Source organism: Saccostrea echinata, unplaced genomic scaffold (assembly GCF_033153115.1).
Source record: "Saccostrea echinata isolate AGI-Se365-2 ecotype Australia unplaced genomic scaffold, CSIRO_AGI_Sech_v1 ptg000009l, whole genome shotgun sequence".
Classification (NCBI taxonomy): Eukaryota; Metazoa; Mollusca; class Bivalvia; order Ostreida; family Ostreidae; genus Saccostrea; species Saccostrea echinata.
In genome coordinates, this window is record NW_026889758.1 from 50,152,020 (window position 1) to 50,209,694 (window position 57,675).

General features: G+C 36.8%; 1 protein-coding gene and 2 long non-coding RNA genes across 3 annotated transcripts; 1 reads left to right on the forward strand and 2 right to left on the reverse strand.

Moving 5' to 3' along the window:
- The first annotated feature begins 923 nt into the window (after window positions 1-923).
- LOC133183012 (chondroitin sulfate proteoglycan 4-like) lies at window positions 924-12,734 on the forward strand. The gene is made up of 4 exons (XM_061317921.1): window positions 924-1,115; window positions 3,718-8,093; window positions 9,034-9,199; window positions 9,932-12,734. The coding sequence occupies exons 1-4, from the start codon at window positions 1,055-1,057 to the stop codon at window positions 12,364-12,366; spliced, it is 7,038 nt and encodes a 2,345-aa protein (XP_061173905.1). The 5' UTR covers window positions 924-1,054; the 3' UTR covers window positions 12,367-12,734.
- A 12,005-nt stretch (window positions 12,735-24,739) lies between these two features.
- Window positions 24,740-25,542, reverse strand: LOC133183893 (uncharacterized). The gene is made up of 3 exons (XR_009720762.1): window positions 25,376-25,542; window positions 25,122-25,214; window positions 24,740-25,014 (listed from the first exon to the last, which is right to left on the reverse strand). It is a non-coding gene; the product is annotated as an uncharacterized LOC133183893 (long non-coding RNA).
- A 1,599-nt stretch (window positions 25,543-27,141) lies between these two features.
- Window positions 27,142-28,236, reverse strand: LOC133183894 (uncharacterized). The gene is made up of 3 exons (XR_009720763.1): window positions 28,161-28,236; window positions 27,552-28,057; window positions 27,142-27,419 (listed from the first exon to the last, which is right to left on the reverse strand). It is a non-coding gene; the product is annotated as an uncharacterized LOC133183894 (long non-coding RNA).
- Window positions 28,237-57,675: the final 29,439 nt, after the last annotated feature.

Below are 57,675 nucleotides of genomic sequence, written 5' to 3' on the forward strand. Positions count from 1 at the left end.
CACCTCCATTACATACCTACATGTAGCTATCCTTGGACATAGGTTAACTTTAGGTTAGAGGTCAATATTTATCCACTACAAAAATGTACAATGGCTTGGTTAGAAGTGAAATTAGCTTCTTGCTAGAGAATAATTTGAGATTTAGCAAACATTACTCATCCGATCGGCATCAGGCCAAGATAAAACTTTAAAATTTTATAGACTTTCCATATTTGCAAAGAACTTCCAATGGAAGACCTATAAACCTCTGCTGGCTTTTGAAGTTTCTTGTATGATATTGTCTCTAAGGATAGTACAGATTAATTGGACGCGGGTTATATTTGATGTTTTGGTAATCCAAAATGTGAAGTTGAGGCTTCATCCAAGTGACCCACACCAACTATCATGTTTAACTATCATTCTTATTTTTTTTCAGTTTTATATAAGACAAATTTGTGGAGGAAAAAACACATTTAAGCTTCATATGGATAGTTCTATAAACAATAAAGAGAGCATTTTATTTCGTAAATTCTAGCATTTTTAACTGAAGTCCGTTATTAATACATCAAATATAAACAAATAACTGTGAGAAGGATATCACTATACATTGTTTTATTTGTGTTTAATTCGTGACACTGATACGGAACCTTTTCAACATCAAGTCCGCAAAGTCAAAGTTTACCAATCAGACTTATTAAACGTACGAACTATCTTTTTCTTAAATGAATTTTGGTCATGCTATTTGCAGTAAAATATTATGGATGAAAAATGGAATTTAGTAAATTTCAGAACCATACTAAAAATAAAATTTTTAAATAAAACAATAAGAAAGCACCTTTTTAAGGTACAGATTTATCATTATATGTATTTATAATCTCTGTATTGCGTAAAAACATTTTTACGTTCTCAACTTATTGTTTCCTGTAAATAGCACATACTCATTATCTTGCGTAAAAATAGAAAACAATGTAGGACTACTACAAAGTCAGAAAAATTGCAATGTTTTTGCAATGTTGCAAACCGTTGCTGTTGCTGTATTGGGAGGAGAAAATTATTGAAGTTAAATGATACCAAAATGGACGTCCAGTATTATTACGCTTGGTTGTTACTTATGTGTATACACAGGCTCAGAGCAGGTGCGATGTTCTTTATCAGTTGATTAGATCTTTATTGTTTTTGACGTACACTTTTTTATTTTTGCTTATGGCTACAATTAACCTGTATAAATATTTCAATTTTCTTTAATAATTGTAGAATTTTATTGTAACTTAGTGTTTATCTGTTCATGCTATTCATTATTTGTGTGTCAAAAATATCCAAATAATAAATGACCTGGACAGTCATCTTTGTTCATGTCAGCCTATTTGGATCGTAGAACTCAGCAACGTTATCTTTTAGAATGCCATCAGTAGATTTTTTTTTAAAATTTTATTCTACCTTGAACTTGTTTTTGCATACACAATAACACTTATTCATTTCAGTAGCTACAGCTACATAGACCAACATTTATCTTAAGTAGTAGTAATTATTTACAGTGAATTCACACTTCAAGGGAGTGATTTTTATTTGCTTTAATTCTAAAACATAATTGTAAACAGATATATTAATGAAATACATTTTAACAAATAAAAACTCTTTGTTCCAGGCATTTTCTTGTAAGTATTAGGTGCCGTTTTGGTATTTGTCTAGTGATATTACCTATTTGAACCATAGACACTCCCCAGCTTAATTGTTGAAAAATATATATATATCTACTATACTATTAACATAATGTTAATAGTATAGTAGATATATATATATTTTTTTCAACAATTAAGCTGGGGAGTGCCTATGATTTGAACAGGTGATATGACCTATTCAAACAAGTGATATCACTCATTCAAATTTAATAGGTGATATCACCTATTCAGTTAGGTGATATCACTCATTTATATAGGTATTTGCAATAAGTACGTGAAATCACCTATTTGAATAGGGAATATCACCTTTCAGATTGAAAAATTTATATCACCTATTTGAATAGGTGATATCACCTATTCATTTACACAAATAAGTGATATCACCTGTTTGCATTTCTTTCTTCAAGACAATCTAGCTTCAATGCACGTAAAGGATGAAATTTCAAAAGGCTTGTGAAGAATAATTTTACTTTCTTAGCATTGATTCAAAAATGATGATATTGATTTTGTTACTCTTAAACAAACTTTTTTAAAAAGACAAAAGATTCTCTGGACCTGTTGAACTTATTTTGAGCCATATCCTTTACTATATTGGTATTGATTGATCAGATAATTTGAAGGTTTTCTGAGATCTCCTTTTTGGCACAAAGGAGGGTGTGTGTGTGGAGGGCACTGTTCTTGTTATATATACACAAAAATGGGTCCATAGAACAATCTGATTTTACATATGATTTCGACTGATGCTAAGCAAATTCAGACTGTTCCCCTGTGTTTTAGTCTGAGACAATTTTAAAAAATGTTATCATTCCCCGGGAAGTTATATACATTTTACTTGCTATCAGTTTTGCTATATTTATTGATACTTTCTCTCTGTTATTAATGTACAAAGAGATTGAATTTTTTACCTCCAATATAGAGTTAATGTATGCAGTAAATGTATAATCTTGGGAGCATTTGTTATTTCATACATACCTGGTAGTTTGAAAAGGTAATATCACCTTTTTCGAATAAGTGATTGTACCTATTACATGTATATTCAAAATGATATTATACTCAAAGTGTTAACAACTATTCCAATAGGTGATATCACCCATTTGACTTGAATGAGTGATATTACCTATTTGAATAGGTGATATCACCAATTCAAATCCAATAGTTGATGTCACCTATTCAAATTCGAATAGGTATTATCACAATTCAAAATGATGCAGAATAGGCATTAGCTGAATAAGTGATATAGTAGGTGATATCACCTACTGGAATATATGATATCACCTAATCGAATAGGTGATATCACTTAATGGCAGGAAATACCAAAATGGTGATATCACAAATTTAGATAAGTGACATCACAAAATCAAATCAAATAGTTGACATCATTTATTCAAAAAGGTAATATCACCTATTGAGTAGGTGATATCACAATTCAATAGATGAATAAGTGATATCGCTTACTGTAATAAGTGATATCACCTATTCCAATAGATCACTTAATTGCAGTTAATACCAAAATGGCCCCTGATATAGTAAGTCTTGAATGTTTTACTGTATTAGATAGAACATTATTCTTTCCTATGGACTCTGTTTAATGATGTAATTCACTCCATGTATGGGAATATAGCAAAATATAGCAAAATATATAGAGGCAGATAATTCTTGTCTACACATATACTATATGAGCAATTCAGAGAGTTTAGAATGTCATCATGATGCCCCACCCTGACAATGGGAAAAATTATTCTTCATTGCCATTATATCAAGCTTTAGCATAAATTCATATCTTATTTTGAACTAGGATTTTCATAAAAAGTTACATATCAATATTTAATCACGTCACATACATAGATGCTGATACATTTATAGAAAAGTTGTCCCTTGTGAACTAACAATGGTTTGCCTATAGATAAAAAAAACCTCTGATGTGCAAAGGGTTGTTGTTGTTAAATATGCATCTTATTTTATAACCTGTAGTGGAATATTAGATAAGTGGAGCAATATGCTATCATCTGAACATGTAAATTCATATAATTTTCATTCAAAGACTTATTATTTCTTTCAGCTTCATTCTTTGGAGACAGTTACTTAAACCTTCCATTTGTAAACAGTAGAGAGGTGGAGCTGAAACTTCGATTTTTGACCTGGCAGTCACATGGTCTTTTGTTTTTGGCTCGGGGATCCACAGATTACCTATACCTTTATCTACAGGATGGTCATGTCCAGATTGAAGGAGATTTTGGATCTGGATCACTGACCTGGAAATCCCAACAAACAAAGAATGATGGGAACTGGCATCACCTTGTAATCCAGCAAAATACACAGTATTTAACAGTTACTTTTGATGCTTTGGAGAGTCAGATTAGCATACCAGGAAAGTTCCATGAGCTGAATGAAAATGAAGTCTTTGTTGGTGGAATGCAGAAGACCACAAGTTTTTCGAAAAAATGGACATATTTTCGTGGTTGCTTGGGAGATGTGGAGTTTAGCAAGTATGATATTATAAGCAATGCCCAAAAATTGAACAATTCAGGGGCAGTGCATCACATGTCCTGGGACTGTGCCATGGAAATTAAAGCCAAGTCATCCTTACCAATCAATTTTCATTCTAATGTGTCTTTTGCTGCATTTCATCACCTACCATTCACAAACACAGGATCCATTTCTGTACAGTTTAAAACTTGGACCGAAAATTCACTTTTATTATTCAACCTTGCAAGGAAAAACAATAAAGATTTGTTGGCTGTTGAAATAATATCAAAGAAGCTTAAACTTACTTTGAACAAAGGGGGTGACAATGTTGTGATGAATTCAGATTTGATCATCAGTGATGGAAAATGGCATTTACTGATCATACAGTGTAAAGACAAAGAGGTGAGATTTATTGTGGATAAAACTGAACAATCAGCAATGTTTGATGATACAAGCAGAAGTAATTTTGAATTTTCTGGGCATTTTTTCTTGGGAGGGCTTACATCTCATGTGTTAGCTCATGCTGTGGATAAAAACATCGAATCGCTTTCAAAAACTGCAGGTCAAGGGCATTATATTGGATGTTTGAAAAATTTATCTATAAATTCAAAATTGTATGGATTTCAACAAATGCAACTTAGCCATGATCTTAATACAGACTGTGGAAACGTGTCAGAATGCACTGAAAACTGTCAAACTACAACCACCAAATCAACATTCAGTTCCCATAATTCCACACCAGTTTACGAAGACCAGTATGTTGAAGTCAGAGGGGTGACACTCAAAGAAGGAGCAGAAAAGCTAATTACCACTGACAATATTTATGTTCTAGTGGATTACAAGGAACTTAAAATTAGAGAGTCAGCAATTCAATTTGATTTGATGCGATTTCCAAAACATGGACATCTCTTAATTGATCTTGGTAGAAGAAGAAGAAACAGGGATGTTTTTACACTTTTGGATTTACAGGGGAGAAAAGTGAGCTATGTTCATGATGGATCAGAGACCACAAGAGATGAAGTAACCCTCAATATGAAAATAGCCACGGACACTTACAGTGATGTCGCAGAAATGCAGAAATCATATACTTTCTTGTTACCATTCTACATAGAGCCAGTGGATGATAAGCCAAAATTAAACTTACTTAACAGCACTCAGAACGAAGTGTCATTAACAATGGCTAAAGACACTAAGCTGAGGATAACTAAATCTATTATTGAAGTCATCGATCCAGACTCTTCACCAACCAGTTCTCAGATATCAACAGTGTGTACCTCAAGAACACCTGGCAAGTCTTCTGGTCACTTTATGGCTTTGGATAAACCTACCCAAGACAGAACAAAATTCACATATCAAGAAATTTTAGATGGCAAGATCTGGTTTTCATCTGGCCCAGATTCATCATCCTGCTTGCTGACCATTGGTGGGTATTCAAAAAGGTTAAATATTAATGCAGTGTCTGTTTCTCTTCACCTTAACAACACAGGCATTAGAGTCACACAAGGCAGCCATGTTGTAATTAGTAAGAAGAATCTGTTGGTCACCAATAATGTACCAACCCAAGGGTTGGAAATCAGGTACCGAATCACCACTCCTCCAGAATTTGGAGAAATTCAGAGAAGGATGTATTCTAATGATTCTTGGCAAAGTGTGGACACCTTTGCCCAGCGCCATATTGATAACAATCAGATACGATACATAAATAGAGACAAACAGTACCTCGTACAGTATGACAGATTTTCAATAGAAATCTCTATGCTAAACACTACCATAAAAGGCCTTGTGTACGTTTTAGTAGATCGACTTAGAATTGATATTGTTGGCATCAATAAAGTGACACTCCAACAGAATCAATTCAAAATTATCTCAAAAGATGAGTTACAAGCTAAAACAAATGACCAATGGTACGAGTCCAAAAGCATTAAATTTTCCATTTTGAGAAGACCACATAGAGGAAATATTTATCGCATACATCACAGCAACATTTCAGAAGAATTAATTACCGAGATGACTCCACTGTCAGGCAGTGATATCTTTAGCCAGGAGGATGTGAACAGTGGATATATTGTTTATCGACTGCACCGCATGACTTACGAGAAAACAACGGACTTCATCGATTTTAGAGTTACAGCTCCACCAGCCGTTCCCAAGCTGATGCGACTTAATGTGGAATTTATTCCTCGCCAGACTCAAGTGCGCTTAACTAACAATTTGCTGGATACAGTTCTAGAAGGGAAAGAAGCAGTGATAACAAAAGATTTTTTGTACCTGGAAACAGATGACTATCAAAATTTTGAATTCGATGTTGTGGATTTTCCAAAACATGGGACTTTGAAATTAAAGAATGGATACAAGGGGCTTGTACAACTAAGAAAAAATGAAATTGCAAGATTTTCTAATGCAGACATTAAAAATGATAGACTTGTGTATGAACATGATGATACAGAGAATGATAGAGACAGCTTTGCTTTTGTTGCGTCTCCAATCCTTACTTCAGCAACTTCATTCCCAGCCAAAGTGCAAGAATTTAGTGGAAGATTCCACATCCGCATAGTCATGAGAAATGATAATCCACCAAAAAGAGAAGTGGATAAACCTTTCAGGGTGGTATCTAACAAGGAAAGACTAATTACAGTGGATGATCTCAGTTTTTCTGATCCAGATATGGATTATAATTCCATGGATTTAAGATATGAAAGAGAGAAAATTCCAAATGGTGAAATTTTTAATAGTGAGGATGGGAAGGCTGTTTTAAGCTTTACTCAAGGAGATATTGTTGAAGGAAAAATCAAATTTCGCCATCATGGATTAGAAAATAGCAAGGTGTTGATGAAAGTTTATGATGGGAATTACATTGAACATTTTCTGTTTAGCATACAAGCAGGGAGTCCTTATATTGCAATCCAAAATAACACTGGTGTGTATGTTCAGGTTGGAGAAGATGTTAACATTAGTACTTATAATCTAAGTATTGAAACCAATGTGAATGTGAAACCAGAGGAGATAACATTTGTAATGATAGAGGAGCCATTACGTGGCAACTTGAAAATAAATGGACAAACTCTGACTCAATTTACCTTAAAGGACTTAATGGACGGCTCAGTGAAATATAGTCACACACATGGAGGAATGGGTCAGGATTATTTTAAGTTTGCTGTTGTTGCTGGGGAAGCCAGGACACAAGACCAGTTCAGGATTCATATTTTGCAAGGTACCCCATCACAGATCCCAAGAGTTATCAATAACAATGTTCTTCAAGTTCAAAGTCTGAAAAGTATTGTCATCAGTAAATCTCATCTAGAAGTCTTTAGTTCACTGTCACAACCATCATCCATTGTGTACACCATCCAGAACAGACCAAGATATGGAACAATTTATGTTACATACAGATCTGGAAGTAGACAGCAGAATAGCTTCACCCAGTGGGACATCAACTCTGGAGTGGTCTCCTACCGACATACGCAGAAAGGACACAGAACAGACTTCTTCACATTTGACGTGGCAGATGGAGTAACAGGTCAAAGGTTACGTGGACTGACCTTTGGCATTGAGGTCTTACCACCACCATTAGATATTGAAACCAGGAACCTCTCTATCAGAGAAGGAGGAAAGAAACCTTTATCACCAGCTGATATTGTTTTAAAATTCACATCACCAACAAACCAGACTGTTGTCTTCCATGTGGTGAGACAGCCAAGGCATGGCCATTTAGAATTAATCGAAAAAAGAAATGAGGCACTGTCCTCTTTTACAATGGATGACTTGAGGCAAGGAAGGGTTTATTATGTACATGATGGAAGTGACTCAGAGTTTGATGAAATGATCATCAAAGGTCAGATGGGGGGTAAAGAGGAAACAGATGACCAGCATTTGTACATCCACATCGAGGCTGTGAACGATGAAGCCCCACAGGTCATCACAAACAAAGGCCTGACACTGTGGCAGAGCTCCATGGCTTTAATTTCTAAGGTAATTTTATTAACCAGTAGAGTACATGTTTACAACGTAGTTTAAAGTGAATGCTTATTATAAAGTCATAATTTTTTTTGCAAAATTATACTACGAGTAGGTATATGTTATAATGTTTTATGGATTAAACTCATTCTCAATACATTTACTTTTAAAGAGCAATGATTTTTAAGATTGGCATAACAGACCCGTAGGAAGCAATTTCAGTTGGGGGGGGGGGGGGGGGGGGGAGGGGGCATAGCCATACATTTTCAGTTGAGGGGGCACTATCAACTACCAAAAATTTCTTGACAAGCAAAAAAAGAAAAGAAAAAGGTCATCAGAGGTTTTTATTGAGGGGGCACAAGCATATAGTATCTGTTTTCTATAATGTAGTAATCTATATATCGGCAAAATTATTCACAGCCCCCCCCCCCCCCACCTTTCCGGTTCCTACAGCCATGAATAAGTGGGAAATTCTTATATTTTCCATACTAGCGGACATGCTTGGGATTTTCAAAAGCACAAAATGTGTATTCAAAGTATACAAAAATATGTTTTCTTAACATTTGTGGTATGTAATACTGTTCACAATAGTTTATTTTAAAATTATATAGGTTCAAAATTTTTCAAAATAAATATAATATTTCAATGTTAAATGTAATGTAACAAGAAATAATACTTCCCAGAATTTTCCACTTTTGTTAAAATTGGGAATATTTATCTGGACAGTAGTTATTATTTATCAGTGGGAATTTCAACCAATGTTTTTTTTGTTGTTGTTTTTTGGGGGGTTTTTTAAAGATAATCCTGGTGTCTTTCAGTATTAAAACAATATTTTCATAGTTTATATTTTCATATTTCAAATTTATTTAGCTACAGGTATTTCCCAGCCAACCTTATAACTTTGCACAGTTTTAAACTTAATTGGTTAAGACAGCTTTTACTGACAATTTTGTAGGACATCTTGTATGCTGAAGACCCAGACACACCTGAAGAAGGTGTGTGGTACTCCGTTACCAAACCTACAAATGGAAGGGTTGCATTCCTCAACAATACATTTAAAGACATCACAAGATTTACCCAACAGAGTGTCAATGCCGGCCAGGTGGTGTTCGTACATGAAGGTATGAATCAATGATTCTCGTCTGTTCTCAACAAATGAAATTGACGTCTTAAAACGTGATATGTCTACCAATCCCTTCACTTTACTGTAAAATAAAATAGTGAAATATTCATGATAATGTTTTCCTAAATTAGAGGATCTCAGACATGACTATTGTATTTTGATCCGACTCAGTGACTGTGACGGGAAGGGTGACTGCCTTTTGTACATTTTCATATTTTGTGGATTCTCAGCTGGAGCAAAAATTGAATCAATATGAGAAAACATTACTTCTAATGATTTTTAAACCATGGTTTCTACTTCATATGATAATGAGTTTACCCTGTATAAATTCCTTGAGGTTCATAGGTGAAGCATTCAAGTAAATCATGTCACAAAGACAAGTATGTTTATTTTAAATGTAGTTACACATAATAATTGATGAATGAATTCAAAAGTAGCAAAATTTGGATTAAAAATTTTTCAGCAAATGCAAAGTACTTAATTTTAAGCTGTTTTCCATTATTTTGGTTTGATGTCAATAAAACTTGTTAGAAATTTAGAAAATATCTGGATACATAATTTTCAAATTGTTGAAAATGTCCAAGTTTCTCTTCCACTATCATAAGAACAATTCAGTAGAGCTACTTCTCATCAAAGACTTTTAGCTAACAATCGTCAGCAAGAATTGACAGTATAAGAAAAGCTTGATTAAAGTATATGGATATATTAATGTTTCTTCATATGGTTGCAGGTGGTGATTCTGGTAGTTTCTGGTACCACCTTAGTGATGGTCAGAACAGCAATGCCAACCGAATGCAGTTCCTTATCAAAGCTAGAAAACTGGTGCTCACAATCATTAACAATAAACAGCTACAGGTTTACCCAGAACAGATCCAGAGGATCACCCCTGAACATCTCCTCAGCAGAACCAACAACCCAAACCAGACCAAGGACATTACCTACCATGTGCCGGTGAAACCAGAAAAAGGTCGCCTCATCACCAGGATTAACCATCGTGTTGTACCAGTTGTCTCTTTTACCCAGAAAGACATTAATGATGGACAGATTTATTATCAGCATGAAAGCTTCATGCTCTCCATTGAGGACACAGACAAATTTGTTTTTGAAGTGAATACAGTGTATGCAGAGACTGTTAAGAACCAGGTGTTTAACATTGCCATATCCTACAGCAGTCAGAGCAACCAAGGCAAAATCCGTGTGCGGAAACTGACTTTGGCTGAAGGGGACCAAACAATTCTGTCGAAGTCAAACCTGGATATTTCCACTTATGTGAGACAGCTGGAAGCCTCTGGTAAGGTTGTGACTGCTATGTACTCTTTAGTGGCGGTTCCTAAACATGGCATTCTGGCCTGGAGAGGAGGGAGTGCTTTGAGAGAAGGCAGCAATTTTACCCAGGAATACATCAACTCAGACAGAATCATCTACCACCATGACGATTCAGAGAGCAGAAATGATAGTTTCAGTTTTCTAGTGTATTTGGACATTAAATATGGATCAAGTGAAGAAATGCAGATTCTGGAGGAAACATTTTCCATCGAGATTAACCCAGTGAATGATGAACCATTTTATTTTGTACCAGACAATCCGGTGCTAGAAGTTACAGAAGGAGCTAGTACAGTTGTGGATGCCAGAGTTCTCAGAATGATAGATAAAGACTCTCCACCTGAAAGACTCTGGTATGAAGTCCAAACTCAACCAAACAATGGGATTTTATCATTCCGAGCTGACCCCCAGAGATTGATTAAAACCTTCACCCAAAAAGATGTAGATGATGGTGATATTATTTTCACTCAGAGAGGACCACCCCTTCCATCTTTCCTTGAGCTAAATATAACTGATGGGAAATTCCCCAGGAAGTCTGTGACTGTAGCAGTGAGTGTTGTGTCCTTGACTTTGGAAATCATTATCAATGCAACAATTAACATTCCTCAAGCTTCAACATCTGTGTACATTACCAGAAGTCAGTTAGATATTAGAACCAATGGAGAGAGAGAGAAAATAGTGTATACCATTACTAGGCCTCCAACTCATGGACAGATCTATGTGAAAACTTATCCGGTGACCACATTTACACAGCAGGATATTGATAATGACCATGAAGTCATGTACGTCCAGAATGATCTCAACTTCCCAAATGACAGATTTTTCTGTGACATTTCCTACCAAGGATCCGAATTCATATGGAGAAACAAACTGATCTCCATATCTGTAAAACCATTTGTAAAGCAAAATCCAGTACAGCTGTCCAAAGGGAACCAAACAGCTATAACATTGCATAGTCTTGATGCAAGTGGACTAGCAAATGTAACAGGTAGTATTCCACATTACAAAATTATACACCAGCCAAAATATGGCATCATTGTAAGTGTTGTTCGTAGAAAGAGGGATGTACAAGCAGGGTACATGCCAGTGGAGGAGTTTACCCACAGAGACATTGAACACCGAAGAATCTTCTATATTTTCAACCGACCTGTTCGTGGACAATCGGAGGATAGGATGACCTACTTGCTGACCGCCAAAGGAGTCCAGCCAGCACTGGGTCATCTAGTGTTTAATCTTCCACATAGTAGTGGAATTAATGGTTCAAATGTGGATGGTGTTGGAACTCGTGAAGTAGTGAGCCCTAGTGTTAGAAATGATTTTGTGATCATTCTAGCCATTCTCATTCCTCTATGTGTGGTTGTAATTTTAGGAGTGATAATAGTGTATCTTTTGTGGAGAAAACGAAGATATCAAAACTACACTCCCCCTTCAGACATGCATAAAAACCGGTTACGACCAGAAATATCTGGTCCTATTCCACTAAATCAACCACATGTTCACATTGAACCGAACGAAAATGCATCAGATGATGAGCATTCTTTAGTGTATGAACACCACAATTACTACAATGTCCCTGTGGTTAGAAGAAATATCTCTGAAGACAGTATTTCAGATTCTCATGAGTACAGTAATGTTGGAGCAACTTCCCTGAACCAAACAGAAGTTAGTGCTACAGTCCCAGAGTGCAAGGTCACGCCCCTGGGTGACCTCAATTTAAGGGATTCCATAGTCTCTCGATCAAGTGTGGACTTATTTGATTGGTTGGTGATGGATGATCCTGAACTTTTACAGTATTGTCGAACCACAGCTCCTGTGTTGAAGGATAGTCAGTACTGGGTCTAGTCCTGTGATATGTGCTTGTTTGAACTTTTCAATCAGTGCACTTTTTTTGCTTTATATTGAGAATTTTTTTTCAACGTTAGAATTTTTTGCATATGCTTGAAGAACGGGTATTATGAAAAAAATTACTCATTTTCTTATTGCTATTTATGGAAGCTGAAAACTTTTGTGGAAGTTCTGAATTAGAGATGGGCATTTTATAAGGAAAAAATTCAGATGTAAGTAAAATTTAGTAAATTTCTTTTAGGTTTAAAAAGTTCTCAGTATAAAGCCTTTAAATGTATCTTTTTTTTAATTCAAAGGTTGTTTTAAGTATTACAATTTATCAAATATGTTTATCAATTATTTCTTTTTAATATTCTAGTGCAAATGTGTCTAATTATTTAATTTCCTGTTATATGAATTTGTTTCATTGTTGATTTTAAGAAATTTCATAGTGTGTTTATAATGGTATCTATTAATAATTGTCATTATAGACTAACTCTGATTTAATTGTGAAAAGATGTTTTACTGTATCTAGATTTTCGAGTGCTTTTAGCTTTCCTTTATCCCCAGAACTTGCTCTCTGTTCTTGTTTATATACATGACATTTTGATAGAAGACACTTAGAAGCTTTATTTTTCATTAAAGATTTTTCAATCAAGTCAATGGTCAGTGAAAATTTAACTTTAAAAAAACATTCCTTATACTATGGTGTATAAAATCAAGAAATTTTTAGCTAAAGCTTGTTTCTTAGAAATATATCATATTAGAAGTTTGAAAAAGATCTCAAACCAAAGAACATACAATGTAGTTAAAATGACTTATTTTATTGTGCCATTCTTATGTTGTAACTTGCATAATTGTTAAACTAAATGTATAAGTAGGAGTTAAATTGAATTTGGCTAAAATTTCAGTATTTTCTATGGCCAAAATATCTCTTTGGATATACAGTGTACATGTATCAATTTTGTGATAAAATTTTCTACATGATGTACATTAAGTCATATAAAACCAATCTGTCCACTGAAATTTAAGTACTATCGCATTCTTAGTCCTGGATATTGTGTATTTGTCTCAATTTTAATTTCCAAAAATTAATTAACAGTAGTCAGTTGGTTTGTATTTAACAAATTTCATCAACTTTGTTAAACTAAGGGGGTTAAGATTTTATGCTTGAAATTTGATTCAAATGATTGAGATAAAAAAAAAAAAAGAAATGCTTATGATACATGTATTGAAGCAATTTCGGACATTTTTGTTAGTTTCTAGTCATGGATATAGGAGTTGACTTTTTTCAAAATTCAAAATAATATTAGTATTAGCTGATGATGATCTATCTATACATGTACATGTTATGTCACATTGACTTTTAACTTGGGTATATATCCATGTAGCATACCATATTGTATATTAAATATGTTTCTTTTTGTGTTGTGCCAAATATTAGCTTAAAATTTCTTTCTGCATTGTGACATATTGAGTGTTGAACAGAGATTTTTTTAAATGTTGAAACCAAATTTTATTTCATCCTAAATGACTTAAGTCTGGGAGATTTGTTTCACAGGGTATTATTGTATTTCATATCAGTCACTTTGCTGCTAATTAAATGCTAATTCAACTTATTTTCTGGCCCTCAAATGTTAGATGAGTTTGTAGGTAAATGTGCATTTTTAAAAAAAAAACTTTTTAATTTCTTCAATTGATGCTGTATTGATAATTATATTGCCAGTTGGTTCAATTTTGTGAAATGATTTTTCTCACAATTTCCAGTATAAAACAAAGATACACATTGTAATTTATTCCAATCTATTTTATCCATTTGTATAGTGCTGCCTATGTCCAAATGAAAAATGTTATCCTACGGCTGGTCCACAGTGGGGTAAATTAATCCAAATCAACTTATCAGAGTTTAAATTAACCCATATATAATTTATGACATATTCACACTGCAATTCTGACAAATCAACTTTACTATTTTGTATAACTGTGAAATAATGACATCATAATTGATTCTTGATAAGTTAGCCCACATAAAAGTGGGTTAACTTAACCCAATGTGGATACAAAGTGAGTTAAACAAGATAAAGCCAAGTTACTCTTGGCCACTTTTGTAGTACATGCCCGGTACATGTGGACCAGTCCTTAGAATCGGTGTAAGTAATCTAAGTTAATCAATGTAAATGATGTTTAAGGGCAAGTCCATCATAGGCTAAGTTAATACAGAATCTAGAATTAACATTACCCAGAATGTTTAGTCTGTTAATTCATGTCCCCACTTCAATTCTTTTTGCTGATTATTAATTTTTATACTACATGTTTTGTGAAATAATGAGGTCATGATTTTTGATTGAATTAATCCACATTTGGTTTGGGTTAACTTAGTGTGGATGTAATGAGTTTAATCCACATTTACTTGAGTAATTCCTTAATCCGGATTAACTTGGTAGTGTGAACTAGCTCTATGTTTGATATTTTGTATAAAGCTGGTTACAGCGGCAACCTGATAATGTACAATACTCAAGAGTATTTCACTGATACTGAAATTTGCAATCATGATTTTTGTAAATAATAGATTCTTTATCTGTAGATCCAGATTTTCTATGTAGAAATAGAGAGCAGTTTTCAAGAATGGTTTTTTTCTAATGTAAACCAACTTTTATTTGTGACAACTGAAGTTTTCTTAAGAATCGAAAATGTGAAACCCATTTCTAACAATTCCATAATAACAGTAGCTTTTTTTTCTCAAGACCTGTGCCAGTTGTATCCATGTTTAAATTCTTAGGTATGAATGAAAGTTGGTTTACAGAGGGCAAGAGAGGATTTTGTGTTTGGAGTGTTTATACCATGTATCTGATTCACATGATTTACCAGAAAATATTTACTGTAAAGAAGTTGAACATGTACGATGCACACATCATGGTATTGTGTACAAAATCGATTATGTCAGGTTTTCAATAATGTAAAATAGCCAAATAATGAATTAGTGCCAATCCATCTGATATGTTTGTTTACTGCTCTCAACAAAACTTGGGAAGTATGAAAATGTTGAAAAAATAAATTGGCAATAAGATATTGATGCATTTTGGTACAAGAGGACTGAGAAGGGTTTCTGTTGGTGCTGAGTTTGATGTTATAATGCTTGTTGACTGTTTTGTTCTGCCTTGCCCCTATACAATTTGTCATATTGTATATAATAATGATGCTTGTTGTTATATTTCATTAAGTTATAACCATTATCACCTGATAATAAACTTTTGAAATCTTCAATTAGCTTCTTTTTTTACTTCTATTTTGTAGATAAGACTGAATTACCAATGCAATAAGTACTTTAGTAAAGTTGGTTACCAGGCATATTTTGCTAACCTGAGCTTACACTTTGTCATTGTTGGGAGGTCTGCATGTTGAACTTTGACCCTTTTTTTGCAGCCCCATCCTAGCTCCTGGGGCTACAATTTGAAAAAAAAAAAAACTAGAATCTACACTCTTTAAGGAAAAATGATGGTCTTTGATGGACACTAATGTCACTATGACTACAGGGGTAGTAAAACTTATTAAGCACGCTTGAACTACATGTAAGTAATGGGCACCAATGACTCATTTATGACTCGTTTATGTTCTTCTGCGTCAACTTGTTTTAATTTATAAATATCTATGTGTATTATAAAAATTTAATTCATTGAACATAGAAAAGATTCTTTCATGCCCTTATGTTTACAACACAAGAAGTTTTTTTTTCTCCTTTGTACAGTGTTTGTATTATGTCAGTAGAGAGGAGATGATTGAGAGCTTCACTATAGACAAGGCTGTGTTGAGGTGCTCTCCCTTGATGATGTCAGATGATAAGTTTTTTCAACTGACAGTGATTTCTTCTGGAATAAGGTAATAATTCATTGAACATCATTAAGGATAGGATAAAGCTAAGGCAACCATTCCTAGGAGATGAGAAATTGTAGGATCTAGTTACTACAACTCATCTAACTTCCCAGTTCAAAATACCTCTGAGATGAGTTTCTCTGAGTCCCCAGCATAGTGTGAGAACAGCTGGGCACTGCTAATGGACAGGAAAGTGGCATTAGATGATCTGGCTACTGCCTTGACTAGTGTGGTCTTACAACATCCTGGAGGTCCATACAACAAAACACCTCTTGGGCTTGGTAGACCCATATGATGGAAGGCTTCTGGGTGTTTAATGGGCCACTCCACTGCCTGAAACATTCAAGGGTCTGGTGAGATAAATACATATAAGTACAGGTACACTTAGACATCATAACCAAGTGCTTTCAATACTACTGTACTTACTAAACAACTGATATGGGACAACAAGTTTTTAAAAAAATTGTAAGAAGCACCCTTGCTCATCATAACTATGCACTTCATATATCTGCTCAATATTAAGGAGCAGACAGGATTATTTAATAGAATTAATGCATTTTCACTATATTATCAATAGAGCCACATCCAACAGAAAATCTGACCCAGGGGCCATGAAACTCACAATTTTGGAAGAGCCCCCCCCCCCCTTGCTCATCATAACTATACACTTAGTTTCTTTACTTTATAACAAGGAGCAGAAAAGAATTTTTTTTTATATTATTTTTTTTTCACTAAATATCAATAGAGCCACCCTACATTTCACCAGAACCCCTGACACTGGGGCCATGAATTTCACAATTTTGGAAGAGGCACCCTTGCTTATAACCATGCACTTGGTTTGTTTAAAGAATACCTAGGAGCAGAGAAGAATATTTTCAAAGAATTAATGCATTTTCACTATAATCAAAAGAGCCCCACCCTAACACCAGAACCCTTGACCAAGGGGCCATGAAATTCATAATTTTGGTAGAGGACTCAATGCTTATTTCAATCACACCAAAAGTTTGACTGCTTGGTGTCCAGGAGTAAAGAAAATTGGTTGAAATTGGTTCAGCGGTTCCAGAGAAGAAGCTAAAAATGTTCAAATGTTAACACACATCGCACAATGACAGAAGGAAACAGAGAGCAATTGGTAACCTGAGTGACCTAAAAAGTTAAGAACCAGGTGTTTAACAGGTTTCTCCCAGTGACTTTGTACTTACCCAAATGACCACAGGTCAAGGAAATGATACGACCTCAGATATTAGTAATCTTTATGTGAAGATCAAACTTCCAATGTTTAACAATTGAAAGTTAAGCAGGTCTAGTCCAAAGACTATGTATTTAAACCTACTTGATGAAGCTACGTCTACCTACTTTCACCGGTCTTGGAAAAAAAATTAATTGATGATTAAGAAACACATTTAAAACATGTCAAACTTGGTGTTAATCATCTTGTGCAATTGCACAACAAAATTAGAAAGCAATAATTTTTTGGACAAAATTTTTGTCACATTCATTGTCAGTGTGACTGTATTAAGAAATCTAGTACTCGCCATATTGCACCGTTCCTGCATTTGGCCACAAAATGCAAGTAAAGCAAAAAGAAGGTAAAAATAGCTACTTGGAGTAGGTTTAAATACTTAAGTAGCTATAAGTGGCTATATAGTTTGAAATAGTCGTTGGACTGGACCTGTTAAGGTTGGGTCCCTCAGAGACACAAATTATAAACTTCTTTTCTGTCAGTGACAAACTTGCATAAATGACCTTGGGTCAAGTTCAAGGTCAACCTAGACAAAGTGATTATTATATAACCTCCACACTCAAATTAAACTTGAGGGTATATATGATAATCTTTTGAAAGAGTTAAACCTCTGGTAATCCATCAGTTTTTTTACAGCAGCAAATCTTCACTCTTATTTAGTACATTTATACAGTAAAACTCGGTTATAACGAAGTCACTGGGACCTGTGAAATTACTTCGCTATATCCGTAATTCGTTATATCCGTATAAGAAATTCGTTAAATTTATATAGCCGGGGATCCAAGAAAAAATCGCTATGTCCGTGAATTAGCTATATCCGTGCTCGTACTAAACGAGTTTTGCTGTACTAGCAGATTCATATCAAAAGATGACAATTTCAAAATGGTATAAGGTTGTCAGTTTTACCAAAGAAGTGAGAACTTTACACCTGCAGTCATGAGTGATGATTATGCACACTGTTTATACTCATCTCATACTAAACAAAATTTTCAATAAATAATATATACATTATGGATTTTAAATAAAACGATACAAATTCCTTGATTATTATACAATGACACACACCAACGATGATTTTCTTCCAGAGTTAAATAATGTTAGATTCATTCACTAATTGGGGGCTGACATACTGAATTGAAACGAGGTTAACAGTGTAAAGTGTATTTTTCTGCCTGTTATCTACATTATAAGGGGATTGTCTTCTGGTTTGTTGAATGTAAAATAAATTAATAAAATTTTTAATCTTCTTTAAATGCACTTAAAAAGATGTTATAATAAAGATTCTGACACTTTCAGACAAGAAATATCATGTTAAAATAATGTACCACACCTATATACATAAACTCTACAAAAGACGAAAACTGTCATCCTGGAAAAAATACCCTCATCCACTTCAGCACCTATTTTTAGACTCTAAAGCATTAATTTATTTGGTTGTCATTGTTTTATCCCCTACAGTGATGATTTTCCTAAATGTTGATGTTTATGTTACTTGTCAACACGAATTCAATCAACAGAAAATAATTACATTAGTCAATTTCTTTCGATTTGGAGGCTCATCTCAAGTGAGCTTTTCTGATCACCTGTTGTCCATCGTCCATCCGTCTGTCAGTCCGTCTGTAAACTTTTCACATTTTCAACTTCTTCTAAAGAACCATTGAGCCAATTTAAACCAAAATTGCTACAAAGCATCCTTACGTAAAGGGTATTTTAAGTTCTTAAAATGAAGGACCAAGTCCCCTTATAAGGGGAGATAATCAAGAAGGGGTCATAAAAAAATCTTCTCAAAAATCACTGGGCCAGAAAAGCTGAAATTTATGTACAAGTATCCTAGGGAAGTGTAGATTCTAAATTTTTCAAATCATGACCCCCCGGGGGTAGGGCAGGTCTACAACATGGGAATCAAAGTTTTACATTGAAATATATGAGAAAAATCTTTGAACAGCTTCTTCTCAAGAACAACTGGGCCAGAAAAGTGAAATTTATGTGGAAGAATCCTAGTGAAGTGTAGATTCTAAATTGTTCAGATTATGGCCCTCAGGGGTAGGGTGGGGCCACAACAGGGATTCAAGTTTTTACAATGAAATATTTAGGAGAGAAAGCTGAAAAGCTGAAATATATGTGGAAGCATCCTGGGGTAGTGTAGATTCTAAATTGTTCAAATCATGACCCCTGGGGATAAGGTGGGGCCACAATTGGGAATCAAAGTTTTACATTGAAATAAATTGGTAAAATCTTTAAAATACTTCTTTTCAAGAACTACTGCCCAGAAAAGCAGAAACTTATGTGGAAACATCTTGGGGTAGTGTAGATTCTAATTGTTCAAATGATTACACCCCCCCTCCCCCCGAGATAGGGTGGGGCCACAGTAGGGAATCAAAATATAAGTTTTACATTGAAATATATGGGAAAAATCTTTTAAAATCTTCTCAAAATCATGGGCCAGAAAAGTTGAAACTTATGTGGAAGCTTCCTTAGGTAAGATAACTTCTAAATTGTTGAAATCATGACCCCCATGGACCCATGGATAGGGTGGGGCCACTGTAAGTATTAAAGGGGGAAAATCAGCATGGTCATTAGTTACTCAGGAGAGTGTTGTGGTCCATGGGCCCTTTGTTAGGTCACCTGATTCAAAAGTCTGTCTGATTATGTTGTCTGTAAACTTTTCACATTTTTGACTGCTTTCCAACAACCACTGGGCCAATTTCACCCAGTCTTGTCACAGAACATCCTTGAGTGAAGGGGGTTTATAAATGTTTCCTCAAAGGAAGTACCATGTCCTTTTTCAAGGGGAGATAATTTTAAGAATTTGTGAAAATTTGGTGATATCATTTAAAAATCTTTTTAAGTTCTTCTCAAGAACCACCAAGTCAGAAAAAATGAAACTTGTGTGAAAGCATCATTACATACTGTAGATTCTAGTTTGTTAAAGTCATGTCCCCCTGGGAGAAGGGTGGGGCCATAACAGGGGATCAAAGTTTTACAAAGGATTTTATAGAAAATATCTAAAAGAAATCTTCTTCTCAAGAACAGCACATTAATTAAGTCATTCTTAGTCATATTAATGCCAATGCATCATCAGGTAGAGTAGATTCAAATTTGTTCAAATCATGGAAGGGGGGGGGGGGGGGTAGTAGTGCTTGTACTCATATATGGTGATCAATATTAATCCTTGGCAATTTTTTTGTTGTAAAAGGACTTGCAAAAAAGGTGGACAAATTCATGGATGCTGAAAAAGACCTTGAAAAACTGCATGTGTAAATATGTAGGTGGTGCAAACATCTTATGAACAAAAGATCTGACCCAAAAATAAAGCCAGACAGTGAGTATCCAGAATGGCTCTGGAATCTAAAAATAGAAAGAGGTGCTTATGAACATGAACCTGGCACTCAAAAGTATTGGAGGCTTGTGCGTAGAAGAACTATACAACAGATGAACAAGGAGAGGAGAAAAGAGTGATTAATTATAAGCATTGTTTTTATGATATTATCTGATATTTTTCATAACTTTATGTCCCTTAAAATAACTTGGCAAAAATAAATTGTGTTTATACCATCATGAATCATGAGTTTTTGTGGCTTTAGCAGTTTTGGGTACTGAAGAGTGCATTTCAAAGTGGAAAAAGCTGTGCAAGGTTGAATTACATTACAAATAAAAACTTTTTTCCTTATAATTGTCAAAAATCACTGGAGCAGAACAAAATGCAAACTTAATTAATCTACTTTAACTTGGCTAAAGTACATGTAGGTAGACTCATGACAAAAAAGTGGTATATCTGCAAGCTAGAGTTTAGGGGGGAGGGGAAGCTGGAAAACTGGCCCCCATTAGAAATTAAAAAGGCAATATTTATGTCAAAAATCTCTGAAGAGGAATAAAATGCAAACTATAGAGACGTCACCATATACCGGTGAAGGGCTTCAAATTTTTACCTTTACTCAGCACTCGGGATCATTGAGCAGTGTCGAGGGATCTTTATCGTACCAACAACTGCCATGACATGGGGCCTCAGTTTTTAAGGTCTCATCCAAAGGACCCGCAACTTTCACTTCAAAGTGCCGAGGTCATGGTGAAGGAACAGTTGCTACCCATTTTTTATCTACTTAGGTCAGTTGTGGTCGAGGTTCGAACTCACGACCTGCTGATCAATGAGCGAGCGCTCTACCGACTGGGCTACCGTGAATGGTCAGAAAGGTAATATACTACTCGGTAACAAATAATAAAGTAGATCAATTTTTCTTTTTCGCATTTGTCACTATCACTATGCCATACCTGGCCATATTAAAAACTATTCTGTATACAGGGTTATTTTCGTCTCTTGCAAACAATTTTCATACATGTGATATGTACAGGCTGTACGCAAAATGTACAGTTTTTCGAGCCCATTCATCGTGTACCGGCGGGACACCAAATTCACGGAATATGAAAATTTGTACAGTATTTTGAATTTCTCGCTAAATGCCGCCATTTTCCTCTCATTCTCGCTCGCGAGACACTGGAAACGTCACCTGTGTTTGACACTTGACCTTCTGATAATTGTGTAGTGTACACAAACCATCGCGTGCGAAGGTGTGAACTGCCAATTGGGATAATTATCTTGCTATAAATCCGTATCAAATACCCTTTTAGGTAGCTTTATTTTTTAAGGGGTACTTAATTACTGTTGATGTTTCGTATACCATGAATACGTAACTTGATTGAAAAAAATTAAGCCAACTTGTAAAGTTGATATACATGACTTAATATACGTGAATCTGACCCAGATCTTCGTAGGTATAAAATATACGATGTTTATTACAATGATTACGCTGGAATTTCAGAAGAATTTAAGTGATATTTTATACCATTTTTTGTACCGTTTTTTGATAGGCAGTGTACAGTTTTTTCACCCAAATTCCAGTTTTTTTATGGCTCCTGTACAGTTTTGTGGTCTTTGACTTATCACATGTATGAATTTTGCCCCATTTTAAATTTGCCCAGTCACAATTCTATTCAAGAAATGGCATGGACGCCATGAAGCATAAAATAAATTTTAATTGTTCCCATTCACCCATAGATGTTAAATGGCAAAATTGGTTGTAATTAGTTCAGTGGTTCCAGAGAGAAAGCTGAAAATGTTTAAAATATTCATTTACAACCAATAGGCAAACATAGGTAATCAAAGATTAGGAAGCTCACCTCGATGAATGTTATCTATAAGTAAGGCAAATTTCACATCATATTTATTTTCCTAGTTAGTGTACATTCCAAGATCAATATCCATGCAAGTTTGGTTTAAGTAGGACTTATAGTTACTTGGAAATAGACCTACTCAAAAAACTTTTAACTTGTTTACTAATCAAGAAAATTTTGGTCAGTTCCAACATCCAAAGCAATTAAGTCTGGAAGCTTTCATCCTTAGATGCACCATCTATGCAAGTTAATTCATAACAGGCCATAATATAATATAGCTACACCAAAAAAATTATACCCTAGTCACTCATCTGGAAAATGTAGGTCAGATTCAGAATCCAAATCAAGTCTGCAAGTGTCCTTCCCTAGATACATAATCCATGCTAATTTGGTTAAAATATGGCTAAAATTCATCCATGTGGAAAATCTAGGTCGGATCCAGCATCTGAAGCAGGTTGGTTAGTGTACATCCCTAATAAGATGCATCATTCATGCAAGTTTGGTCCAGGTAGGGCTTATAGTTACTTGGAGATGGACCTGCTCCAAAAACTTTAATTTGGTCATTCATCTGGAAAACCTAAGTCAGATCCAGCATCCGAAGCAAGTATGGTAGTGTCCATCCCTAGATGCATCATCCATGCTAGTTTGGTCCAGGTAGGGCTTATTGTTGCTTGGGAATGGACCTGTTCCAAAAACTCATCTGGAAATCTAGGTCAGATCCAGCATCCAAAGCAAGTGTGGTAGGGTCCATCCCTAGATGCATCATCCATGCTAGTTTGGTCCAGGTAGGGCTTATAGTTACTTGGGAATGGACCTGCTCCAAAAACTTCAACCTGGTCACTCATCTGAAAAATCTAGGTCAGATCCAGCATACAAAGCAAGTATGGTAGTGTCCATCCCAAGATGCATCATCCATACAAGTTTGGTCCAGGTAGGGATTATAGTTACTTGGGAATAGACTTGCTCCTAAAACTTTAATAGGGACGCCGATGCTAACACCGACGCCGGGGGTGTAGTTTAAGCTCATCTCGACTTTGTCGAGGTGAGCTTAAAAAACAGATAGCAATAAGTCACCTTATGGACTGGGATGACCTAATAACACAAAAAACTTCTCCTCTGCTTTTAAGGGCTTGGAACCTTCTGCTTAGAAAAAAATGCAAAAATGAAAGCAATGTTTTTTTCAAGCAGGCAGCATTAAAAGTTTTGTGCTTTTTTTCTATTGTTTTGCTTTTTTTTTTTTTTTGCTTTTTTTTTTTTTGCTTTTTTTTCTTTCTTTTTTTTTGTGGCCTTTTTTTCTTTTGTTTTTTTTTCTTCACTTTTTTCTTTCTTTTTTTCTCTTGCATTGTTTTCTTTTTTTCTTTCCTTTTTTTTTATTGGTTGTGAATTTTTAACACTGCACAAAACTTTGGCCAATGATATCAGAAAATTTTTAAAAAATTATTCATTCAATGTCTCATTTTAACATTTACTAATACAATTAACATTAACATGTATTTTCACTGCATAACTAGCCACATTTCATCATTCACTGTCACAAATTAACATAGACTGCTCAAACAATATTAGCATTTACATGTTACTTTCACAGCATATATCTAGTCACAATTTGCCATTCATTGTCACAATTTAACATTTACTGCTAATTTAACATTTACGTTTACTTTCATTGCATAACTTAGGTCACAATTTATCATTCACTGACACAATTTAACATTTACTACTATATATAATTCACATGTACATGTACTTTCACTGCATAACTATTCACAATTCTCCATTCACTGTCACAGTTTAACATTGACTACTAACACAATTAACATTTACATGTATTTTCACTGCATAACTAGTTACAATTCATCATTGACTGTCACAAATGTACATTTACTAATACAAACAAGAAACATTTACTTTCACCACAGAACTAGTCACATCAATATAATAAATGCTGATTTACATTCATTCTTCGTCACCATTTAACATCTTATTACAATAGCTTGATTGAATTAATTTGTACAGACTAATCACAATTATAGCAAAACAATAGATAATAAAAGATTTTTACATTACAATATTTTCAAAGATAATGCAATTATCTCATTGGCATAGAGAAAAAGAATGGGGTCAGTGTGGGAGGAAACCGGAGCACCCGGAGAAAACCCACGTGTCTGAGTAGGTGACCCCATACCCTAGCTCTTACAACTCAGACACCCATTTCCAAAACAAATGTTTCAAAAAATTTGTTTTGGACAATAAAAAAATAATATTGTAAACGGATGTGCTTGTACATGTGTGCTTCACAGATCTGGCTTCCTGCATTAATTGTCATTTCTTTGTCTTTCTCCAAACATGATCACAAGGATTTGCCTCTTCAATACTTTTATTTTCTGTCAATGAATGAGAAAAAAAAGGTATTAAACCATTTGAACCAACAAAGTGAAAATGAAGAACAGATTTTTACAGAATGGCATACTTGGGTAACTTATTCCCATACCTGAGGGCTCCTTGTCATTCATATTGTCAAGCACATCCACATGACTTTATCTGAGTCTCCTACAGGGTACTGTCACCAAAACATCAAAGCACGCTATAAAATAGAAATTAATACAATCAGCATCTATAATAGTATAAGACAGAAATTAAGGAAAGAATAGACATATCTTAGCAAAATATTACATAGACCTAAAATGATACTTTTTTGCTGTACTTTTTTTTAAAAGATGTTGGATTATTGATTAAGTCATATACCTGATCTGTGACAGTTATCCACGGTGATATGTCTTGCTATTGGAAAGGTCAACATCAGTCTTCTCTTTTCCACTTGTTTCCACCAATTCCTGTCTGGCTGTAGCTCTTCATTTCCACATCTTGGAGGGTTAAGGTCCATCAGCATTGCATTTGCCAGATGATTCCACCAATTCCTATCTGGCTGTTGATGCTCTTTTCCACATTGTTGAAGAAAAACTTCACTAACACCATATTTTAAAAGTTTTCTTTTCAGCCTGTCTGATGCAAGGGTGTATTTTTTTTAACTACTTTTCAGGGAAGAGGTGAAAGGGGTAATTGATTCTCCTTTAGTTTCTGTAAAAGAATGAACAAAAGGTAATAATCAGGTCCAATGAAGTAAAAATGAGGAACAACTAAGAGTCATAGAGAATGGCATACTAAGGTAACTTTCACGTACCTGAGGGATCCTCATCATTCATAATGTCAAGCACACCAACATGACTTCATCTGAGTTTCCTACTGGGTACTGTCACCAAATCATCAAAGCACACTATAAAATAAAAATGAATATACTTAAGTGTCTATCAGTATAAAACAAAAATTATGAAAAGAACAAACAAATCTAAGTAAATTATCATACAGCTCAAGGATCAAATATTCTTTTGCTGTACTTTTTTCAAAAATATGAGGGCTGTTTGGAAATTATTGAGACATTTACTTTAACTCCATGAAGGAAAGAGATAAATTCATGAAAATTCATCAACAAATAAAACAAATGTGCAAAATTTCAAATTAACAGGATAGTTAGTTCCGGTGAAATTATAATCTTGCATATATCTAATGACATGGAGCAGCATTGCTATGTCATCTTAACATCACCCCTGCCTTAGATCTTTTCTCATGTTAAAACCATCAGGAAGCGTTAACTTTTTCTTTCTTTGTCACCACATAAAACATTTTAGAAATCAAATTCTCTCTTTTCTTAAACGATTCTTAAAAAAATTGTATAAAGTGTGTTGCTGCCTAATGTAAAATTACATGAAGTGTCATACACAGATTGACTTAGTATCATGCAATACCGATTTTTGCACCATGGGTCAACATTATTTAATGTGTAATAATGGATGGTCATCTGAAGCCTTTTTTTTTACTCTGGTTGAATTATTTGTTTAGAAAAAATATAATATACCAATGAAAAAAAAAACAAACAAACTCTTAGACATGTTTTTCCCATTGTTATTGTTTTAGCAGGTTGTTTAATCTGGACAAGAGTTCTCCACAGTGCTACACAAAATTTTAGGTATATTTGCTGCGCCGCCTTTATGGCAAAATTCATTTTGTAATCGTAATCAGATTTCTATACTGTGCTTGATTTTTTTTAATGATCTCCTTATTTCTGATCAAAATTCTAAGAAAGTTGCACAAAATGGAGTCAAAATAAAATTGAAAAAATATATACATAATTTGAATTATTTTCGCTCTAAGTCCATCGGGAGTTTGAAAATAGGTGCTACATATTTTCAATATTTGATTTCGTGACTGTGCCGGGTACCCCAGCTTCCATCAAATTATTAATATGCCATTGAAAAGAAGAAATAAAATATTTTAAAATATTTCCTGCTTTTATTAATTTTTGGTGTCTGTCAATCGTATATGCCAAATTTTACCAAAAGGCATTCATTAGAAAGAAGAATAGCCACAATGTCTCAAAATTTCCAAACAGCCCTTGCAGGCTAGAATCATTGACAGTACATACCTGATCAGTGACAGTTATCCACTGGGTTATGTTCTTGCTGTTGGAAAGGTCAACATCCATCAGTCTTGTCTTTTCCACTTATTTCCACCATTCCTGTCTGGCTGTAGCTGCTCATTTCCACATCCTGGAGGGTCAACGTCGATCAGTCTTCTCTTTTCCACTTGTTTCCACCAATTCCTGTCTGGCTGTGGCTCTTCATTTCCACATCTTGGAGGGTTAAGGTCCAACATTACATTTTCCAGATGATTCCACCAATTCCTCTCTGGCTGTAGCTGCTCCTTTCCACATCTTGGAGGGTCAACATAGTCTCTATCAGTATAAAACAGAAATTATGAAAAGAACAAACATATCTAAGTAAATTATTATATAACTCAAGGATCAAATATTCCTTTGCTGTACTTTTTTCCATAATAGTCTTGGATCATTGATTATATTACATACCTGATCAGTGACAGGTATCCATTGTGTTATGTTCTTGCTGTTGGGAAGGTCGACATCCGTCAGTGTCGTCTTTATCACTTGTTTCCACCAATTCCTGTCTTGCTGTAGCTGCTCATTTCCACATCCTGGAGGGACAAAGTCTATCAGTCTTCTCTTTTCCAATTGTTTCCACCAATTCCTGTCTCACTGTACCTGCTCATTTCCACGTCCTGGAGAGTCGATGTCAATCAGTCTTCTCTTTTCCACTTGTTTCCACCAATTCCTGTCTGGCTGTAGCTCTTCATTTCCACATCTTGGAGAGTAAATATCTTTCAGCATTTTATTTTCCAGATGATTCCACCAATTCCTGTCTGGCTGTAGATGCCCTTTTCCACATTGTTGAAGAAAAACTTCACTAACACCATTTTTTAAAAGTTTTCTTTTCAGCCTGTCTGATGCAAGTGTGTAATTTTTTTAACTACTTTTCAGGGAAGAGGTGAAAGGGGTAATTGATTCTCCTTTAGTTTCTGTAAAAGAATGAACAAAAGGTAATAATCAGGTCCAATGAAATAAAAATGAGGAACAACTAAGAGTCATAGAGAATGGCATACTAAGGTAACTTTCACGTACCTGAGGGATCCTCATCATTCATAATGTCAAGCACACCAACATGACTTCATCTGAGTCTCCTACTGGGTACTGTCATCAAATCATCAAAGCACACTATAAAATAAAAGTGAATATACTTAAGTGTCTATCAGTATAAGGCAAAAATTATGAAAAGAACAAACAAATCTAAGTAAATTATCATATAGCTCAAGGATCAAATATTCTTTTGCTGTACTTTTTCCAAAATAGTCTTGGATCATTGATTATATATTACATACCTGATCAGTGACAGTTGTTCTTGCTGTTGGAAAGGTCAACATCCATTGGTGTCGTCTTTTTCACTTGTTTCCACCAATTCCTGTCTCACTGTACTGCTCATTTCCATATCCTGGAGGGTCAACGTTGATCAGTCTTCCCTTTTCCACTTGTTTCCACCAATTCCTGTCTGGCTGTTTCTCTTCATTTCCACATCTTGGAGGGTTAAGGTCCATCAGCGTTGCATTTTCCAGATGATTCCACCAATTCCTGTCTGGCTGTAGCTACTCCTTTCCACATCTTGGAGGGTCAACATCCATCAGTCTTGGCATTTCCAGTTGTTTCCACCAATTCCTGTATGGCTGTAGCTGCTCCGATGATTTCCACATCTTGGAGGGTCAACATCCATCAGTCTTGCCTTTTCCAGGTTTTTCCACCATTTCCTGTCTGGCTGTGGCTGCTCATTTCCACACCGTGAAGAGTCCATGTCCTTCAATCTTGCCTTTTCCAGATTTTTCCACCAATTCCGATCTGATAGTATCTGCTCATTTCCACATCTTGGAGGGGCAGCTAGGTTAAGGACTCCCATATTCCACATCTGCCTGTTCAAAGTTAAAACAAATGAAACTAGATGAAAAATATAATTGTTCTTTTCCTTAACACTCAAATACTTTTGTTTTCCATAGATATGTAAATATAAATTGATATGCAAATTATCCAGCCTAAATAACATTAACCGAATATAGAAATGAAAGCTAACGATCTTGCTGTATTGAGATATCACTGACTTAAGTTTGACATGGTTTCTCTGTAGTGTAGGCATGGATCAAGCTATTATAATCATAGCTTGTAAATATCAGAATATGAAATAAGCATAATATGACCAAGATGAAGATTTTTAACACCATTAAATTATTCTCATAACTGTTCCCCAATTCATATGTATGTACAAATATATAACAGCTGTTTAATTATACATGTAATTAATCAATTATCAGTTGCATTATGTGTGATCTTATGGTATATACAGTTCTAGTAAACCAGATAGTTCTTGAAAGCCCTCTCCATTTGCAGCACTAAGAGGTTACAGACAATGCTTTATAATCAGGTTCATGATAGCAACAGCTCTTTTTTCTTTTTAGCATTTTTGCAGCGAGTCTTTCACAAAACATACCTTTAACATTTTTTCATTGTGACATATTTTAAAGTATGTTCAAACTGTAGATTTTGAAGGCATGTTTGCTGACCAAAAACCAGATGCAATTAAGTTCCGTTAAGCAATCAACTTAGACTGGTTAAGCCATAGTTTTACGCAGGAGAACACTGATGCGTTTGAAATGAATTGGGCGGATCCAATTTTATTACCTTGAATTTAGTATTAGTAATGAGTAGCAAATTTTTACGAATAACCAAGTAAAAAAGTATTAGTTGATAGTGATGATTGAACAATAATTGAGTACTCAAATATTCGTTGACATCCCTAATATCATTGAAACTTTCACAATTTTTGTAGCTGTACACATATTTTCTAATTTTAACCCCTAACATGACAGATCATGTAAGTAATGTCTCTTTTGCCAAACTTGGCAGAGACCCCCATATACTTATACAGACAGCAGAATTCCCGATTCAACTAAAATGACACTGATTAAATTTTTTTTAATATTGTATCTTTTTCATAAAATATATAATGGGCATACTTCCTATGAGAGTCCTTAACCTAGCTGCGGCCTGCAGGGTCAACATCCATCAGTCTTGCTATTACCAGTTGTTTCCACCAATTTCTGTAAGGCTGCAAATCCCCTATCCACGTCTTTGAAGAAAAACTTTCGGCACCATCCTTTGGTCTCCTCTTCAACCTGTCAGATACAAGTGTCTTTTTTTAATCACTTCTCAGGGGAGTGGTGAAAGGGGTGATGGACACTGACACTTAATAACAAGAGGCACAATGTCCTTAATAGTCACCTGAGTAAAATACAACATATTGTAAATGATCCACAGAAGTATAAAATAAAATAAATTGATAGATGAAGCTATGTTGCCCAAAAGCAAGAGAAATAGGATGATCAGGGATCAAGAAAATCCTAGTAATCAAACTAGTCCTCAGTAACAAATCTTAAAAGTAGATTTATTTATTATTTGCCAGTACTTGCCCCCATGTCTCTATCACCATTTTGACTAAACAAAAGAGTAGTGCTTCAGCACTATTTAAAAAACCAATCTCATACCATTAAATACAATGAAAATACTTTTTGGATTATATTAAAATTTTTTTAGTATAATTCTTTTATTCAATCGACATTTCAATTACATTATCTACAGTGATTAATTATCATAAGGTATCGAAATGGAATAATTTCTCTAATAGAATACAAATTAATTAACCTGCCTAGCACCTGAACACACTTGACAAAGTGGTCCAGAATTTCAAAAATCTGATAAGATAGATCCCCATGAGCAAAGAAGAAGATTTTCAAAGAATAATGCATTTTCACAATAGATTCACCATAGCCCTACCCCAATACCAGAATTCCTTACAAGGGCTATGATTAATTCACAATTTTGCAAGAGGTACGCTTGCTCATCATTACTATGCACTTAGTTTGCTTAATAAACAGGAGCTGAGAAGATTTTCAAAGAAATAATGTTACAGTATTTCCATTAGACATGTATAATCAATAAAATCCCGTCTTAGACTTAGAGGGCCAAGAAATACACAATTTTGAAAGAGGCACCCATACTCATCTTTATCATTAACTATGTTTGCTAAATATCCAGAGGCAGAAAAGAATTAAGATTTTCAAAGAATCAATACAATTTCAGAATATATTCAACAGAGCCCTACCCTAACACCAAATCCTCTGACCTAGGGGTTATGAGTTTCACAATTTTTGAAGAGGCACTCTTGCTTATCAAAAACATGCACCTTGTTTATCTGCTAAATATACTGAGGGAGAAATAAGAGGATTTATAAAGAATTTAGGCATTTTTAATATAATTATATTAAGATCATTAGAGCTGCCCTAACTCTGAAACTCCTGACCCTGGGGCCATGAATTTTACAATTTTGGTTGAGGACTTGTGCTTATATTTGACAATGACATGCTAACGGTTTGACAGCTTGCATGATTACCAGGGGTAAAGAAGATTTTTTTAAAATAGCACATATTTTGATGGTTCTAGCCCCATCCCTCATGCCTGGGGGGAGGACCATAAATTTCATAGACTTATATCTTGACAAAGACTTTATTTATACCTGGGTTTATTCTAATCAGAGACAATAGATATTTAGGAAGTGAAATAAACACTAAGCAATACAATAACAACTGTAATTTCAGTTACTTAGAGACACATTGACCTTGTTATTTACCTTACTATGCATTAGTTTAACAAGGTCATCTCATGACATGCCTATGGTAGTCCCTCTTGTCAAAGGTAACCTATTGACAAAAGGATACTTGTATAAATACATGTATTATATTGTTTGCAGTGAGGAATTACTGTAAACCAACTATTATTCACATGCTGAAAAATATCGATGAATTTGGTGAACTTCTTTTATTTGCAAACAATTTTCTTGCACGGAAATATTTGTTTCATTGTGTATTTATGTAGAAAAATTCCTCAGGCACAAAAATGTTCTGAATAATAGTTGATTTACATTTAATTCTACTAAAACAATAGAAATACTTAAGAATGAATGTACATGTACACATTGTTATATCTGACTGCATAGAAGGTCCCCTGACTTACTTCTGTTAATTTTGTTTCTGGTTCCCAAAGATGTAGATCCTTTGAAATGAGGTCTCTTCTTGCTGCATTTTTCTCTTATTCCAGTGTTGCTCTGTGTGAGGATACAAAACTGAAGATCACTGCCAAGCAGAGCATCCCCTCATGACATCAAGAAATGCTACAATAGAGTTTGGACCATTACAGATCAGTAAAATCCACCTGTGACGTCACTCTTTTGTTTGAGCGCTCCATTATTTTTCAGGAACGGAGAGTTGCAAATTACACTGAAAACAGAATTTGTTATTTTTATAATCCCCTTCCCGTACCTCTAGCAAGGAAAGAACTTAGAAAATTTTAACAAGTTTATTTACACGTAAAGAAAATAAATGTGGCACAGCTGAGAATCGAACCCCGTACCTTCTCTTTCGGAGTCAGGTACTCATCTCACTACGCTATTGAAGCTGATGAATGACAGCGGCTTTAAATAACTTCAGTACACTTCTTTCGCCTTACTTTCTCTCTTTATATAAATAAATACTACTATGTTAAATGTATAATTATTTACACTGTATCTTATTAATATTCTTTATTATATATTAACAAACAATAATTACAAGCATTTAAAAATGTGGTTTTACGCAGGTTAATATACTCGTAGCGCCCCATTCCTTAAGAGCAATGGGCCTCGGTCCCTTCGGGGCCTCGGCTCCATTACTTAAGGAATGGAGCACTACTCGTACATTAACCCTTACTTACTAATCAGAGTTTACTATGAGTTGAAACAAATTTTTTTTAAAGGTTCATAAACCCTTTGCTCACTCATAAAAATGTTTCTTTAACTCTTATGACTTTCCAAAAGAAATGTATTTTTTAAGTAAAATATAAACAATTATAGCACAGCTAGCGGGGCAAAAATTGACAAAAAAGACACTTCAACTTGACAGGATTATAAAGGAATAATAGATATTTATGTAATTAAGAGTTACCCCTCTTATCAGAGTATTGATGAACCTTAAATCTGGATAATCTACTGTAGATGCCTAAATATTCGCGAGGAATTATCATGTAATTTCAAGAGAACACGCGGCTAGAATAAGGCTGTCCGAAGAATGTCACAGTATACCAGCCATAGTAACTTCTCTGATCTACCTAAGATATGACGTCATAATGGTATATGATGTCAAGTCACTGCAAATTTGAGCAGACATGACGGGGAAAGTGTCATAACTTTTACATTCCTTTCACATCACATGTAGAAATTTTTTTATGTTGATGTTTAATTCATGTATTTTGATTGATGTTTTAAGGCTATTATGATGGTGAATATTTACAGTATAATATCGTTATTCCTTTTTCTTGTATAACATGTACATATTCAAACAATTACAAAAAAGATTATGAAATGCTCCAAATTACAAGTCCTTAAACAGAGTTAGAATTTATAAATCTAAAATATAAATATTAGTCTGGCACAAGTGAATAATAAGGATTTATTAAAGATATTCTGTGTGAATCTACTAGAAAAATATGTCCTCTAACTGAATTTTGCTGGGGGATTGTAATTTTCCCCATTTGGTATAAATTGCGATGAAGAGTGGAAAATGACCCCTTGTATGTGGGTAAGTTGAATTTCTCATGAAATATTTTCTTAAGAAATAATATTCAGACTTGCCCCCAGCACTTTATATACACCCAAGAATACGTTTAATTGATTTATGTAACAAGCCGTTCACAATAATTTTGTTTTTCACTTGTGCCAATTCGATTTTTGGGCAACATTTAAGAAAATTTATAAGTGTCTATCACATGATCAACACAGTCATGTGACAACACAAAAATACTTTTTTACAATACCTTTTTCAACTCCCTTTACGTATTACATTTGGCTGTGTATTCTTTTTAGCGTCTTTGGCGGAAAGCAACTCCCGCTAATTCAAATACAACGCTAAATGTTTGTACATATACAAATAAATACGAATATTCACAAATGCACTAAATCAAATTTACACTTGTTCAAAAAACAATTTCCGCCAAAGATCGTACATGCTAAATATAATACATTTACAGTAACTGTGTAGGTATAAATAGATAACAAATTAAAATCAAAACATAGCTCAAAATAAAATAGTATATATCTAATGCATATTAAGCTTTCGGACAGCCTTAACATAACTGCGCATCAATGGCGAAACAAATCACTGTATACAGAAAATTTTCCACCGTTTAATTTTCACCCTACTCATGGATAGGCGAATTAAAAACGGGGGAAATTCAAATAACACAGTATAATTTCGTAAACAGAAGTGTGATTTAGCAAATTCAAAATGGGGCAAAATTGTTTGCAAGTGTGAAAGGGCGAAAATAACACGGGGTGAAAATAACCCTGTATACAGTACTTTTTATTTTGTTGGTTCTGAAATCTATGTAAAATTTTTGGATCAACAATTCACTTGCAAATTTTTACTCTTGCAATATGACATCTACTGGTCATTTCATGATATATTAAGTATTCATGTAAAAAGGAATCTACATATAAAATAAATTACAATAGAATAATATACTTCAATCATTTTATTTGTAAGAACATTTAAATGTAATTATGCAAGACCTTCTACATGCAAAAAATTCATTCTTGCACTTAGAGTTTACATAGCAATGACTAAAATTCATTAAATTTTGCTTCACTTATATATAGTATCTTGCAAAAATAAGCCATTTAATAGATAGATGTTGTAAAAATTAAGTTATCTAATGAGCCGGCAATTAGACATATCCTGAAAAATAATTAACAAAAAATGTTGAAGAATAATAGAGACTGACCTACTGAAATAAGACAGATCATGCCAAGTCCTAGGATTATCCTTGTTCTATGCTGTTCCTCCTTATAGACCGCCGCCAGCCCTAGCATTCCAGCGCTGAATCCATCGACGACTGTGGCTCTGAAACGAAAGAGCAGAACAAGTGCGAAGGGGAGGGAGGGGGATGGGTTAGTACTTAGTGGGTGGTGCAAACACAAAACAATGAAGGAAGGAAAAACTCTTACCTCACATTTCTTAAGAACTAAGAAATACCTCTTTTCCAGCGATGTTGGCATGCTGTTCCTCCTTATAGACCGCCGCCAGCCCTAGCATTCCAGCGCTGAATCCATCGACGACTGTGGCTCTGAAACGAAAGAGCAGAACAAGTGCGAAGGGGAGGGAGGGGGATGGGTTAGTACTTAGTGGGTGGTGCAAACACAAAACAATGAAGGAAGGAAAAACTCTTACCTCACATTTCTTAAGAACTAAGAAATACCTCTTTTCCAGCGATGTTGGCATGCTGTTCCTCCTTATAGACCGCCGCCAGCCCTAGCATTCCAGCGCTGAATCCATCGACGACTGTGGCTCTGAAACGAAAGAGCAGAACAAGTGCGAAGGGGAGGGAGGGGGATGGGTTAGTACTTAGTGGGTGGTGCAAACACAAAACAATGAAGGAAGGAAAAACTCTTACCTCACATTTCTTAAGAACTAAGAAATACCTCTTTTCCAGCGATGTTGGCATGCTGTTCCTCCTTATAGACTGCCGCCAGCCCTAGCATTCCAGCGCTGAATCCATCGACGACTGTGGCTCTGAAACGAAAGAGCAGAACAAGTGCGAAGGGGAGGGAGGGGGATGGGTTAGTACTTAGTGGGTGGTGCAAACACAAAACAATGAAGGAAGGAAAAACTCTTACCTCACATTTCTTAAGAACTAAGAAATACCTCTTTTCCAGCGATGTTGGCATGCTGTTCCTCCTTATAGACCGCCGCCAGCCCTAGCATTCCAGCGCTGAATCCATCGACGACTGTGGCTCTGAAACGAAAGAGCAGAACAAGTGCGAAGGGGAGGGAGGGGGATGGGTTAGTACTTAGTGGGTGGTGCAAACACAAAACAATGAAGGAAGGAAAAACTCTTACCTCACATTTCTTAAGAACTAAGAAATACCTCTTTTCCAGCGATGTTGGCATGCTGTTCCTCCTTATAGACCGCCGCCAGCCCTAGCATTCCAGCGCTGAATCCATCGACGACTGTGGCTCTGAAACGAAAGAGCAGAACAAGTGCGAAGGGGAGGGAGGGGGATGGGTTAGTACTTAGTGGGTGGTGCAAACACAAAACAATGAAGGAAGGAAAAACTCTTACCTCACATTTCTTAAGAACTAAGAAATACCTCTTTTCCAGCGATGTTGGCATGCTGTTCCTCCTTATAGACCGCCGCCAGCCCTAGCATTCCAGCGCTGAATCCATCGACGACTGTGGCTCTGAAACGAAAGAGCAGAACAAGTGCGAAGGGGAGGGAGGGGGATGGGTTAGTACTTAGTGGGTGGTGCAAACACAAAACAATGAAGGAAGGAAAAACTCTTACCTCACATTTCTTAAGAACTAAGAAATACCTCTTTTCCAGCGATGTTGGCATGCTGTTCCTCCTTATAGACCGCCGCCAGCCCTAGCATTCCAGCGCTGAATCCATCGACGACTGTGGCTCTGAAACGAAAGAGCAGAACAAGTGCGAAGGGGAGGGAGGGGGATGGGTTAGTACTTAGTGGGTGGTGCAAACACAAAACAATGAAGGAAGGAAAAACTCTTACCTCACATTTCTTAAGAACTAAGAAATACCTCTTTTCCAGCGATGTTGGCATGCTGTTCCTCCTTATAGACCGCCGCCAGCCCTAGCATTCCAGCGCTGAATCCATCGACGACTGTGGCTCTGAAACGAAAGAGCAGAACAAGTGCGAAGGGGAGGGAGGGGGATGGGTTAGTACTTAGTGGGTGGTGCAAACACAAAACAATGAAGGAAGGAAAAACTCTTACCTCACATTTCTTAAGAACTAAGAAATACCTCTTTTCCAGCGATGTTGGCATGCTGTTCCTCCTTATAGACCGCCGCCAGCCCTAGCATTCCAGCGCTGAATCCATCGACGACTGTGGCTCTGAAACGAAAGAGCAGAACAAGTGCGAAGGGGAGGGAGGGGGATGGGTTAGTACTTAGTGGGTGGTGCAAACACAAAACAATGAAGGAAGGAAAAACTCTTACCTCACATTTCTTAAGAACTAAGAAATACCTCTTTTCCAGCGATGTTGGCATGCTGTTCCTCCTTATAGACCGCCGCCAGCCCTAGCATTCCAGCGCTGAATCCATCGACGACTGTGGCTCTGAAACGAAAGAGCAGAACAAGTGCGAAGGGGAGGGAGGGGGATGGGTTAGTACTTAGTGGGTGGTGCAAACACAAAACAATGAAGGAAGGAAAAACTCTTACCTCACATTTCTTAAGAACTAAGAAATACCTCTTTTCCAGCGATGTTGGCATGCTGTTCCTCCTTATAGACCGCCGCCAGCCCTAGCATTCCAGCGCTGAATCCATCGACGACTGTGGCTCTGAAACGAAAGAGCAGAACAAGTGCGAAGGGGAGGGAGGGGGATGGGTTAGTACTTAGTGGGTGGTGCAAACACAAAACAATGAAGGAAGGAAAAACTCTTACCTCACATTTCTTAAGAACTAAGAAATACCTCTTTTCCAGCGATGTTGGCATGCTGTTCCTCCTTATAGACCGCCGCCAGCCCTAGCATTCCAGCGCTGAATCCATCGACGACTGTGGCTCTGAAACGAAAGAGCAGAACAAGTGCGAAGGGGAGGGAGGGGGATGGGTTAGTACTTAGTGGGTGGTGCAAACACAAAACAATGAAGGAAGGAAAAACTCTTACCTCACATTTCTTAAGAACTAAGAAATACCTCTTTTCCAGCGATGTTGGCATGCTGTTCCTCCTTATAGACCGCCGCCAGCCCTAGCATTCCAGCGCTGAATCCATCGACGACTGTGGCTCTGAAACGAAAGAGCAGAACAAGTGCGAAGGGGAGGGAGGGGGATGGGTTAGTACTTAGTGGGTGGTGCAAACACAAAACAATGAAGGAAGGAAAAACTCTTACCTCACATTTCTTAAGAACTAAGAAATACCTCTTTTCCAGCGATGTTGGCATGCTGTTCCTCCTTATAGACCGCCGCCAGCCCTAGCATTCCAGCGCTGAATCCATCGACGACTGTGGCTCTGAAACGAAAGAGCAGAACAAGTGCGAAGGGGAGGGAGGGGGATGGGTTAGTACTTAGTGGGTGGTGCAAACACAAAACAATGAAGGAAGGAAAAACTCTTACCTCACATTTCTTAAGAACTAAGAAATACCTCTTTTCCAGCGATGTTGGCATGCTGTTCCTCCTTATAGACCGCCGCCAGCCCTAGCATTCCAGCGCTGAATCCATCGACGACTGTGGCTCTGAAACGAAAGAGCAGAACAAGTGCGAAGGGGAGGGAGGGGGATGGGTTAGTACTTAGTGGGTGGTGCAAACACAAAACAATGAAGGAAGGAAAAACTCTTACCTCACATTTCTTAAGAACTAAGAAATACCTCTTTTCCAGCGATGTTGGCATGCTGTTCCTCCTTATAGACCGCCGCCAGCCCTAGCATTCCAGCGCTGAATCCATCGACGACTGTGGCTCTGAAACGAAAGAGCAGAACAAGTGCGAAGGGGAGGGAGGGGGATGGGTTAGTACTTAGTGGGTGGTGCAAACACAAAACAATGAAGGAAGGAAAAACTCTTACCTCACATTTCTTAAGAACTAAGAAATACCTCTTTTCCAGCGATGTTGGCATGCTGTTCCTCCTTATAGACCGCCGCCAGCCCTAGCATTCCAGCGCTGAATCCATCGACGACTGTGGCTCTGAAACGAAAGAGCAGAACAAGTGCGAAGGGGAGGGAGGGGGATGGGTTAGTACTTAGTGGGTGGTGCAAACACAAAACAATGAAGGAAGGAAAAACTCTTACCTCACATTTCTTAAGAACTAAGAAATACCTCTTTTCCAGCGATGTTGGCATGCTGTTCCTCCTTATAGACCGCCGCCAGCCCTAGCATTCCAGCGCTGAATCCATCGACGACTGTGGCTCTGAAACGAAAGAGCAGAACAAGTGCGAAGGGGAGGGAGGGGGATGGGTTAGTACTTAGTGGGTGGTGCAAACACAAAACAATGAAGGAAGGAAAAACTCTTACCTCACATTTCTTAAGAACTAAGAAATACCTCTTTTCCAGCGATGTTGGCATGCTGTTCCTCCTTATAGACCGCCGCCAGCCCTAGCATTCCAGCGCTGAATCCATCGACGACTGTGGCTCTGAAACGAAAGAGCAGAACAAGTGCGAAGGGGAGGGAGGGGGATGGGTTAGTACTTAGTGGGTGGTGCAAACACAAAACAATGAAGGAAGGAAAAACTCTTACCTCACATTTCTTAAGAACTAAGAAATACCTCTTTTCCAGCGATGTTGGCATGCTGTTCCTCCTTATAGACCGCCGCCAGCCCTAGCATTCCAGCGCTGAATCCATCGACGACTGTGGCTCTGAAACGAAAGAGCAGAACAAGTGCGAAGGGGAGGGAGGGGGATGGGTTAGTACTTAGTGGGTGGTGCAAACACAAAACAATGAAGGAAGGAAAAACTCTTACCTCACATTTCTTAAGAACTAAGAAATACCTCTTTTCCAGCGATGTTGGCATGCTGTTCCTCCTTATAGACCGCCGCCAGCCCTAGCATTCCAGCGCTGAATCCATCGACGACTGTGGCTCTGAAACGAAAGAGCAGAACAAGTGCGAAGGGGAGGGAGGGGGATGGGTTAGTACTTAGTGGGTGGTGCAAACACAAAACAATGAAGGAAGGAAAAACTCTTACCTCACATTTCTTAAGAACTAAGAAATACCTCTTTTCCAGCGATGTTGGCATGCTGTTCCTCCTTATAGACCGCCGCCAGCCCTAGCATTCCAGCGCTGAATCCATCGACGACTGTGGCTCTGAAACGAAAGAGCAGAACAAGTGCGAAGGGGAGGGAGGGGGATGGGTTAGTACTTAGTGGGTGGTGCAAACACAAAACAATGAAGGAAGGAAAAACTCTTACCTCACATTTCTTAAGAACTAAGAAATACCTCTTTTCCAGCGATGTTGGCATGCTGTTCCTCCTTATAGACCGCCGCCAGCCCTAGCATTCCAGCGCTGAATCCATCGACGACTGTGGCTCTGAAACGAAAGAGCAGAACAAGTGCGAAGGGGAGGGAGGGGGATGGGTTAGTACTTAGTGGGTGGTGCAAACACAAAACAATGAAGGAAGGAAAAACTCTTACCTCACATTTCTTAAGAACTAAGAAATACCTCTTTTCCAGCGATGTTGGCATGCTGTTCCTCCTTATAGACCGCCGCCAGCCCTAGCATTCCAGCGCTGAATCCATCGACGACTGTGGCTCTGAAACGAAAGAGCAGAACAAGTGCGAAGGGGAGGGAGGGGGATGGGTTAGTACTTAGTGGGTGGTGCAAACACAAAACAATGAAGGAAGGAAAAACTCTTACCTCACATTTCTTAAGAACTAAGAAATACCTCTTTTCCAGCGATGTTGGCATGCTGTTCCTCCTTATAGACCGCCGCCAGCCCTAGCATTCCAGCGCTGAATCCATCGACGACTGTGGCTCTGAAACGAAAGAGCAGAACAAGTGCGAAGGGGAGGGAGGGGGATGGGTTAGTACTTAGTGGGTGGTGCAAACACAAAACAATGAAGGAAGGAAAAACTCTTACCTCACATTTCTTAAGAACTAAGAAATACCTCTTTTCCAGCGATGTTGGCATGCTGTTCCTCCTTATAGACCGCCGCCAGCCCTAGCATTCCAGCGCTGAATCCATCGACGACTGTGGCTCTGAAACGAAAGAGCAGAACAAGTGCGAAGGGGAGGGAGGGGGATGGGTTAGTACTTAGTGGGTGGTGCAAACACAAAACAATGAAGGAAGGAAAAACTCTTACCTCACATTTCTTAAGAACTAAGAAATACCTCTTTTCCAGCGATGTTGGCATGCTGTTCCTCCTTATAGACCGCCGCCAGCCCTAGCATTCCAGCGCTGAATCCATCGACGACTGTGGCTCTGAAACGAAAGAGCAGAACAAGTGCGAAGGGGAGGGAGGGGGATGGGTTAGTACTTAGTGGGTGGTGCAAACACAAAACAATGAAGGAAGGAAAAACTCTTACCTCACATTTCTTAAGAACTAAGAAATACCTCTTTTCCAGCGATGTTGGCATGCTGTTCCTCCTTATAGACCGCCGCCAGCCCTAGCATTCCAGCGCTGAATCCATCGACGACTGTGGCTCTGAAACGAAAGAGCAGAACAAGTGCGAAGGGGAGGGAGGGGGATGGGTTAGTACTTAGTGGGTGGTGCAAACACAAAACAATGAAGGAAGGAAAAACTCTTACCTCACATTTCTTAAGAACTAAGAAATACCTCTTTTCCAGCGATGTTGGCATGCTGTTCCTCCTTATAGACCGCCGCCAGCCCTAGCATTCCAGCGCTGAATCCATCGACGACTGTGGCTCTGAAACGAAAGAGCAGAACAAGTGCGAAGGGGAGGGAGGGGGATGGGTTAGTACTTAGTGGGTGGTGCAAACACAAAACAATGAAGGAAGGAAAAACTCTTACCTCACATTTCTTAAGAACTAAGAAATACCTCTTTTCCAGCGATGTTGGCATGCTGTTCCTCCTTATAGACCGCCGCCAGCCCTAGCATTCCAGCGCTGAATCCATCGACGACTGTGGCTCTGAAACGAAAGAGCAGAACAAGTGCGAAGGGGAGGGAGGGGGATGGGTTAGTACTTAGTGGGTGGTGCAAACACAAAACAATGAAGGAAGGAAAAACTCTTACCTCACATTTCTTAAGAACTAAGAAATACCTCTTTTCCAGCGATGTTGGCATGCTGTTCCTCCTTATAGACCGCCGCCAGCCCTAGCATTCCAGCGCTGAATCCATCGACGACTGTGGCTCTGAAACGAAAGAGCAGAACAAGTGCGAAGGGGAGGGAGGGGGATGGGTTAGTACTTAGTGGGTGGTGCAAACACAAAACAATGAAGGAAGGAAAAACTCTTACCTCACATTTCTTAAGAACTAAGAAATACCTCTTTTCCAGCGATGTTGGCATGCTGTTCCTCCTTATAGACCGCCGCCAGCCCTAGCATTCCAGCGCTGAATCCATCGACGACTGTGGCTCTGAAACGAAAGAGCAGAACAAGTGCGAAGGGGAGGGAGGGGGATGGGTTAGTACTTAGTGGGTGGTGCAAACACAAAACAATGAAGGAAGGAAAAACTCTTACCTCACATTTCTTAAGAACTAAGAAATACCTCTTTTCCAGCGATGTTGGCATGCTGTTCCTCCTTATAGACCGCCGCCAGCCCTAGCATTCCAGCGCTGAATCCATCGACGACTGTGGCTCTGAAACGAAAGAGCAGAACAAGTGCGAAGGGGAGGGAGGGGGATGGGTTAGTACTTAGTGGGTGGTGCAAACACAAAACAATGAAGGAAGGAAAAACTCTTACCTCACATTTCTTAAGAACTAAGAAATACCTCTTTTCCAGCGATGTTGGCATGCTGTTCCTCCTTATAGACCGCCGCCAGCCCTAGCATTCCAGCGCTGAATCCATCGACGACTGTGGCTCTGAAACGAAAGAGCAGAACAAGTGCGAAGGGGAGGGAGGGGGATGGGTTAGTACTTAGTGGGTGGTGCAAACACAAAACAATGAAGGAAGGAAAAACTCTTACCTCACATTTCTTAAGAACTAAGAAATACCTCTTTTCCAGCGATGTTGGCATGCTGTTCCTCCTTATAGACCGCCGCCAGCCCTAGCATTCCAGCGCTGAATCCATCGACGACTGTGGCTCTGAAACGAAAGAGCAGAACAAGTGCGAAGGGGAGGGAGGGGGATGGGTTAGTACTTAGTGGGTGGTGCAAACACAAAACAATGAAGGAAGGAAAAACTCTTACCTCACATTTCTTAAGAACTAAGAAATACCTCTTTTCCAGCGATGTTGGCATGCTGTTCCTCCTTATAGACCGCCGCCAGCCCTAGCATTCCAGCGCTGAATCCATCGACGACTGTGGCTCTGAAACGAAAGAGCAGAACAAGTGCGAAGGGGAGGGAGGGGGATGGGTTAGTACTTAGTGGGTGGTGCAAACACAAAACAATGAAGGAAGGAAAAACTCTTACCTCACATTTCTTAAGAACTAAGAAATACCTCTTTTCCAGCGATGTTGGCATGCTGTTCCTCCTTATAGACCGCCGCCAGCCCTAGCATTCCAGCGCTGAATCCATCGACGACTGTGGCTCTGAAACGAAAGAGCAGAACAAGTGCGAAGGGGAGGGAGGGGGATGGGTTAGTACTTAGTGGGTGGTGCAAACACAAAACAATGAAGGAAGGAAAAACTCTTACCTCACATTTCTTAAGAACTAAGAAATACCTCTTTTCCAGCGATGTTGGCATGCTGTTCCTCCTTATAGACCGCCGCCAGCCCTAGCATTCCAGCGCTGAATCCATCGACGACTGTGGCTCTGAAACGAAAGAGCAGAACAAGTGCGAAGGGGAGGGAGGGGGATGGGTTAGTACTTAGTGGGTGGTGCAAACACAAAACAATGAAGGAAGGAAAAACTCTTACCTCACATTTCTTAAGAACTAAGAAATACCTCTTTTCCAGCGATGTTGGCATGCTGTTCCTCCTTATAGACCGCCGCCAGCCCTAGCATTCCAGCGCTGAATCCATCGACGACTGTGGCTCTGAAACGAAAGAGCAGAACAAGTGCGAAGGGGAGGGAGGGGGATGGGTTAGTACTTAGTGGGTGGTGCAAACACAAAACAATGAAGGAAGGAAAAACTCTTACCTCACATTTCTTAAGAACTAAGAAATACCTCTTTTCCAGCGATGTTGGCATGCTGTTCCTCCTTATAGACCGCCGCCAGCCCTAGCATTCCAGCGCTGAATCCATCGACGACTGTGGCTCTGAAACGAAAGAGCAGAACAAGTGCGAAGGGGAGGGAGGGGGATGGGTTAGTACTTAGTGGGTGGTGCAAACACAAAACAATGAAGGAAGGAAAAACTCTTACCTCACATTTCTTAAGAACTAAGAAATACCTCTTTTCCAGCGATGTTGGCATGCTGTTCCTCCTTATAGACCGCCGCCAGCCCTAGCATTCCAGCGCTGAATCCATCGACGACTGTGGCTCTGAAACGAAAGAGCAGAACAAGTGCGAAGGGGAGGGAGGGGGATGGGTTAGTACTTAGTGGGTGGTGCAAACACAAACAATGAAGGAAGGAAAAACTCTTACCTCACATTTCTTAAGAACTAAGAAATACCTCTTTTCCAGCGATGTTGGCATGCTGTTCCTCCTTATAGACCGCCGCCAGCCCTAGCATTCCAGCGCTGAATCCATCGACGACTGTGGCCCTGAAACGAAAGAGCAGAACAAGTGCGAAGGGGAGGGAGGGGGATGGGTTAGTACTTAGTGGGTGGTGCAAACACAAAACAATGAAGGAAGGAAAAACTCTTACCTCACATTTCTTAAGAACTAAGAAATACCTCTTTTCCAGCGATGTTGGCATGCTGTTCCTCCTTATAGACCGCCGCCAGCCCTAGCATTCCAGCGCTGAATCCATCGACGACTGTGGCCCTGAAACGAAAGAGCAGAACAAGTGCGAAGGGGAGGGAGGGGGATGGGTTAGTACTTAGTGGGTGGTGCAAACACAAAACAATGAAGGAAGGAAAAACTCTTACCTCACATTTCTTAAGAACTAAGAAATACCTCTTTTCCAGCGATGTTGGCATGCTGTTCCTCCTTATAGACCGCCGCCAGCCCTAGCATTCCAGCGCTGAATCCATCGACGACTGTGGCCCTGAAACGAAAGAGCAGAACAAGTGCGACGGGGAGGGAGGGGGATGGGTTAGTACTTAGTGGGTGGTGCAAACACAAAACAATGAATGAAGGAAGAACTCTTACCTCACATTTCTTAAGAACTAAGAAATACCTCTTTTCCAGCGATGTTGGCATGCTGTTCCTCCTTATAGACTGCCGCCAGCCCTAGCATTCCAGCGCTGAATCCATCGACGACTGTGGCTCTGAAACGAAAGAGCAGAACAAGTAGGAACACATGTAAACTTCATGAAAGGGGGGGGGGGGGGGAGAACTATCCAAGATTCAAGATTTTGTGTGTGTGTTAAATCATTAATATCTTGATCTCAAAATCAATAGGGGTCTTTTAAGGTCATAAAATATTTCACATAAAATGTCATTACAAAGGCTGATTCCAGTGGATTTCCTTATTACCTAGCTAGAAATTTTCTTCAATAATAGGCAAAACTCTTAGGGCAAAAATAATGGAATCGGAATTTCCTGGTAAGATGCAAATCTACACACTGTGTCCTAAATATCTGCAAAGTTTGACAAAATTCTGTGCAGCGGTTTAGGAGGAGTTGCGCTGACAAACTGTTCATCTCTATATTCAAGATATGGCCAAAAATCTAAATTGAAAAGTGCCGAAATTTCCAGAAAAATAAAGGAATCGGAATTTCCTGGTAATATGCACATCTACACATTGTGTCCTAAATATATGCAAAGTTTGATGAAATTCTGTGCAGCAGTTCAGCAGGAGTTGCGCTGACAAACTGTTCATCTCTATTCAAGACATGGCCAAAAATCTAAGTTGAAAAGTGCCGAAATTCCCGGAAAAAATAAAGGAATCGGAATTTCCTGGTAATATGCACATCTACACATTGTGTCCTAAATATCTGCAAAGTTTGACGAAATTCTGTGCAGCGGTTTAGCAGGAATTGTGCTGACAAACTGTTCATCTCTATATTCAAGATATGGCCAAAAATCTAAGTTGAAAAGTATCGAAATTCCCGAAAAATAACGGAATCGGAATTTCCTGGTAATATGCACATCTACACATTGTGTCCTAAATATCTGCAAAGTTTGACGAAATTCTGTGCAGCGGTTTAGCAGGAGTTGTGCTGACAAAAAAACAGGACTGACGGACTGACTGACTGACTGACTGACGGGTCAAAAACATTATACCCCCCGCAACTAGTTGCGTGGGGTATAATAAATGCCTTTACATGGAAATTTCTGAAGTAATCCTTTATGGAAATAAACAGGGTAAACTAAGACCAATGTGAGGGAAAACATGAAAGTCAAGGTCATAGGGTAGGCAAAGGTAAAAAACAAATTGAATAACTTAAATTGCTCATACCAATTTCATCTGTATAGAAAGTTTGATAAAAAAATCTTGAACATTTCTTAAACAGGTAACTGTTAAAATGATGAGGTCAAGGACAGGACAGGCCAAGGAAAAAAAAAGAATGATACGATTGAATTGTTCACACCTATATGTATCATAGTATGCAAAGTTTGATGAAACAACTTCATGGAAAGGTCAAGGTCAAATGGATGTTAAGGAAAGGAAAATATGACATTTTCTATTTAAATCAAAAACAATTATAATGCAGTGAAATCATATAAAAGGCCAAAGTAAAAAAAATGACATAACTGATGACATAAGTAGCTCTTGTATGAAGTTTGATAAAAATATCTTGAATTATTTCTTTTAAAAATAAGTTCAAATTGAAAATAAGGAAGAGTAATGTCAAGGTCATAGGAATGATCAACTGACAAGGTAAAAAAAAATATTATGCAACACAGCTGTAACAGTGTTATCTTTGTATGAAGATTGGTAAGGCCACAATCAAAATATTGTTGGTTTGGCGTTGCCGACTTAGTCTTTATACGTTTGGGTCGGTAGGTATAGGGAAAATATTTTTTTTATTCAAATTCATGGGTTTCCGATAGTTTAACAACAACCACAGTCCGAATTGATTCCCAGTTTTGTCACTGATTTTCAAACCCTATTAGTTTTAAAACTTTAATATACATGGTATTAAAAATCACGGACATTAAATTAGTGTAAAGTCGTTATCATGTGCACGAATTCAAGCATGGCAGCTAGATTCATCTAGCAAATCGGACAGGACATTGTACTGTGAAAGAGGTAGGTTCACTAACTCCATAAAATGGCCCTGTCCATATACCAATTAACTGACCAAGTCCCAATGTACCATTTCGAACATCAATATAAAATAGAGACTTAGTGCTTTCATTTCCTATAAAAACTTTCCCCTGAGAGTCCAAGTATTGAAAAGCAGACTTTGTGAAACTGCAGTGTTCTTGAATTTTGAAGAAAATGGGTGAATTTCAGCATCTTCAACTAATAATCAAAATATGAGCCCACCCTGCGATCCAAAAAATTTTCATGGATTAGAATCTTCTGAAACAGTTCTTTCATTAAATAATTAAACGTTTTAGATCAGAGGTTGGGGGATATGCAAAATATCAAAAAAACAGTTTACGTTTTTAGCCATTTTTAAAGAAATTTTAAAGATTTGAGGAAAATGACGCAATTCATGACGTCATAATACATGGAATAGAGAGAAAATTACGTCATTTTTAATTGATATGGAGTCACCAAGGGTTCAAGTGAAATTTAACATAATTTCAACTTAAACTGAGCAGTTTTAATTTTTCAAGAAATTCACAGGGCCAAAAAAGGCCTTAAGTGAACCTTGTTCTTTGTATTTCGAACTGGTATATCTTATTCATCATTTTACTTTTAAAACCACATTACCACAGAGAGTCATGCCATCAACTTCTGTTCTACCGAGTTTACATTTTACCGCTTTCGACAGCCATGCTTGGATTCGTGATACACATTTATTCAACATCACATAGACGCTTATAAATGAAAACTGATTGATCTATCAAACGTTTACATGATTCTTTCCCATTCTGTATATATCACGCTAACGTACACCTAAATCCGGATGAATATAACGAAATAAAAATTATGATCAGTATCTGTTGAAAAAATTCTTCAGACCCCACAGATTTATGTGAGTCGGCCAGCAACGCCAAACAAAGCTAATTTTATTTTTGGCCTAAAAATATTTTGAACTATTTTTTTATCAAACAAAGAAAAAATATACATGAAATGAAAAATAAGTGGGTTTAACATCAAGTGCCAGTCGAAGTCAGAGGAAATATGACAGAGTTTTACTGACCCACCAATATATATCAGTGTATAAGTTTTGATGAATTTTTTTAAACAGTGTTTAATGCAATATAAGTACTATGAGTCAAGATCAGAGGGAAAGTCAGGGTCAGAAAATAATGCCACAGTTGAATAGCTCTCTCATACAGTGTTTCCATTTATGAAAATCTGTGTAATTTATGCATAGAAATAGTCATTACCCTGCCCCTAAAACATCACACCAAAGGGTCAGAAAAAATATGAAACACTAGAAATATATCCATAGGACATGAATGCCCCGCCAATTATATTAGTAATGCAGCATGAAATTTTGTATTAGTGTATGAAGTTTGATGAGAATATCTTGAACAGTTTCTTTAAAATTGAAATTGAAATCTAAAAAAATGGATATAGATGATACATTCTCAACAAATTATGTGTAAGTGCATAAGCTTACATAAAAAAATCTTAAATGGTTTCTTAAAAACCAAGCAAAATGCAAATTAAAGGAAGGACCACCGGAAAGTGCAAGGTCAAAAGTTTTTGATAAAGTTGAATAGCTCTCACTAATACGTATCAGCATATTAAGTTTGATAAAAAAAAAAAAAAAAAAAAAAAAAAATTTGAATGGTTTCTTTAAAAGTGAGCTTAACATTAATTAAGAAAAGTGCGGCCAAGGTCAATGAAAGGTAAAAAATTGTTGATGTAGTTGAATAGCTTACATCAGTATGTATTAGCATATCAAGTTTGATAAAAATATCATGAATAGTTTCATTAAAACTGAGCTAAATACAAATTTAAGAAAAGTGAGGTCAAGGTCAAAGGAAAGGTCAAGATCAAAAAAGGATGACACAGTTGAATAGCTTACATTAGGATGATTTAGCATATGAAGTTTGATAAAAATATCTTGAATGGTTTCTTTCAAACTGAGCTAAACACTAATTAAGAAAAGTGAGGTTAAGGTCAAAGGAAAGGTCAGGGTCAAAAAATGTTGATGCAGTTGATAGCTCTCATTCGTATGTATATAAAGTTTGATAAAAGTATCTTGAATGGATTCTTTAAAACTGAGCTAAGCACTAATTTAAGAAAAGTGAGGTCCAGGTCAAAGGAAAGGTCAAAGTCAAAAAAACTATTGATGATGTAGTTGATACCTCATATCAGTATGTATTGGCATATGGAGTTTGATAATAATATTTTGAATAGTTTCTTTAAAACTGAGCTAAACATTTATTGAAGAAAAGTGAGGTCAAAGTCAATGGAAATGTCAAGGTCAAAAAATGCTGATGGAGTTGAATAGATCACATCAGTATGTACAAGCATATGGTTTGATTTCACTATCTTGAATGGTTTCTTTAAAACTGAGCAAAACACTAATTTAAGAAAAGTGAGATCAAGGTCAAAGGAAAGGTCAAAGTCAAAAAATGTTGATGCAGTGGAATAGCTCTCATCAATATCTATTAGCATAAAAAGTTTGATAAAAAATATCTTGAATAGATTCTTTGAAACTGAGCTTTGAACTGAGGTGAACACAAAGCCGGACGGGAGGACAGATGGAAGGACGGAAGACGGACATGTCACACTCTATATGCCCCTGTCATTTTCATGGCAGGGCATAACAAACTTTAAACATAGGTAATCAGAGATTACAGAGCTCACCTCAATGAATGTTGTCTTTAAGTAAGGCAAAGTCTCACACTAAACTAATAACCTTGGAGTGTGCATCCCTAGATGCAACATTTATGCAATTTTGGTCTGATAGGGCTTGCAGTTACTTGGGAATAGACTTATCTGAAAACTTAAAACTAGTGACTCATCCAGAAAATGCAAGTCAAATCCAGCATTTGAAGCAAGTTTGAGATCGTTCGTCCCTTGATGCATCATCCATGCAAGTTTGGTTCAGATAGGCCTTATAGTTACTTGGAAATGACATCTGCTCCAAAACTTTAACCTGGTTACTCATCCGGAAAATGTAGGTCAGATCCAGCATCCAAAGCAAGTCCAGTAGTGTGCATCCTTAGATGTATCATCCATGCAAGTTTGGTCAATATAGGGCTTATAGTTACTTGGAAATGAGACCTGCTCCAAAAACTTTAACCTGCTCCAAAAACTTTAACCTGGTCATTCTTTAGCTGAAATTGCAGCATCTGAAACCTTGACTGGTACAATGTAACACACTAGAAGCATCCTCCATGCATCTCTGACTAATATAGGCCATAGAAGTACTTGAAAAGAAAACTGCTCCAAAAACCTTAAACTGGGACGCCGACACTGACACCGAGGGTATTACATAACCTCCCCCAACTTCGTTGAGGTGAGCTAAAAATCGAATGATCTATCAAATTCTAAACAAAACTAATTAAAAAGTCTTATTAAATTATTACATCCAATATCAGCTTGTTTACTTCTGTTTGGCTTTGTTTGTCAAAAAAGGATGAAGATGATAATTAAAAGGTCAGCGAAGCTAATGTCATTTAATTTATGAACAGTTTTTTGCAAACAAGAAGTCTGTGAGCCAATGCTCACTAGTAATACCCCCGCTTTGATGTGAATGTACACAGGTTCAGTTATGGACAGACACAAGGATGAACAAGAAGTTGACATCAGATTAGTACAAAAATTAATCCCAACATATAGCATGCCTAAACAAAGAATGTGCTAAAATTTCAAGCAGCTGCAATCAGTAGTTGCTGAGAAAACTGTGACCAAAATTTGTTATGTATGGTATGGACAGACACAAGGATAAACAGGAAGTTGACATCAGATTCATAGAAAAATTAATCCCACCATATGTCATGCCTAAACAAAGAATGTGCTAAAATTTCAAGCATCTGCAATCAGTAGTTGCTGAGAAAACTGCAACCAAAATTTGTTATGTATGGTATGGACAAATGCACAGATAAACAGGAAGTTGACATCAGATTTGTAAAGAAATAAATCCCACCATATTGCATGCCTCAACAAAAAGTGTCCTAAAACTTCAAGCATCTGCAATCAGTAGTTGCTGAGAAAACTGCAACCAAAATTTGTTATGTATGGTACGGACAAATGCACAGATAAACAGGAAGTTGACATCGGATTTGTACAGAAATAAATCCCACCATATCGCATGCCTCAACAAAAAGTGTGCTAAAACTTCAAGCATCTGCAATCAGTAGTTGCTGAGAAAACTGTGACGAAAAATTGTTACGGAGAGACCGACACACAGACAGACACACAAGGGTAAAACAGTATACCCCCCTCTCCTTCGGAGCAGGGGTATTAAAATTCAAACAACTTTCAGATGTTCCTTCTTAAGTGACATTGTGTGCTCCAAGAAACCCAAAAGGAGTATTTGGTAAAATGTGTGAATAAAAGAACAAGTAGTTCTTCACTTTGATTCCCAAAAGTTTACTTCCAAGGGTCATATTTAATGACCCTTGGTTTTCAAAGTTAGCAGAAACAATGCATAAATATGTATCATTGTATGAGTTTTGATAAAAAAATTAAATAATTACTTAAAACTGAAGGAAAAGCCAAATAAAGAATAGTGAGGTCAGTCACAGGGAAGATCAAGGTCAAAAAATTCTGCCATAGTTGAATAGTTCTCTTCAATATGTATCACTATATTAAATTATAACAAAAATAGCTTATTTGAAACTGAGGAAAATGCAAAGTGTAAGGACAGGTGGGACAGCTAGACTGAAGGTCAGTCAGAAGATCGACATGATATAAATACTAGATGTCCCAGTGATATTCATGGTGGGGTATAAAAAATCAACAATAAATCCACAAAGGGGTTTTGTGGGAAGGAGAGAGAGTTTATGAAAGATTTAATGTTGGAGTAATAGCTAAGAAAAAGAAAAATGAAGTGGAGACCTAATACACAAAGATGCATTTTCTGACCCTTAGACAGAATGTATTCAAGTAGCCATCCTAAGCCCAGGTGTCTTAGATTGCTGCTTCATAAACCTTTTGTTTTTGTCTTTTAATGTTCTTTTAAGAGTAAATTCATGTTTTCTGTTAATTCATCTCTTTTCTTTTGGGAAGGGGGGGGGGGGGTGTTTCAATAATTTATTTGATACATTTTATTGCTATATTAGGCAATTTATACTGCCACTGAAGCATGTTCAGAAATGCTAGAAGCACATGGGCCTTAACGGTCACCTGAGTATCATGAGTTTCTCAATTTATATGACGTACCTCTTTAGCCCAACTAGAACTACTTTAACTACTGGGTCTCAAGTAACAACAAAATTAGCTTTGTGAGAACAATACAATCATAATCACCTTAGATTCAGAAATAGAAAAGATAGCATACATTGTATAATAAATTTTAAGGTATGTCCAACCTTAAGCCAGGCCTCTGGGCTTGATCCTAAAACAAAGAGACTTCAGTTTTATTTGATAGAATTAAGCTTCCTTTCATTATTATAATCATTCACTAAATGTCCATACTTGAAGATTTTCAAATAACTTTTTAATCATGCATATGACCTAGCCCTTAAACAAATGCAGCTCAGAGAGGAATTTCTGTATTTTTACAAATCTGGTAGAGGGCTGTTAACTAAAATCTGAAAATGTTACATGTATTTATATTCTGATGGCAAGATGCTTTGATGTTCTTGGAAAGAAGATTTATAAAGATGATATATTCTTAAGTTAAACTCGCCCCTTGTGACCTTAACCTGTCCCGGGGATCATGATTTTGATCTATACTACCTGAGGATGCTTGGACACATCCATCATGGCTTTGAAGTTTTTTTTTTAGATTTTTAACAGATTTTTCCTACTTATTGACCCATGTAAAACTTTGATCCCCAATTATGCTGAATGTGGCCAATGCTTCTCTTGAAAAGATTTGTTAAATCCCATATACACTTGTAAAGCTCTGAAACCCTAGGCGGCTAGCTGTTGTAGCCTCACCATACCCCAGAGGCTATGAGCTGCAGGTTTGGCACCGAGTCTTGATTTAGCTATGCATTATAGCTAAGGTTTAGCTATGCAAAATAGCATTAGTTAATTATCACACTTTTTTTTTCTTAGCCGTGCATTTTTGCAACATGCCAAAAAGAATTGCACTTTGATGCAGTGATAGTTTTTAAACTTTATATTAATTGTTCTGAAAAAAATGCATGAAAAAATTGTTTATCAAACTGAGTGTCCTCTATAGACTTAATTTGCACTCAAAGGTCTGAAAGTTTTGTTGCTTATATAAAGCAATTGATTTGTGACCACAAAATAACTTCTTGAATGAAATTATAGAGGGGGTCAGTGGTGGTCAACAAGGTAATTGATTGGTTATAATTTAGCACAATGTGAAGTAATCATACTTAGCCATGCCTCACTGCACGCAAGGTGTACAATTACCAAACAATAGAAATACATCTATAGCTTAAAAATGTTCAAAAACTTCTATGTTTAAACTTTCTATTATTTGGATTGCTTTTTAAGGACAGATGATACCAAATTTTGTCAAAATCTTGAAAATATCAACTTAAAGTCATGTTCAAAGGAGTAAATGAATAACTTGAACAGCATGTGACAAAAAGTTGTATAGATTAATATATAACGATGGTTGCAGAAAGGTAGAATTTTGAACATCATAGAAAGTTTACAATTTCTTAACATTTTAGAAATTTATTATTTAATCATTTACAACCAAAATAGGTTCAAAAATGTAAACCAATCCAGACATCCATTCTTTTGTTTGTATCATCTGTCTCCCTAAATAGTCCATTAGTACACAAAATTGTAACTTTTTCCCATTTCTTATTTGTTTAAAAAATCTCTCAATAACTTATCAAGTTATTTTGAACAGCCAAATAAGTAATAAAGCCAAATCAGGCTACATGTGTATAGCTAAATCAAGAGATTGTGCCCAGACCTGATAATTGAACTTGTTAATCTACACCATCCTAGGGTGCTTGCACATGACTTCTAGGACAAATAATGGCCATAAACTGCTTTTCTTCTTCAGATTTTTTTTCTAAATATTCCCATGTAAAACTTTTATCTTTGAACTCCTATTATGGACCATCATTAACCAGGGAAGGGGGGGGGGGTAATTTGAACAAAGTTGAACCTACATTACCTGAGGATGCTTTTATATCAATAAAAATATGCCTTTGTAGCTCTTGAGATTTTTTTCCTATATACATATTCCAATGTAAAACTTTGACCTCCAATTGCGACCCTACCCTACCCCATGGGGTCAGAAAGTTCAAATATGAAGAAGAAAACTAAATTGTAATTGATATTTTTGATATGAGAGGTTAAGACAAAACTTTTCTCAAAAACTGACGAGTGACATACCTTAAACTTTAACCTGGGCTCAAGTCTGGTTTGACCAGGGACCTACATACTTAGGTCCCTGGTTTGACTGTTCGCTGAATGTTACCGTTGAGCCCATTTCAACGTTTGTTAGTAGTTGTTTTAGCGTTAAATACAAATATATTTGTAAATATACCAAAAACACTACCTTCAATAAGTAACATAGTTTTTTCTAGAATCAGTATGATGGCGGGAAATGGAATGCAGCTGACCAAAAGATCAAAGGTGTGACTGAGAACACTTTTCAAGAAAACCGGAAGTTAGAGCTCTCACGCATGGGCTATAGATAAAAGATGAATTCAAGCATGAAATTAAGTCTGTCAACTCTCAGTAGCGGATCTATAATACATACTTGTGAAATGAATCCTCCCTCGGTCAGGCTCCTATTGGCCTGAACAGTTGAATAGCCTAAGCACAAGTTTATACTTCTTCAGTTTAAAAACAAAATTACGTTGTAAAAGTTGGATCAGTGCTAAATTTTCTTACTCTATGCTACAGGAGCAATTTTTGTAAGTTGAAGCGAGATAAATTTAAAAATATGACTACATGAATTTTTGAAAATATTTTAAAACGACGAGTTTCATCTCACAAATGATGCTTAGAATGCCAGAGATTGCGTCTTCATTTTTTTTTTAATCTAATTGTTTTGTTTGTAAAAAATATCAAATATCAATTTATTCTAACAAAACCTCCACCCTAAAACAAATGCAAGACCTGATCTGCCCCTGATTGTAACGCACAATGGTAAATAATTACACATACTTTGGACACGCAGAGAGAGAGTGAGAGAACGGTGCAATGTGTTCACACGAGGAGAGGAATGGCTTAACCTCCTTCGGAATTTTCAATATCTTAATTGTGATTTAGGGAGCAAACAGGTGGATGTAATAGCTGCAGAACTGTAGCGTTATGGTTTTATATTTTAGTCTTTGACCATAATGTCAATTAAAGACTAAAACCATAACGCTACAGTTCTGCAGCTAGTACATGTATATGCATTATTGTTGTTATTCGGACCCGTCTGTCACACTCTCATCTGCATCAAACTCCTCTTACATTTTTAAAAGTAGAATTCAATTCATCTGTATGATTGGTGGTGTCCTTTAGATGTGTACCAACTAAAGGTTTTTAATTTTCACCCTTGAGGCTTAATTATTGTGTGTGCAGGGGGTGGGGGTCGAAAAACGACTTTTTTTCTACAAAAGCTCCCTTCTCAAGTCCTCTCACATTTTGTGCAATATCTAATTCATCTTTTGAAATCTAGTAATTGGTGTCCCGTAGATGTCCAATAAAGCTTCAGAATTTTTCATTTTCGCAACGTGGTCTAATAAAGGATCGAAAAGCGATGTTTTTCAGCAATTATTTTCTATCTCGAACTCCTCTTTCATTTTATGCAATATCCAATACGTCTTTTGAAATATGATTCATGGTGTCTAGTAGATGTACAATAATTTAAGGTTTCTGAATCTCCATTTTCACCCTGAGGACCAACTGGGGATGGAAAAACACAATTGTTTAAACACAAAAAACATGCAGATTCATAGATCCCCTTTCACTAGCCAACTTAGCAGCCAAATCTGATTTGTGGTATCCTGTAGAAGCGCAATAACGTTTAGGAATTCGTCGCTTAACTGGAAATAAAGTACAACTGGAAACAGAGCTAAATGGGATCACGTACCATGGATGAGTAAGTATCCTATGACGAACGGTCATACCAGCGGGGTCCGCCTTGTCATGATCGGGTTAACGGAAATAAATGTAGTCAATTCAGTGTGAAAATAATTGCCCAGCAATTCGAATGAAAACCGTCAGTCAGCATTCGACTTTATGATAGATTGTGTTTTCTGACAAAATCATTGTATCGATAATAAAACTTGCGAAATGTTGACTTTAAACAAGATTGTTGATATCCCTGTACCATCAACTTATTTATCAATAGCCTGCCTCATTTGAGAAATTGTTTGCATGTAAAACACGCTCTTGCGGATCGAATTAACTGGGATACATAAACTCAATATGCAGGGGATAATGGTACATAGACTGTATGTATATTTCTACATAAATTACGGAAGTTAACGAGAGAGAAGTTGTAGTTATCATGTTTATCATAAAGTCCAGTTGTCAGATTGACATCAAAGTCGTTCTCTAATAAATATCCAAAGATGAAAATTGATTCAACTGGATATATCTATTCAACGTAGGAATATTGTTAGTGGATTAAACGTCATCAATATATCTAACAAGTTAGCACAGAGAACTTGTTTTCCCCGCTTAAGGGGAAAAAAAGAGAACAGAATAACTGGAGAAACTCTGAAAATGGAAAAAGAAAAAAAGTAACCTGTTTTCTTTTAGTCTTAAAGACAATGGGAGTTTTTTAAAAGTCAAGGAAATTCACGACAAAAAGATTCATTGCAAAAGCTTACAGAAAAACTAAGATTATTATCTGAAAACTATAAATGCAAATATGCAATATATATTTTGTACCTTGACCTTTGTTTTTGTTTTTGTTTGTTTTTTAGGCCAATTGGACTTGTGATGTGAAATCTCAGAAGTATTTTCAAGATCTAGTCTGGAGAAGATTTACACAGAGAGAATGTATGAATTTATAACCCTGACCTCTGACCTTTTGACCTTGAAAATCGATAGGTTCCTCTTTAGGCCATAGGAAGTGGAAAATGTTATCAATGTATAATTATATGACCGTTGACCGTTTGACCACATAAGGAGCTGTGATATAAAATCTCATTGCAAACGTTCAAAGACTTTTAAGATATTGTTCCAAATTTGAAAGTGTTACACACAAACAGAATGCGTGATTTTATTACCTTGACCCTTGATCTTTTGACCTCAAAATCGACAGGGGAGTTCTTTACATCATAGGGAAATGTGATATTAATTTTATTGAAGAAAGCTCAAGGAAAATAAATCCAAGTTATCATCTGGAAAGTGTCATTTGTAATATATGATCTTTTTTATCATGACATTTGACCTTAAATCAGAAGAGATGCTCTTTAGGCCATAACGAGTTGTGATATAAAGTTTCAATGCAAAAACTCAAAAGACTTTTTAAGGTATTGCCCGAAAACGAAGGTGTTACACACAAAAATAATTATGAAATAATGACCTTAACCTTTGACATCAAGGAGTCTTTTTTGGGCCATTGGAAGTTAAGATATAAAATTTCATTGCAAAAAGGCTTCTTGAGATATTATCCAGAAACAAAAGTGTTACAAAAGGATATAATGTATTAATTACCTTGACCTTTAACCTTTTGACCTCAAAAGTAATAGGGGTCCTTTTAGAC

Excerpts from the sequence above, each read along its gene's own strand:
- LOC133183012 (XM_061317921.1), top strand. The coding sequence starts at position 1,055 with ATGGACGTCCAGTATTATTACGCTTGGTTGTTACTTATGTGTATACAC. Across the intron at positions 8,094-9,033 it reads CCATGGCTTTAATTTCTAAG|GACATCTTGTATGCTGAAGA; the intron begins GTAATTTTATTA and ends ACAATTTTGTAG. Across the intron at positions 9,200-9,931 it reads GGTGGTGTTCGTACATGAAG|GTGGTGATTCTGGTAGTTTC; the intron begins GTATGAATCAAT and ends ATATGGTTGCAG.